The sequence below is a fragment of the Hydractinia symbiolongicarpus genome, chromosome 4 (genome assembly GCF_029227915.1).
Source record: "Hydractinia symbiolongicarpus strain clone_291-10 chromosome 4, HSymV2.1, whole genome shotgun sequence".
Taxonomy (NCBI): domain Eukaryota; kingdom Metazoa; phylum Cnidaria; class Hydrozoa; order Anthoathecata; family Hydractiniidae; genus Hydractinia; species Hydractinia symbiolongicarpus.
Window position 1 is genome coordinate 13,788,957 of NC_079878.1, and position 59,030 is coordinate 13,847,986.

Here is a 59,030-nt window from a genome sequence, read left to right on the forward strand (position 1 = left end):
CCGTTTAATTAATTTTTGGGAATTTAAGGGTGGGCGTTTATTGGAGAGGGGCATTAATTAGAGCGTGGGGCGTTTATTAGAAACAATTGAAAGTTTTGATCTATTATGATCTATTATGTTGAATTCAACATTTGCTACTTCCATATTGGAGTCCGTTGCTGCGAATTGGTCCTCGTCATTTACCAGATGACCTTCTTACCAGATAACCTTCGTACTTACTGAGTTTTAATATTTATCTATTAGACACCTGCATGCCAGATTTTTAGGTCCCATACCTTTCAGAGACTTTGATATTGGCTATTACTCGAAACTACCCCTAAAAATCTCTGAAATCCTTATAATGGGAAAAATATAATAACTCCTGTTAGAATTATCCTTAAAACTTGAAACTTGCAACACTACTTTTTTATCAAGAAAAATCGTTTTGCATAATTTGGACACGTGACTAATCTGATTTCCCGATTTTGTCGGGTTTTACCCCAAAATAGGAAAAAACGGATTTTTGGGCAATTTTTGGCAATTTTTCATGCGATCCATGTAAAAACCGGAAGATATGTTAAATAACTTTTATTTAGCTTTCAGAAACTCCAAACAGAGGTTAAAAATTCGCTCTAGAACAAAAGTAAGGCGGAATCCACCGCCCCCCGGTCATAGTATGTTCGAAAAACCCTGGACCGAATAGGGTTAAGAAACTAAAAAAGAAACTTTACTAAAATTGGCAAAACATTAAGAAACTGCTACTAGAAAGTTTCATCAGCATCTTTAAAGAATACGTGCAACACTTTGACAGTCATGTTCACTTCATTCTCAAGAGTACCACATTAACGTAGACATTTTTTATGCTATTTTTTGTTTCAGTAAGCGATTTGCTTTGGTGTTTTCGGTAACTGTTGTGCCTGTTGATACAAAAATTCCAAACGTATGGCTATATTTTCTCCTATGATTCTCTACGTAAAAGAAACTTCTTCAAGTTTATTTTCGATTTAACCACCCAGTCGTAACACAAAAATGTTTAGATGTTGAGGTAATACCCGATGAATAATAATAGGCAATAGAAGTTACACACAATTATAGCATGTGTGACCACAAAAGTGTTAAACGAGTTTAGCTTTAAACCGCGTTTATTTAGGTAAGGTAAATTAAGTAATAAATATTAACTAAATATTAAAGATGTGTACGGCTAAATCATGGTTTCTGTTTTAGAAATTAGCTTTTCTTCATTGTCACAGTCCTTGAAACGGTTCGTAATCCAAACAGGCTTTTTGTTGTCGTTACGGCAATATCCGTATGCGTAGGTCAGCACAGCAGATACAAAATACATTACGGCAAATATCAAATACATAACACGCCCGCCGTATTGCTTAAACAAGCTACCACCAACCACACCAGCCATTCCACCGCCAATACCGCTATAAACGCTGCGATCAATTGTGAACATTACTGTTAAACTGCTAGGATGTGTCAGTCGATACAATTCGTCCTGTGCACTGTATATAAATCCTGGATAGGTAATACCAGCAATTAGATTGATAGGGAGAACAAGAATTGCATTTTTTGTAAAATGATACAATAAAAACGTCAGTCCATAACCTATTAGGGACAATGCCATACTTGCATAAGGACTACCCAAACATTTGGACATTTTACCTATGAACGGTGCTACCATGGCTTCGGTTAAAGAAGATGCTAAAAATGAGAATCCCATAATTGTTTTCGAAGCATTGAACATTTCTTCCTGCATGAGTAGATAAATAAAGCCGAATTGGATGACGCCAGCAACTCCATTCAAGAAACTGTTAACCATAATAACAACTGTATCCATTTGCTTTATTGATGCCCACAGGTGTTTCAAAACCTTTTGATTTTCCTTTGAATCAGTCCCTTCATTTTGTTCTGTATCGTAAGAATCACCTCTCAGCATGATGTAACAGCTCACCATTAAAATACCATGTAGTGCAACAAAGAGATAAAGAACTGGAATAAATCCCTTAGAATGCCATTGTTCAAGGACTAGCCCAGCTACTAAAGGCACAAATCCATATCCAATTGAACCCCATAATCTTTGATGATTGTAGGTACTTTTTCCTTTTCCTTTTATGTGTGTGAGTTTCATGATTGTAGCATCTACCATTCCATGTATGCCATCAGAGAACGCATACACAAAGCAGCAACTCAAAAACGTCCAGAATAACTGAAGATTTTTATCTCCATTTGAATTCAAGATTTCCAAAGTAACATTAACACTAGTGTTGTCTTTTTTTAAAGTATTTGATGAAGAAATAACGTTTCCAGCAAATGGCATTACTAACACTGACAGGGCTGCTAAAAAAATTGCTGAAAGCAGGATCAATTTACATCTTCTTGTATAATCGACCAGCCAACCGATTACAATGCTACCAATGACTTGGACTGCCGAACGAACGCTGGCAATGACTCCAGCTTGTTGTGGATCTAATCCAAAGCTGGTAAAAAATATGACCAGATACGACATCAGTGTGTATTTTGCTCCATAATAGCAAAACATTGTAATCTTAGATGGGATAAATTGCCATGAAATGTTGAAATATTTTCTAATATCCTTCTTCATGATGTCCTGGCAGACCTAGAAAGTTTAAAATGCTTATAAAAATAATGAATAGTTATATGTAGACCTACCGCTAGCTTAGCTACAATAAGTTTGTCTTATGTTACGAAAAAATTATTCTTCCGATAAGGTAATTTTGTTATAATGAATTGAAAAATATCATTACTTTTACTAAAATAAATAATTTTTAAGGTGTTATACACTTCTTATCTTCATTATTAAATAGTCGTAAAACTGGTATTAGTGTGAGTCGCTAACGAAGGAAGCATATAAAATAGCCTCCATGATCGAAAAAATTTTATAATTTACACAAAACGCAATTTTCATTAAAAACGTGCACTCTTATTTTTCAAAAAAACAACACCATATTATTTTACTGAAATGATTCTTCCAAGCGTTTTAAGGATTTTCCAAAAAATTTTTAACAACTGAAAGAAACAATGTGTGTACATTTTACTTTGTCTTTATCTAACATTTTCTTTGTTCAAATTATACTAAAAAAGATAATGGCCAATCGAGCAACTTAGAGTTCTTCCATAAAATAAAGACGGCGTCGATAATAAACCAAACCCTGTTGTCTTTTACACAAAAAATAACGCATAAAAAACTAAATCTTTTCCAACCTTAAAACAACAAAGATCTCCACAACTGGTATTTGCTGGCTTGATTGTTGAAAATAAAATGAACAGTTTGGCATGAGAAAACTTTATAATTCTGATGCTAAAAAAAAAGAAAAAGGAAACAATACGTTTACATCCAAGTATTATATTTTTTTCGAATAGTTTTATTGATGTAGTATATTTGATACACATAGCGTGGTTAATGTTGTCATGGTTACGGATCAAATGGTGTACGTCTCCAACCAGCTACTCTTAACCCTATTCGGTCCAGGGTTTTTCGAACATACTATGACCTTGAGGGGGGGGAACCGCCCCCCCCCCCCCCCCCCCAATGCCTTTTTATAGGGTTGTTCAAATTGAATCAAACCTGGCACACTTATAGTACGTCATAAAAGGAACAAAATGGCAGCAATAAATTTTTGGTTGCGTCAGCACATTTTCTGTGACGTCATCAGAAGCTTAAAAGTTGTTAAAAATGCCACTATTTGCTTAAAATTTTATTACTTTTTCCAGAGCGAATTTTTGTATTCTATTTGAAGTTGCTGAAAGCTAAATAAAAGTTACTACGTGGATCGCATAAAAAATTGCCAAAAATTGACCGAAAATCCGTTTTTTCCGATTTTTGGGTAAAATCCGACAAAATCAGGAAATCGTATTAATCACGTGTCCAAATAATGCAAAATGATTCTTCTTAATAAAACAAAGTTGTGCTGCAAGTTTCAAGTTCTAAAGATAACCCTAACAGGAGTTATTAAATTTTCCCCATTATAAGGATTTCATAGAGATTTTCAGGGGTAGTTTCGAGTAATGGCCGATATCAAGGTCTCTAAAAGGCATGGGACCTAAAAATTTGGCATGCAGGTGTCTAATAGATAAATATTGAAACTCAGTAAGTTTCATAGCCATATAACATAGCAATAAGGAATTATTTAAAAAAACCGTAGAGGGGGGGACCCCCACCCCGGACCGAATAGGGTTAAATTATTACCAGTAGCTAGCAGTGCGTTATATTGTTTTTAAATCCTTCACACTTGACCACCTGTAAATATTGCCCTTCACATTATTTCAGTGATTGCATTTGTTGTTTACGTTTACCGTGTTTGGGAATGAAAAACGTATTTTATACTCACTGAGACTTCTGATTTACCACCATTTGTGCGATGTACCACTCTGCAACTATCGTTACACTGGATGCATAATTTGTTATAAGATAACAAAAGAACAAGGAAGGTTAAAACTATCAAAATTATAGAATATCATAAGAATTTTTAAGAATCAGGCCTTAACTGTAACAAAGATTTAATTATCTGTAAAACTTTTGAAACACGTTTTATAGTAGAATTGCCACTGAAACAAAACAATTTTCGACTGTCATATGTAATTAAATTTTTGTGACGTTTAACTCTGCAGGGACGTTAGTGTTTCTGGTAACAGTGGACACGGCGTTTAGACTTTCTTTGACGCTTAAGAGCGATTTAAAATATAAATTTAACTTTAATTTAGTCGTCCATATGTTTACGTTGAATCATACATCCTATAGATTGGAATAACAAACTTGGATATTGTCTTGATGTTAATAAACTCCAAATAAGAAACAATTCATAAAATAAAATAAAAAAAACATGGTTGCTGTGGTTTCAGGGTTACTCGGCAACAGTCAAACAAATCAAACGGTTGCCGTCTATACCTTACACACATTCAGATTTTGTAAGCAGTGTACATCTTTGAAATAGCTAAATTGAAGTAAACATACCGAAACACGGTAGGACAAAGGAGGAAGAAAACTACTCCGCAAATAACGCAAATTTTGAAGAATCTTCACGGGCCTGTTAAGACTGTATTGTTGCGGGAAATAAAAGAAACGCGTTTGTTATCGGTGTGTGTTCTTTCTCTGCACAAGAAGTAACAAATATTTTTACCTGTAACAATTAAACTGTTTTAGAAACGGGTTTATCTTTGAGAAATTTCTCAAACTACATAGCATTTGCGTTCCAGAACGAATTATGCCACTTGAAATTTTCTCAAAATGGAACAAACCTTCCTAAAGTGTCTTTAAAACGCTGTTACAAACGTTTAAATAAACGTTTTGACAAGAAAAATGTTTTTAAAATATTCAATTCTTTGTCAAGAATTACAAAAAATCTCCCTTTAATCTTTCGAAAATGCTCATTATATCAAAAAGTTGTAAAATTATATTTTAGGACATTCTAAAAAACACTGGCTGATAACTCTCCAATTAATCATAATACAATGGGATGTGTTTACAGTGCACATGGTCGGAAACCCCTTTCTTATATAACGGAAAATAAGGCAAAATAACGCTTATAACGAATTAATTGATTTTAGGTGCAGCATTTTTACACCAATTAGTGACATCCGCTTTAGACAGATTCGACTGTACAAGTTTGTTTTACCCGGTTGCTAAGAGCAAAAATTACAATGGTTCCTTTTGTCTAGAATATCATTTATCTATCACTTTCAAGCTATTTACCTGTCCTCATTTCGAACTTCCCTTATCTGGAGCAATTTTAAAGTCCAATATTAGTTCGAGATTAGAGGACCTTTTAATAATTACGTAACGCCTAAGGGGTGGGGTATGATTATTTTTGTTACGAACTGTTACAGAAATTTAATCTTGTTTTATTTTGTTACGTAACAGAGAATTTTATCGTATTACGGATATTTTCAGTTTTTAGCACCAACTTCAAATAATATTTAACCACCCAACATTATTCAACATATATTATTCAACAACTGTTGAATAACGATCTGGTGTTCATTCAACTTGTGTTAAAATTGCACTCTTGTTTTTTTCTTTTCCAGGTCAGCTCCTTTATCAAAACAGCCACCATCAGCATTTCTAAAATATCTCGAGGGAGAAAGTTTTAATAAAACAGAAAACGAGGACAAGCAACCAAGTAACGGCAAAAAGCTCCAAGAAACATCCAGAATACAGTGGTAAAAATCAAGCGTAAGTTCCAAACATCTAAAAGAGACTCAAATGGTAATATTTTAATTTCTGAACTAATGGAATATTGATGAAATTAAGAAGTTGTTATCGATTTGCATGATGAAAGTGTTTTCTTTATTTAAAATGTTACATGTGAATTTTTTATTTGATAAGTTTCATTGTATGTATAATTTGAAAATGTTGCATATGATAATAATTGAGATTTTAATTTTGAAATTTCAGTATATTTAATGATTCTCCATATTCATTGGTTTTAAAAGGTCATACTTCAAATTTCAGGATTTTCTACGTTATACGAAACCTGGTTTGCATGTGTATTTTGTTAATGGCGGAATATTCAAGCTCCAGGGTTCCTTGTCTTTATTTACCTTCCAAACTTTGACTTTGTCATATTACCGATTTATTGCAAATATTTAACTGGCCTTCAGTCATCAACTTTTGCTATCAGTGTATCACATTTTACTTTCAAGTTTGGTCTAGTATGGTGTGGTGCTTTGTCATAAGATCAGCAATTTGCACCTTGATTGCCATCAGTTTAGAATGTGACGATCCATCAGTTTTTTAAAATTGGACAGAATAGGATCGCGTTGAAAACATTGGCTAATTATCTTGTTATACATTTTTTCATATGCATTTTTAGAAATACAAAATACAAGATGCACTGAAATTCTTACCTTATTTTTAGGGATTTTCGCGAAATGGTTTTTTTATTCGCGAAATTTAATTTTTTAAACTCTGTTTTTAGCAAAATTTGGGAATAACTGTTCGTACTTTGTTTAAATATCTTAATAACGGAAAAAATTGACATTCGCTGATTTTGCTGTAGAAGAGGACAGTGCAGTCATCAGTTAGTGACTTCTTACACAGGTCCTGAGAACCTTTATAAATCTGATTGGGAGAATAAAAATATTAAATATTAATTATATATAATAATAGCAATTAGCAATTCGTAAATATAATTTTTTTTAAACTATAAAATTAAATTCTTTCAAAATCTAAAAAAGGTAGCTACAATCCTTGCCAAAAGTGTTAAAGACACTTTCAAAATTCCAACTATTTACATCTCCCCCCCCCCCCCCCCCCGCACTATCCACTATTAAATATTTCCATCGTATCGTGTTTAATGAAATCATTTTTTTTATTTTAGCAGGTTAAAAAATTTCCGACATTAAGATGTCAAGAACAAGAGTTCGTGCATTAGTTACAATTAGTAGAACCCATTCTTTGACAACCCTGACAAATTTTATTTCTTTTTCTTTTTAATAGTTTTATTCATCTGTCAATATATGTGTTTTGTTAATCGTTTATATCAAAGTTATATCAATTTTTATATTACATCGGGCCATGAAACTAACACGGATGCCAGCCATTTTATAATCCCTTTTCTGTGCAGTTTATAAAATTAAAAGCATAATTTTAAATTATTAAGGCAAAGGTAAAAAGTAATGTATTTGTGTATGTTACTCGACACGTACGAATTTTAAAATGCGTTCTTTCCTCCTTTCCACTAAATTATGTTCAGGGTGGTAGAATATAACCTTTCTGCCATTAAAGAAATTTACTTAACTATTTCATTTATAAACAAGCAAATAGAAAGATATAATTGGTTCTCGTGCAGTCGAAGCCATCAACCTTACCCCAACTCTTTCGTTCTTAGTCCCCTATTTTATTTATACACAGGAATCTAACAACATCTTAAGTAGCTTTTTTAAAATTGTGGTCGTCTAACGAGCATCCTGCTGTTCCGGTGCAACAAGCGCTTAATGTTAATGTGATGAATTAATAAACACAACATTGGAAGAAGTAATATTTTATGAGTTTGGATGTTTATTGTATTAAGAAACATAGAAAATGTTAATAAGGAACTTAGTTAAAGTTTTTTTTATGTTTCTTAGAATTTCACTTCTTTTTCCCACACAAACAAATATTTTATCCCTTTCCACAGCCTTCGGTATCCTTCTCTATATGGCTTGCACATCACAGCATACGCAATGGGAATTGCTACCGAACTTAATAAGCTCAAGTTGTATGAAATCCATAGTATGTCATGTGATTTCTTTGTGTTGCCAGTGACCAAAACTATGTTGATGGATACCTAAAATTAAAACATCAGAAAGTAAATGGATCTCAGTGATGGCAATGACATATTGCGTCTGTTTTAAACATGTACCCTTGAAGTTTATTAGCAATGCTAGAAAGTGAGGTTGTCTTCTAAATTGGCTCAGATGTAAACAAATTGAAAAATTATCTCTCTTTTCGGTTCAGTAAACAAACTCAATCCTAACCAATCGCAACAACAACAACAACAACGAAAAACGCAATAAAAAACAGTCCAAATCTGTTAAATTCATGGAGGATATTGTCATGTGTTGTGAAGTAAGTAAGCAGACGGGGAAGGCAGCTTTGCAAAACGGTCTACGGTTTTTATTTATGATCCCTCCCCTTCAATGAAAACCTTAATCGAATATTAACTAAACTTATCTTATCAATGTTTATTGCTCAAAGAATTTCCTTCTTAAGTTTAACTTGTATTGTCTTGAGAAAATGGCGATTTTTATTCACTGTATCCTGCAATTAATAGAAATCTGCGAACTTCAGTCGTAAAGGTTGCTGAAATAACAAAGCTCTTTGTAAGTCACCGCTAGTGCTAATATGAAGTTCTATAACATAAGCAATACGTACCGCTAGTGGTAGCCATGAGATATAGAATATAAGAACAACCACACCCATGACTTTCGCAAAATGTTGACTCTCTTTCCAAAAGTGTTTGATTGAAGAACTCCGACGCAACTTTTTTGCTCTCCATTTATCACGCACAAGTAGTGTTAAACTCTTGCGAATAGGTTTCTTTTCTTTTTCTTTGTCAGTTTGGTCATCAAAATCATTCTCAATAAAAACATCGTCACTCAGATTCACATAATTTGGGATTTGTGTTGAACATGATCGTTCTCGATGTGACTCGAATTTACCATTCGTGGCCATTGCTGTGTTTTTCATTTTCTGTTGTAAATCTGTAGGATTTACTTTGAAGTCTTCTGGTGAGTCTGACCACGAAACACGATTTATAGCTGCTTTAACTCTTAAGTTAACGCTCGAGCTTGCTTTTGATACTGTTGGGGTAGAATTAATATCTCTTCTTGTTTTTACTGTTTTTAACTTCATACTTGTTTCCAGTTCAATTTCTTCTACGCCCTTGATTTCACGAAGGGCGGCTTTTATGTTAGCATGTGATAGTTTACATAATCTATCTGTAAGTTCACTTTCAAATGCAATGTTTGGAAATGAAATCGAGCTAGAACGACTTTCTGATGGAGTCTCCGTCGGTAAGCTGTTGTTGCTTGTGTCCGATAAAGCTAAACTATTAATAGAGTTTCTTCGATCTGCGGAGGAGGTTGAAACATTTTGTGACTTGGTCATAGCTTTTTGCCGTTTCACAAAAGCATCAATACTCTTGAAAATCCCCACGTAACATACTAAGACGATGACGAATTGCGTATACGTCACTGTCAACACAACAATACTGATGGATGTCGACCAATCGGCTGTGCATAAACTTTCCATGTCTTTACTGATATCACCCACTCCCAGTGGAGGCAAAGTGGCAATAACTGCAGAAGATAGCCATATGATTCCACAACCGATATATCCTTGCCTTTGCTTTACTTTTGTTCGGTAAAATATCGGCTTATATAAAGCAATGAATCGATCAATAGCGATAGCCGTTGTTGTAGCCACATCTGTTAAACGAAGCATTGTACCGAAAAAGAACTGTACGTAACACTCTCCCATTTTACCCTGGAAATATTCATTATTCGTAGCTCGAACGTACGCAACAATTCCAATTACCGTTATGCTCGTTAGTATCGATGAAACTGCGAGACTAACTACAAAAATATCGAGTATTCCGCGTTTCTTTTTATCGCGGATGAAATAAGCAACAAGAACCATTATGTTTATAAACACAACAACTGATGCCATAAAAGCATACAATATGCCCTTCATTATACCTTCCGAGGGGTCGCTGCTTGGTGTGTCTGTAGTGTTCATTTTGACTGAAAACAATTTTTAAAGCTCAGAAGAACCAGTAAAATAATGAAGTTACCGCACCTCGGCTGAATTACTTTAGCACATAAATTTAAGCAAAAAATAATCTGGAGAATTGAAGACACAAACAATAATCTTAATAGATTTGTGAGGTGAGTAGAATAAAATTAAATAAATGCAATAAACACTTATAATATAAAAATAAATGAAAAAACCAAACACTCAATTAATCGGGTTGATCAAACTAGACATTTCTCCCATAATTTAGTTGAATTATCTACTTTGCTCCAACTTAACCAAATTGCGATATAAATGCTAGCGTAATATAACTCTTTTTAATTAATGTATATACTTTTTCTTTGTGAGTGCATCTCTCATATATGCTTTTGTATCGAAGTGTGAAAAACTACCACTTTGCTATTTCATAACTCTTTTTATAAAAGATTTATATCTATCTGCTAACATATAATTTTTATTTATGCATCCACGAATGTTATTTACATTCGTATAAAAAGGTGATAAATTCCTTTTCGACACAACAAACGAAATTTCTTTGTTACCTAAATTTCAATGATATGGTAAGTTTGACCATGCATCACTTCACACGCTACCGAAAAAGAGCGTCGGGAAGAAACATGTTAGTTTGTTTGTTTTCCTGTGTCAATTTACTTTTCAAACATTATTACCTTTTATTCACATATTGTTCTCAATTTAACATTTATTTTAATTTGTTTGTTCAGGGTTTCCCTCGATAAAATAATTAAGGGATTCCGCAAACAATGTTGAACATTTATTTCAATAGGAACAATGTATTATTTAATGCAGAGATTAAACTTTTTTCACCATGTTTTAAGCCGCTAAATTGTGGTGTGAAGGAGGTTGGGACCGAGACTATGATATTGTATTTACTGTGCTTCATAAAACAGAAAAGATGAATTATAAGAATAGTGTTTTTTCGTTTTTACATAAATATTCTTAACTTTTGGGCAAAAATCATCCTGATCTATACTTGTACATGTTCTTAAACAATTAGGATGGAAAGATCTGAGAATGCAAACTGGTGCAAAAATCACTCCTAAGGGGCAGTTGTTTCATTAGCCGAATTCAACTGACAGATAGACAACTAGAATCTGTAAGAGGAAATACTTTAACTTAAAACCTGAGAAAAGACATTTTACATCAATTGGATAAAGGTTTATATCATTTAATAAGGAATAAACCAAACGTTCATAGCCATGCAAGCAAAGCTTCAAATGCGAGATAAGCATATTCTAAGGATATTCCTAACTTTTTGTCTAATTTCATCTTGAATGTTCTTACAGAGTATATTTTTTATAAAAAAGAAGATATAGTGTTACGAACATTGATTTGGTTCTGTGCTTTTATTTATCGGGCGCAGTTGCATTATGGCAGAAAAGAAACAAGTATGTGGCAATAAATTTTTTCTCATGTCAGCATATTTGCTGTGACGTCATTAGATGTAGAACATTTTTTTGGCAATGAACGACGAAATATCTACTTATCAAATTTGCCTCAAAACCACTAAGCCTGGTATGAAAGAAACCCGACTCCAGGTGCGGATCCAGGGTTAGTCAGATAAGTCGCGTGACTAAGTGTAAATTTGACGAAAAATGTTAGCCAAACGAAGATGTCGACGATCCAGGCGTTGCAAACGGAGGGCGTTAAAAATTGTAATTTATTTAAGGCGAAAAGCCATGGTTCACAGCCCTCTCCAATTCGCCTATAGCGATGTTGACGTCAAAGTTGTGACGTCGCTACCATATAGACTGAGAGGGTTTCAAATTATAGCTTACAGTTTGACTAATCAGTCACTCAGTCAGTCAAAAATCAAATAGCTATGGCCCGCAACCCTCCCCATCTCACCTAAGGGGCCTGTGACGTCAAAATCGTGACGTAATTTTCACACTCTATGCGTAGTCCAACAATATGTGGCCCGCAGCCGCCAAAGGAAATTTAGGTTCCGTACTGCGTGGTTACTGATAACCTGTTAGGCTATAGTTTTAACTCCCATCCGTCAGGATTAGTCAAAGACTCACGCCTTTTGACTTGGATTCTTTCCGTACTATTATTGATTATGGCCGCAGCAGATATGTTGGCGCGGGTGCTTACTGATTTAAAGTGTGATAATTTTGAATCTGTTCGTAAAATGCAAAAAGAACTTTTAGAAAGTGTTTATTCTCGAGCATTTTTGTTGTCTGGGGATATTTATCCCTTGGTTGGTAAAAGTCTTCATCGGAATTTAGGTCCAGATATATACCTTCCATCTGAGGCGAGGTGTGAAGATAAAGGAATTATTGCTTTAAGGTGAGAAGTATGTTTTTTACTCTCCAACACACCTTGCATTTATTTAAAGGTTTTCAGTATATCTGCTACGAAAAGCTAGTTGGGGAGAGCTTTATACAACAGACTATTAAAACCAAATACAAAAAGATTTAATTAGCTAATAGCTAGGGCTAATACACCTTTACGATAATTCAGAAAAAATAACACTCCATCGTAGCTTATTTTGCAATCAGAGGAGGTAAACATTACACTTTTATAAGAGTTTATTAAGGAGAAAACACGTTTTTTCGTGAACTTTTCTTGCCACGTTTTGTTTTTAATGAAAAGTACACATAAGTTGTATCTTATTATTATTAACGTTTCCTGAAAATTTTAAAGAAATTGATACGACGGAAGTTAAAAAGCTGGAGAAAACACGCTTTTGTCTCAACTCTCATAAAAACACGAGTTTTACCTCCTTTTTTCCGATATTGTAAAACAATGGAGAGCCGTAGGAACGCATGTACAATTGAATTATCATAAAGGTGTATTGTTTTTGTAATATGAGCTTTGAACAGAATTTTCAGCATTGCGGAGGAATTCTTTCTCAATTAATATTTGTGTTGTTATTAGAAGCAAGAACTTGACATCTGGATAAGTAAGGTTGGTGATGAAAATAAACAACTCTTCGAATGACTATTAAGAAACAAAGTTTGTTGAGTAAAAGGTCATGGTAAAATATATTATTTTTAGATCCAATCCATCAGGAGACTGTCTATACAGCTCAGCATCGTTGGTATAGGTATAGGTGATAATTCTCTTGTTGATGTTTTGAGAATCTTGACATCCATAGAACTTTTCTTGCATCCTTCCTTTTATTCCAATCATACTTGTTTTCAATTTGCTTTTAAAAACCAAAAGGCAAATATTTTTATATCTGAGAAAAGTTTATTCAGATTTTCCCTTTCCCATATTGTTTGTGATATGACTCTTTCTCCTGAGGAGGCAGTTAAAGCAGAAGCAATCAACAACTGTAGCCCCAAGACATGGTTTCCTTTTCTATCAATACTTGCCTTGTCAACAGTAATAAAGAGAAAAATTAACACATTTTACCCACAATTCGGTTTGTTACAGTTTGTTACAACTTTCTTTACACAGTGTATATCGCCACACCCATCTATTTTACCTGATGAAGATCAGTTAAAAATTTTATTTTGTTATGAAGATATTGTTGTAGGTGTAGTCTGGTGTAGACTTCAAGCCAAATCATTACGTTCCCCTTTTTCCAGGTTGCAACTTTCTTAACTGAAAGTTGCATTTTCCTATTTCAGCATGCAAAAAGCAGTAAAAAGCCCTTCTTAATTCTTCTTTTAAAGTTCAAACGAAACTTGAGTTTAGCCCTATAAATAAACAAATATATCTGAACAAATACATGGGTTGAGGTGTGTTTGTATCATATCACATGTATGTATATTTCATTTTCATTATCCTGATCTTTTCATATTCTTATTGTTTTTGTTATTATTGTGTTTTATTTTGCTGTCCATGGCTGGTGTGATCATTTGATTCACCTAGTCATGCTGATGAAGCCTGATATTGGCAGAAACAGCAGGAGTTTATAAATAATGAAATATATTCACAATTGTCTCACTTTATTGTAGTTAATCCCTGTTAATTTTAGTGGTTTTATCTATTTAAAATAAGACGTGTAAGACGGAGATTTGATTCTTATAAAAGATGTTCTTAGGAGATTTTGTTATAGCTTAGCGTTTCTTTTGGTCAATTTTATTAATAACTAGATAAATCGGAAGACAATTTTTCGGCGATTTTTGTACCCGCAAAGCTTAAAATTTAGCCCCCAGCTGCTAAATTCAAGACTCAGTCTTGACTAAGTCTTGAAAAAGTCTGGATCCGCCCCTGCGACTCCAGCACAAATAATTCTCTAAGAATGGCGCATTTGTTTAAAAAACTACATTCTTTGATGCAGACAAAAGAGAAAATTGTGAAGATTGCCTTGTCAAATATTAATTGTCAATTTTGTTGCATTGTGCATAATGCTTCGTACATCAGGTTATTTTGTGTGGCTCAAATGTGTAGACACAAACACAGACGTCATCACGACGCATCATCCCCAGAACTGCGAAATTATGATCAAGTTAAAATGCGACGGGACCGACCTTCAATAATGTTCCATATTTTGACATGCTTGTCAGTTGATGGTCCAGTGCCAACTTCTGACAAGTGGAAAGTATTTTGATTTAACAAACGTGCTCAAATAAATGGAAAGAGTGAACTTTTGTAATTTTATATAGAGCGTTCTTGTATAGCTAGCAAGCTGAAATTGAATTGTAAATTTAGCCATGCGTTTTAAGTTTGTTGTGGGTAGCTAGCTAGAAACTAGATAAAAATGTAGCCAATAATTGAAAGACAAAATCTTTACGTTCTTATTCGTGACACAAAGCTTACACGATCGCACAGCAAATGCATTGTTCATGAATAAAACTTGCTAAACTTGTTGAAAAATTGGGAAGATGTTTTTAATTGGATCGGTTATGCATACGAATTTGGAATACAAGTTATGCAATATTGTAGCATTCATATCTCTTCTGCGTGTTGTAGTAACTTCTATTATGTACATAGCTAGCTATTAACCACATTTGAGGGGCGGAATCCCTTCAATTAGTCACTCTAGGGATGGTGATACGACCGAAATATTTTGACTTGTCTTAATTAATTTTATTTATCAATTTATGTCTGTGTAATTTTCAAATTACAAGAAAGAAGAATTTATAACATTGTTTAAACTGTTACTTTTGTAATTTCATACCTTATTATCAATCCTCCCCTTTAGATAATTAAAATTCGTAGACGATTAAGGTTGGCCTACCTTGTCGTCAAAACCCATGTTGGGTCCTCCCCAACTTTTAACGAAAATGCAAGTGATGTTTTTATAGTTGGACCTGGCCCTCTTTTAACGGTCTTCAAAAACTGCGCGAGTCTTCTGTAAATACCCGGGTCTTATCATCCTAAGACGGTCTTCAATAAGAGCCAATAGTTGAGCCTGGAGTGACATTTTGAAAATCCAACTTATTGGAAACTCTGGTTGGCGAATGGGGGAAATTTTCAAGCCGTAGAGTATATTTTGATTAGGATTTAAGGGCCTGCTTTAATGCGGTGGTGTAACTACACACTTAAAAAGGCGTGGATTAAAGTATATTACACCTTTTTTAATAAAGCTAAGGTTGCACATACACTTTTTTGTAAGAATTTTATAAAAACTTTGGCTGAGGCTTGCTGTTACTTACTTGTTGCATGCTGACTATCTGCTTAATAAAACTAAAAAATCCTATTTGCTTGCCGAGTTAGACCTGTACTTCTGTTTTGATAATGATTGGAGAGTATAACATTTACATGGGTGTTACTCCATGACATTTAGAACAGTCTTGGAAAGGAATGATGTATTTATACTCCTTTTGTATGTCCTTTTTTCCCCTCTTTTTATTTAGGGTGACCGTTGCTTATATAAGATGTTGCTTATAAAACAAAAAAGCATGTGTAGGGGTCTAATTGCTTTAACATATTACTATATTAATGTTGAACAATATTAACATATAGCCAACAATACTTCTGCACTTAAATTCTCTTCATACAGCGACAAAATTACGACTTTTAACCCACAACTCGATGTAGTTTATAAGTTTACCTAATGAAAGTTTTATTTGTAGGATTATTGAATTGTTCTGAGAGGTAAATGAGCAAAATTTAAGTTTACTTTGTAACGTTATTGTATTACTTTGTATTTGTTTTTGTTCTTGTATTTGTTCTTCGCATTGTCACTTTTGATATTTGAAGGAGTATTTGATAATCTTAACTTTGTCACGTGGAAAAAGAATATCTTATTTCTTCTCGCCCCGGCTGTCTCCATGATAAACTAGTAGGGAAACTTCCCCCCTTCTTCCCGACATTTTCTTTTGCCAAAATGACTTTTAAACAGCAACACCAACAACCAGAACGACGATTTTGGGTTTTATTTCCAATTTTTCTTCCTATCCCCGTATTTTAAAAAAAAGATTCACCAGTCCTGTGTTTCCAAGTAAATTTCCTGGAAACGAAGGTGACAAACCTCTATTATTATTCACAATGCTGTTAAAGCATTACTAATTGGAGGCAATAATTACGTGTAATTAGAATACTAATTAAAAATCAGATGGAATGGTTTCTACTGAAAAATCTGTGGATAGTTAAATACTGCAGAGCTAAAAAATTAACTGCGTGTCATATTCTTCTTACCTCCGCCCTCCCTCCCCCCAACGTAAGGAAAAGAGAATAAAAATATCATGAAAAAATCTCTACACCAGAATATGTTTTTGCCATTATTAGTTTTACCCAGTAAAAAAATGTTGTAATTCATAACGTTGTATCATAATTACATAGGAAGGGCTTTTTGATAAAAGATATAAGAGATATATAAAATGAACCTCGATCTTAAAATGCGAGTGCTCCGTTAGTATCTTCTATCTCATCCATCAATTAGTGCTTTTGTTACGCGCTAAACTTTATCTCCAGATGACTTTTAGAATATCTGTGACTTAAATTATCGACCAGCTGCTAAAGTAATCCTAATATAAACACGGCTAATTACGTAATCTGCTTTGTCATTGTTTAATTGTCACTTGGTTCGCAGCGAGACCGGTAGCAGATGGCGGCCAGTTATTAATTAAAATGATTGTGAAAATGACAATGCAAAACGAGTCAAGATAGGTAAACACCGTATTTCTCTGCTTTTATAGTTAATTTGTATTTGTCAGGTTGCTTTTGTCGATACTTAAATTTGCTATAGTTAGCATATTTTAGCTTGCATTACCTAGCATGCTGGGTAATGCAAAAAAAGAACCAGAGAAATATAACTCGTGATCAATAAAATCCCAGTTCATGTGACGTATTAACTGGCGATTTGTTGTATGGTATGAAATTAGTCATCGTCCAAGATGAAATGATCTAATAAGAAAAGGATATGAGCAATTACATTACTAGACCGCAGTTTTGGGTTAAAGTCTTTTTTTTAATTCATTTGTATTTCTTTCCGATGCAAAAAAAAACTAAAAAGCCCTGGAGACGAGATTAGTTTAAATTATAAACGATAACATAGGGTTAGGTTACAAATAAACACAAGGTATATCGGGAAAAAAAAATCGAATTTAAACACAATAACAAAACAAACAAAAACAAACAAAAACAACAAAACCAAACAAAAGATGAAAAGAACAACAAAAAACAACAAAAACAAACAAACAAACATACAAAAGAAAAGCAAAACAAAAACAAAAACAAACAAAAACAAACAAAAACAACAACAAAAACAACGAAAACAACAAAAAACAAACAAAAACAAAAAAAAACAGAAACAACAAAAGCAACAAAAACAACAAAAACAAACAAAAACAAACAAAAACAAACAAAAACAACAATAAAAACAACAACAAAAACAACGAAAACATCAAAAAACAAACAAAAACAAACAAAAACAACGAAAACAAAAAAAACAACGAGAACAACAAAAACAAACAAAAACAAACAAAAACAACAGAAACATCAAACAATACTTTGAGTTCGTAGAGTGACGAATACAGGCCCGTTCACAGTCCTTTATTGTTCTATACTACTTTTGCAGACCCGAATCTATAATAAAATTTAATTTAATATCTTTAAGCACAGACAAAAAAGGGAACGTAACAGAAAAAATTCATAATTTAATTCAAAAGAGAGAATACCGTTATAATGGATATCTATGGATATTTTAAAATTTTTAGATTTTCCAGGACTTTCCCTCGAAAAGCACACATGGAAACCAAGTCTTCTCTTTAGAAGTTTTTTACATGTCCTTCTAATAAACACTTGAGAAGCAATTTAACGATGACATTACTGAAAACATAAATTTGTAAACACCACAGGATAATGAATAAATTTTTCTTGGTTTTGATTCTCTTCTTTCAAGTGTATGAACCTGTTAAAGCAACGTTCAATGCCGACGTTCAATCATTTGGTGCTAGTTTAAAAGACTATGCAAAAAACACGCTAGGTGTAAATTTACTCGAGGTGAGATTTTATATATGTTTAAAGAATCACAATCCGATTCTTTTTCTACTTTTTGTTGTGTTGTGACAAAACGTGATAGTTTGGATTTAATGATGATTTTCGATATTAGCAAGCAAAACATTAATTAAACTTTAACTGCAGTTGGACTGCTGAACCTCTGTCTTTTAAAATTAGCAGTATCCTCCTGAAGCATCAAATAATAAACAAAAATATTCAACCAGGCAAATGGATTACATATCCTGTTAGAAATATCTTTCTACGTCGTAGTCAAGTGGGACGTCTTTCGTGTTAGACAGACTTTCTTATTAAGACTGTCAAAGTTTTTATCGATTTTTGGACAGCGCAGTCCGATTGAGTTCAGATTTTCAGGGTTTTAGTTTATACTTGGTACATAATTACCGTAAAAAATGATTTTTTACATTTTCTTTTCGATTTTCACTTGTTTATAGACCAATTTCGAACAAAAAAGATAATTTTCGCAATTTTTACACTTTTTGCTAAATTTTTATCGGATTATCGACTTATACTTCTGACTAGATTTTTTTTTACTACAACATTAATGACACAATTGCTGTCTTCCAGGAAAAGAAGCTTATTTAATTAGGAGAGGTGTATAATATAAGCTTATTTAGATTTTTTAATAGTATTCTTTGATAGTCAAGTTTTCAAGGGGTCCCATATAATTCAAGGAGGGACAAATGCTACGACCAAAATAGAAGAAGTTATTTGACATAAGAAAATAATAATTTACCTGTGTCTTCGACACGCTAAGAGCAAGTAGAATAAGTTCATGGTTGGTTTTTTTGCGTGTATTATATTTGGTAAATTAAATTTCTGCTAGGTTTGGCATGGTTTTGAAGTCACGAATAATAAGAAGGGCATTCGCTTATTTAAAATCAAATCACATTTTGTAAAAAAAGAGCTTCAAAACCATAATTTTTATCCTGTTTCATTCATTGTTATTTTATCGAAAGCATTTATGACCAAAATCCGGTTGTTTTCCTTTCAAGGAATTGTTATTCAAATTTAACGCAGATTCATTTTTGGCGTGGGTTCACAAAATTCGTCAATTTTATCGCTACCTTTCCCTGGCTACAGGATTAGAGTTGAGGGAAATTTTTCTTATTCAGCAGGGTACCAGGTCCCAAGTTTTTAGGGTCCAGGGTCTTACATTACCGTTGTAATCTACAAACAAAAAGCCCTGCGGCTTAAAGATTTCCGCAATTAGCAATAATCTGAAAAAGATATAAAATCGTGACATATTTGTTACGATTTTATAGCTATAATACATTATCTTTCACCAAAAATATCCAGCCTAAACAATTCCTCTTTAAATTAAAATTCATGAATAGTTCTGCTGAACATAGCTTTAGTCTACGTGCCTGCGAAAATGTAGACGTAATTATTAAAGGAAAACGTTAATAATCAAAAATGGCGCATTATAAGACGATCTTCATTATGCTACCACTGCACGAGCTTTAACTTTCGATAGCATATAAACTTTAAATTAAAGTATTGTTCATTGGATAATAAAACAATTTGTTGCACTGTTAGGATTCTTATTGGCTTAAAACTCATTTTAGCCTCGTTCTTTAGCCTGGATAAGTTTTAGGCGTCCAGGCTCTGGGCTGTCTCTATATATCATCTATCATCTATCTCCCCAGGCGATTTTAAAGATTCCGCCTTCGCCGGCGGAAATCAAAAATGTTCCCGTGGACCTAACTACTTTCGTTTTCTGGCAAATCAAATTTGTTATCAGCACCAACCTAAAAAAGTAAGGAGAGAAAGTCCAACAGATTATGCTAAGGAGAGCCTGGAAAGTCAGAAGAAGTGCGAGATTTTTACACAAGGCAGAAATATCAACATTAAATGAATGTGAAAATAAGGGAGAATGAATAATAATACTCTTATATAAGCCGCATCTTCTCAGTTGTTGAAGTCGTGTAAGAAAATTTGATTATCAAAATTTTAGAATTTTAAGGACTGGTTTCTTAAAATCCTTCAAAATGCATTATGAGCGTCATTGTATTTGACAAACTAGCTGCTTTTTTTGTCTCATTGTGCAGTCTCCTATAACTCCATTATTAAAGTTGATTTAATAGACCGTTTTTGAATGTTTACATTTTGCCCAGTAAGCCCCATTTGGCTTTAACAATTGTGTGGCAGACAAAAGGACGCAGGCGCTAGGTTAAGTGAGGTCCTTTTCAGTCTTTTCTTCGCACAAAGGTATTCATCTACACTTAAAAATAGTTTAAAGTCTCGCAATGTTTCCTTAGAACAAAATTGGATGAAAAAACCTTTTTTAAAAAAACCCAGGCTTCTTTATGCCTGCCATACAGTTGTAAGAGCCAGAAGGGCTTACATCGAAAAATGTAAACATTCAAAAAGGCATACATATTAGTATCTGCAAATTTATAGCAACGATTTATGTTGTCTAGCTAGCTGCTAGCTAGCTCTAGGAAGGGAAATGTTTATATTCCGACCTGTCCAAAGTATTCAAGGTACATAAGTATTTTAGACAGGTTTGGATACAATTTTACCGTTAGATAATTAAGGGATCCCTCAATTTAGGTATATTTCTGTCAATTGAAAAAGGAAATGAAAATCAAACTTAGGATAAAATATCATTAATATTACTGTCAATGCACAGGGGAAAACAATAAAAAACGAGTTTGGTGTATATATATGAAGTCTCAGAAGATGTGTGGTTGTGTGTTGTATAAAATTTACAACAGAGATCATTAAATAGCACAACAAACCAACACAAAGGAAATTATGACAAGAGATATTCGTTGAACTTTAAACCTATTATTTTTACTACAACCACCACATGTAACAATGTGCAACATGTGCTTTCCCAACATATTTTTTTTTTGTTATCCTTGTCTTTCAGGACCACTATAACAGTATTACATTCCAAAAGGCTACTTCTCCAATCATCAAAGCTGGGGAGTTGTTGGATAAGGTAAACATATTTTTTATTATTAAAATAGTATTAGAGCTAAACAGTTATAAGATACATTACAGGACGGTTCCTGATCAGGTAAATCTGAGTCGTTAGGAATAAATTGGCACTGCAGTAAATAAAGAGACCTGCCTGAAACATGTTTGCAAAACAAGTATGTGCATCTAATATGATTCACTTTTCCAATTGAGTGAATTACATATCCTTCAAAGAAACATACAAAAGACAAGTGTGCACATTAAGAAGTTAATATTTCCATTTTTTTGAGTGATTTTATAAGAAAGTATATTTAAAAGAACGGAAAGTTTAAGCACAAGTCAAAAATTTATCAAAATTTTTATCTTTGTTTTCTTTTTTAAATTTTTGTGTAATAATAAGTTTCCTCCTGTTGGAGTAGAAAAAACTCTGTTGTCATTATTTCTTAGAAGTACCCTATCTTGTCTTTTGAAAATGTTGGCAATGTGAAGCCATGAAAACAAACTTAAATTGGTGATATTGGTGATGCTGGAACATTTTGATATAAACCAAGTCTAATAAATAAAAAATAATATCTTTTCGAAAATATTTTTTATTTATATATATTATATATTAAATCAGTTTTCTCTCCTCTAAAGTTTGTTTACTGATAATTATTAAAACCACTAACCTTTTGTCTTCTATAAGACTTTCTAATATTCTTCTTTCTCAGTAATCATTTGTTCTGATAGTCTATAATCTTTTTGATGGAATCCAACAGCTTCTCTTGCTTTCTAATATTCTTCCTTGCTCAATAATACTTTCATCCAATACTCATATGCAATCTTTCTTGTATAACCCAACACCTTCTTAGCTAATGATATTGTCTTACTCTTTGTTCTATATGACAATAAATACATGTTAACAATCTTCCCCTCTTTTCTTTTTCTTTCTTTTGTCAGATTGATCAACTTTTAGTTCAACCAAATTTATTAACAGAATTGAATGGATATCCATATGCAGCTATATCCGAGTTAACAACAACATAAGTCATTTGACACATAAACAAAACAGCAACTTTAACCAATTCATATTGTTGCCAGTTTAACGAAATCAACTCCAAAATGGTTAGTATTAACAAAATAACAAAAATGTTTAAACTATATACACATCTCTTCTCAGATCTCCTCTATTTTTCTTTCTCTTGTTTGAGTACACCAGTTGCCAACGTAAAAAGAAGATTCTTACAACTAGCTCCTCGTTTGGTAAGACAATCAGCGATTTGCTGTTCTTTTGAAACCCATGTTATTTGATTCAATTCTTTATTTCGAATCATTTCTTTCAAAATAGCCAAATCTACTCTTAAGCGATTGTCCAAAACTTGTTTTGTGGAATTTACAGCATCGTAAAGTGTTTTACTATCTGCTAAACATTGAATTGATGGTGCAATAATGAAAATTTCTTCGAATATACATTGAATCCAATATCCTTTGCCAGCAGCATCGATCAATTGCATGGTCTCTGCAGAAAGGGTACTATTCACTACTCTTTTCAATTTTCTTGACTGCCACGAAATGAGGGATAGTGACTGATTTAGTTGATTCAGTAAGAAAATTAAGAATCCACCTTGAGACCCTTCTCCCTTTAGATTAGCAAATGATGCATCATGAAATTATAGAAGTTAAGCTTCCTCTATGTTTCCAACTGCCTTGAATTTCAATTCCACAGGTTCACACTTAGCTCTTTGTAACACTTTGTTGGCTCTTTGCATATCTGAAACAGTGGCATCTTTGATGTTACCCATTAGTTCAAAGCAATCAAAAAGAATGTCTGGACGTGTCTGTGTAGCCAACCAATTTAATACTCTCAATACAATCAATACTCTTAAACCATGTTTTTGTTTCGTATTCAACAATTCATCTTTATCTTTGTATTTATCAATGGGGAGTACTGTAATCTTCTGCAAGTATGAATCTTGTGATACAATAATGCTATCTTTTCTTTTCATTAAATCTAATCCCAAACATTGAAATGCTGTGTTGTGCACTGTACCAATTTTAAAGGTCTGATGCAATGGCAATATCACATTGTTTAAAAACGTTTGGTACCACCCAACAAAAATTATCTACATGGGTTGTCATAATTCCATGTAGACGCCCACCTTTTCGATAGTAGAACAATCCTGCATCAAATTTACTTACTGCAACTCCAAGCTTTATCAGTTCCTCCTTTACTCTAAAATACCATGTTCTAGATGCATCTACAAGCCCATAGACTGTGTTATTCAATTTCCAGACATATCCATCTTTCCGGAACTCTTTAGGTGGTTTAAGGTATATATCTCTTTCCAAGGGTTTTCCTTGCAAAAAGGCAGCTTTAATGTCAATAGAGTTACAGTCCCATTCCTTACAGGCTAAAATTGACAACATTAAACGTAATGATTTCTTTGTGCAAGTTGGAGAGTCAGTCTGAGTTGGTTTTTCAAACTCCCCAAAACCTCATGCCACTAATCTAGCTTTCACAATTCTTTATCCATCAACATTCTTCTCTGTCAGAATCCATCTGGTGCTAATGCAACTTTGCTTTTTATCTTCCACTTCCTCAAAAACTTTATTTTCGATCCAGTTGTTCAATTCCTTCTCCTTGGCAGACTTAATCTCATTTTCATTGGCTTTATTCAAGCATATCAAAGCCTCTTGTGATACCTTTTCAGCAAAATCCCACTCTTCAACCTTTGTCCAGTCTAAATTCTCAACATTTCCACCTTCATTAACAATATTCAGCCAATTCCTATACTTTTTACTTGCTTTCCCAGCTCTGGAGTGCACAGTTCCTGTTTTCCAACCAACTTCCGTTTTGTATTTCACTTTATCTTTAACGTTTGGCATAATATTCTTTGCTTTCACATTTGTCTTCAATAAATTGTTATTCTCAAATGAAGTATCCATACCCGTATCATTATTAACATCACTGTTAGTAATTGATGCTTCACTACTTAATTCCTCATCTTCCAATATTTTCTTTCAAGTTTCCTGTTTTTCTTCATGGTCAATTTCCACTTCTACATATGCTTCTAACTTTTCTTCTTTTAATCGTACTCTGCATGGATGCATTCTAATATATGTCGATCCATGCTTCACTAGAACTTGCTGACTTTCTTGTCCTATCACAGTAGCAGGACCCTTCCAAGTAACATCAGATCTTCGTTTATAATATACTTTATCTCGTGTTACATACTTCACACCTTGAAGGTCTTACATTATGTTTCAAGGCTCTTCTGAGCTTTTCAGAGGATTCAGATTTTATAAAGGCTTCTCTTGTAGCATGCACTGCCTTCAAGTTATCAGCAACTACTTGACTACTTGTCTTTCCTTCTAGAGCTGGTGGATCATTCATTTCTATAACTGGAAAATTGGGATTGCTGCCAAACATTAGTTGATTCAGTGAAAAGCCATGTACGTTTTTTAAGGAATTCTTAGCAGCAACAGCCCAAGCCACAGCTGTTTCTAATGAATAATTAGGCTTGTCCATCATTTTACAGACTGTATTGCCAAGTGTGGAATTATGTTGCTCAACAAGTCCATTACTCCATGGGCTCTCAGCAGCTGTTGTAACAATATTGATGTTTAAATTCTTACACATGCTACGGTAATCCTCATTATCAAATTCCCCACCATTATCCACTAAAAACTTTTTAGCAGACCCAAATATGGAAATCCAGATCTTAAAAATTGAGTTAATGATAATTTCTTTCTTTTTACTTTGAATAACACAGGATGCACTAAATCTGGTCAAGTGATCAACAAGATGTAACAACCAAATTTTATCACCATCAAACATTGTTTCAAATCTATGCCAACGCATTCATTAAATACTGTTGCATGTGGTAACCCAACAATTGGTCTTGGTTGATTTCTTCTGTACTTGATGCATGTATCACAACTATCTGAAACTTCAGCAATTATTTTTAAAAGATCTGGTTCAGTTACATCAGCATTTCTCAAAAGCTGCTGAAGCTTGTCCTTTGATGTATGCGCAAACTGTTTATGCAAATTCAGGGCCACTTTTTCTTTTTCTTGAGAATCATCCAAATTATTCATCATCAGACATACTTGAGCAGAAGTCTTAATTTCGCTACCCTCTTTGTTAATGGAAATACAATAATGTTTGGTGGAACTAAATTGGATCTGGTGTTCTTGTCCCAGAATTTCCACCTTGTCAATCAATCAATAAAAACTTTTGCATTCTTCATTGCTTGCTTACTAAATAGTAATGGTAAGTCCTTGTCTATAACTTCTGTTGTTATGCTAACGTATTTTCCACTAAGCCAAGCAGGTATGGTGACACGTTTTGATGCATTGATTTCTTTACCATCTTCAAATTTAAATACTGTTGATGATGGCTCTTCTTTGATTGACGAAGCATCCTCGTCTGAAAGACTTTCTACATAATAGTTTAACCAATTCTGCCCGCAAACTGTTTTAGTGCAACCAGAATCCAATACTGCCATGGTAAATGTCTCACCAACGAGAGTTTCTATTTTTTCTTCTGTATAAAATTAAAGTTTAATCTCATCACTCTTACTTTTAGCTTTATCTGGACACTCCCTAGCAAAATGGTAAATACTTCCACAGATGTAACATCTTGGACGACCACCCGATCTTCTATTCTCCTTTCTGTCACTTCGATTTCCACTGCTTCTACGATAATCCTTTAACCTATACTCTTGTGTTTCTTGTTGCCCATGATATCCCTGACCCCGTCTGTTCACCCTCTGTCCGCATACCGTGATTGAGAAACCTTGCAGTGTGAAGCTCCATAAAATGTCTCGTTAGAAGTACCATCACCCGAAACCTCATTAATTTAAACCGGCGCATCGTCATCTTCTTTTGAATTTGAAGATTCATTAAATACCTTCTTAACTTGAATAACCATCAAGTTATACTTTAAATCTGGAATTGTTGCTCGAACAATTTCTTTCTGTTGCGTAGAAAGGTTAGCACTATTTAAATATCGATAAGCTGTAACAGCATCTGGTAAATCAATATCATACTTTTTCAAATTATAGTAAAGGTCTTCAAACTCAATAGTATAATCCTGTAACGACATGTCCTTCTTCCTTTTAAATTGCTCAAATTTTTCATATGCTTCATATGCACAATGCTTTACATCTTTAAGAAATATCTTGTCCAATTTGTCCGTAAGTTTTGTAATACCATCTTCAGTTTTTAAATCTCGAATGTCAAGTTGTAAGGCAGTCTTTTTAGCCTTACCATCTAATGAAGCAAATGCAGCTAAAGCTTTCTTCTCATCAGCTAAATCTGTCAGTGCTTGCCACACTTCTAACTCTTTTTTTCAATCAATATAATTGAACTTATCTTTTAACACAGGTGGATTTTTGTAACTTGTTGAGGTCATAATATAGATCAATCCAATTCTGTTACCATTGATAATTATTAAAACCACTAACCTTTTGTCTTCTATAAGACTTTCTAATATTCTTCTTCCTCAGTAATCTTTTGTTCTGATAGTCTATAATCTTTTTGATGGAATCCAACAGCTTCTCTTGCTTTCTAATATTCTTCCTTGCTCAATAATACTTTCATCCAATACTCATATGCAATCTTTCTTGTATAACCCAACACCTTCTTAGCTATATTTACAGGGTCAGTGATATTGTCTTACTCTTTGTTCTATATGACAATAAAAACATGTTAACAGTTTACTGCTTACTATTTAGCTAACTTGCAGTGCATACTTGAATACCCACCAGACTTATTGTGAAACTTTTATGGGATGTATGCTGTGTGTTTTTTGCAACCATTTCTTGTGCAAGGTTTTGTTATTTTTTTCCTCTGTGGAAACTTTTTAGTTTTTTTGTGGTTTTTATCACTAATCAATTTACCTACAATCAGATTTTACTTACACATTGACAACATAAACTATGCTTGATCAAGCTGTTTTTAATTTTAAAAGGGTCAAGATTTAGGCCGAAATTTTGAAAGATAAAAAGTGATTTTTTGTATAACTTTTCCTGCTGTTGCAAGTGTAGAACAGAACTACAAATTATGAGTTTGTTTATTTTAGTTCAATGAAAAATCGAAAATTGACTTCCCTTTTAATTTATTCTTTTACAGATTATTGTTTCTAAACAATAGTTCTTGCTATATGCTTTTATTTTTAACAAGAATCAATTATTTTGCATTGTTAGAAAAGAATACGCTCACGTATTGTGTTTTTACATGCTGGTGTAGTGACAAAGTTTTTAAGAATTTTGCAGCCAAGAAAGTAAAACTAATGGAATTAGACAGTTATTGGTATTAATATACATTATTGGTGTTATTACTATGGCCCAAAGAAATGCTATAGAGAAAAAGTTTATAGAGGATTTACTATCATATTACTGATGAAGCATCCGGTAAAGAGACAGTATTATAAAATTGAACAGCAAATATTTCCTTTATTTTTCATACAAGTTATGTTTGTAGCTTGTGATGAAAATTGGCCCTGGTAAACTTTTACGAGATTACATGATTTTCACTAGATGCACATTGTGGCAAATGTCACATTTTAAAACTGCTTACAAATGTTTAAACAATGCATTTAATAATAAAAAAGATAATTTGTTTTGTTAAGTTATTGTGTTAATTTTTTTTTTTAGTTTGTTGAAATTTTAAGTGATAATGCTATCGACGCAAAAAACGCTTTAAATACGTTGGGGGCATTTATTGAAGGCGATAATGAAAAGCCAAGTTCCAGAAAAAAAGTGAACGATTGCTGTGCCTATGGTAAAAAATTAGAATGGGATAACTTATTTCAGTCACAGGTTAGTGTATTTATTTGCTTGCTGTTTGCACTGCTTTGTTTCTCTACACTTTTTGCATATATAAGTACCTTAATCAGTGTTTGCTTTGTTTGCTTTAAAAATTTAGTACTAAAAGTTTATTAATAGGCAGATATCTATTGTAGACCAGGAATAAAATGACAAGAAACCAAAACTTTGTAATTAATGCAGTTGTTGATTGCATATGTAGGTTAATAAATTCACTGAACATTTATAAAATTTTCCAGCCAGCAGAAGACATCTATATAACATTAAAACTAAGTCTATTTGACTGATTCCGCATTGGAAGTGTTTTGAACTATTTTCAGAAGTCTAGCAAAACTGCCTTTATTATCATGTCTAAAAGACAGAGGAAAGAAGTTATTTAAAAGGGAATGTCTTTTGTAAGACCTCTTTTCGGTCAATTTTGAATAAGAATTTTTTGTTTGTCCAACTAAGTGGCACAACACTATAATTTTTATGATATGTTGTAAGTTTAAGGAATTATTCAACTTTGAATCCTAAAATATTGAAAAATCTAAGGTAAGCATTTAAATTCTGGTAAAGATAAACTACAAAAGTTTTTTCCGCACAAACACTTTTTTTCAGTAAGGGTATGATGATATATACGGGCAGGACTCAATTAGTAAAGTAGTTTGTACACTATGTGCAAAGAAAAAATTATAAGCGCTGATAAACTAATCCATTACCATGATTTTTTTTCCTTAGAGCTTTTAGTAGTTATTGCCATAGGGGGCAAGTTAACTAGACTCTAGGGGAATAATTTTTTTTAGTTTGTTTTATTTTGAATTTCATTTTGTATGGGTGAAAAGTTTGTTTGTTTCGAATGTGGGCAAGTGTGATAATGTGTGTCCGATTGAATTTCTTGGGTTAAAGTTTGGTTAGATTTTTTTTCTTACAAACCACTTCACACTTCTTATGCAATTTAATTAACTAAATAGCACAAAGCCAGAAAGTCTTGCTTTAAGTTTTTAAATTGATAGCATATGCAGAATATAGTAAAATTAATGAATTTTAGGGGATATATTTCGGAAATTATTGTGAAAAAGAGAAAAAGAAAATGATCTCAGAAAATAAAAATGCAGAAAAACATGACATAAATTATACCTCAATGAATTACGAATAATTAAATATGGAAAGAAATATTGTTGGTATGTTAAAATAGAAAAACAGGTGCATTGTATCTCCTTCTCTTATCGAATCTTGTGCACATGTATAATTACCATAATTACCAAAAAGCATTCTTGTTGATATTTCGGTGTGCACAACAACTGTAACAAATGTATAAACCCTAATATTTCAAATGTTATCAAATGTTTTTATAAAGAGAATATTGAAAAAAATAGAAGTGCTACATTTTGTTAACTAAAGATTCTCAGCATATTTCACCCTTGATAGCGAGGCTGGAATCTTAGGATGCTTTTATAAAAAAAAATTAAGATAACACTGTGTTAAGGAAAGTAGTATTCTTCTGTTTAACATGCAGGTCGTATATATATTTATTTTATGAACATATATATTTTATATATATTTATTTTATGAACATTTACTTTAAAGAATTTAAATTTTTATTGTAGATAAATATACGTGATACCTGTGAGACAATTATAAATCGCACTGCATGCAAGGACCCAAGTAATCCTGTTCATTCAATCCACTTATTGAATGAAGATTCTGCAATAAAACAATTCAAGGCTGCTCGTGATAATTTTGCAAACCGTGCGAGACATGCATACTATGGTGCTGAAGATGGTTACTACATACAATTTCCTGCACAAAACTTCTTGAGTCCAGGTGATGATCATTGTAGTTGTTCCAGTTTTGATAGTAGACTACGGTATGTATTCATTGTCGATTTATTTATTTGTTTTAATTTTTAGTATCTATTGTTTCATTTGCAGACATGGTATACTTAAAAGGTTTCTGTTTTTTGTTCAAAAAAGATTCCTCTTCAGATTAATTATATTTTTTAAAATTTTTTCTCTACAATGCATTTTCTTCACAACTAGTTGAATAATAACAGACAAACCTACATAAGATAACCATGTTGAGGTCTTATATAGTCTTCTTATGCAGATATCATCTTGTCTGGGGAATAAAATAGCAGTCACTAGTGGTTGTCATATAAAGTAGCATTTGGCACTCTATAGGACGACCGACTCCCTAAAGCAATAAAACCGAAAAACACATTGGGGGACCCAAATGTTGTTGCCTAAGACAGGTGGCTGTTTTATAAAGGTGGTTGTTATAGCAGGTTCGACTGTAGATTCTATATAAAGACATTTAATTTTAGACCATGGTATGTCAGAGCTATATCACCTTACGCAGGTAGAGATATTGTTGTGGCGATTGATATAAGCGATACTATGGGAGATAGAATAAAACTTCTGAAGGATGTAGCAACAATTTTATTAAAGACGATTGATGTAAAAGACAGAGTGAGTGTTTCTTAAACTTATAGCCACTGATATCTCAGTAAAGATAATACCTGCTCTCACCTACCCGGGGCTTAATAATTAGGCAAGTTGGTGTGTGTGTAAGAAATAGCTCTTTTCCTTAAATACATCTTTTCCAAAACATTACTCTTGGAAAGAATGGAGGAGGATAATTGGGTAAGAAAGTGTAGAGACTTGATAGTTCCTGGGGCAAAGCCCAGAGGCAGACTAAGAAGGACTTGGCAGGAGGTTATAAGGACAGACTTGATACAGAGGAAGTTGAGTTTAGATCTAACACAGTCTAGATCAGATTGGAAGAGGGTCATTAATATACCCCGTCCAACCCATGCTAGCATGGAAAACGGACGTTAAGCCGAGAATGATGAATGATGATGACTCTTAGTTTGTTCAAAACAGTTTTATATTGTGTTTATTAATGTGTTTTCTTTTTATTTCCCTCACAACAGTAAGTAAAATAGCCATTGTGAGAAGCCTTGCCCAATGCTTCTCACAATGATTTTGGAAAAGGTCCTTTTTTTCTTGTAATTTGGGTGCCCATTATTAGAGGGAAACGTAAAACAAAAATTTGAAATCATGGAGAGTCCACCTATGTTTTTAAGCTAAGTTCAATATGTAATATAAGGTATAAGGACATCGTCCTCTTTCAACCTGATAAAGAAGCCTTTTTCATGTGATGCAAAATGTTAAACTGGGAAAAATATGTCTTTAGCCATCATCTGTCTTATTCATCTCCTTGTAATTCCACGAACCATCTCCTTGTAATTCCACAGATCATCTCCTGGTATTTGCAGTTCCACTCAGGGTTTTCTGTGTGCTTTAAATTTTGTAGTAAATGAGTTTGAATCTATATGCCATCCAGTAATGAAATAAAATTAAAGTAGTGTCACTAATTTTTTTTTCAGATTTAAGGTGCACAGTTTGATGCTAGAGGGAATAAGGCTGCAATAAACTGAAATTGAAATCTGTTCATTCCAAACTTTTTTATGACTCCAAAGAGCTTCAAAACAAGTTGAAAGTCTTTAAATCTGATTATTCACAACCTATAGAATACAATTTAAACGTTCAAAGCCTCCTGAAAAGTGTGCAACACAACAATCAACCATGTATCAAGTAACTTCTAGAATAATGCATTAGTTTTGACCTCCCATAGAGTTCTGAGACCCTAACCTGAATATGCATGGTTAACGAAATAGGATGGTGTTTAAAATTTGGGAGAAGGTTTTATGGCAATCTCTTAAAAAATGCTACGATTTTTAGACTTTGCAGGAAAAATTTTTAAACTTTTTTTAACCAATTGAGGAATTTTTTAAACTTTAAAACCTTTTTAGTGCATATTTTTTTGGATATAGATAGTTTACACACCCATATTGTAATTCTTATACAATACGCATGTGTTGTCCTTTATAGTGAGAATTGCCCTGATTTGGGTAAAATTTGTAAGTTTTATAGAATAAAGCTGAACCTTGAATTTTTAAACTTATTTTTGTAGAACAAAGGTAATTGGATTTTTTCCAGGAACTTATTTTCATAGAAATGGTGTAAATCTTTTGAAAAAGTTAATAAACCCTTTTCTTTTCTTTTCCAGTAAAAAATTCAAAATTTACCTTGCTTACATATTGACTAACCATGAAACATTTTTTCTTACATAATTTTCTACCAAATAAATAAAAAATAAAATATTTAAAATATGAATGAGGACATCATTAATAATGTCAGATGAACCAAAAAGTAATCTGATGGAACGTGATGTTTACTTTAAGACAATAGCGTTTTAAAACCACCAAAACTGGTATTTTAAGAAAAAACAATAATGATTAAACCTCTGCAGGGTTAAAACGACCCATTTAACTAAGCTTAAGAAAAAGCATTGAGTAAATATAAATCAAAGATAAGGGCTGCAAAGTTGTCATTGTTTATGCTGGTTTAATTGTTCCTTGACCATGTAAAACTTTTAAGATGGTACATTTGGATATAACTAGCACTGCTCAGAATATGCTTTTCTTTTCACAGGAACATTTTTTTTTTCTAAATGATAATTAGTAAAAAAGGATTTACACATAAGAATATTCAAGAAGAGTATTAGTCATTGTTCAATTTTTTTGATGTTCTGGTATCATTCGATGCATTTTAGGAGACTCAATGTCTCTGAAGCTTTCTATTAACACAGATATAATATAAATGACAGTAAAATTTCTCTTTTATAGCTAGCAAACAAACATTATTTAAAGGGGAATTAAGCCTCAAACTTAAATAGCATTATTTCAGTTAACATTATGTTCGTTTCCCAAATTCTGATCAAAATTTTGAAAAATAAATATTATTTGGATTGATTTTAACTTAAAAGTGTCTCGGGCTGATTCTGGAGACTGTAATATTGTGACGTATATTACCCTGAAGAAGCATAAGCTTGCGCTGAGCGCAAGCAGCGAGATATGGAAAATTTAAGCTCCTCCTCTGACTCTCATATTTCTAGAATATTCAAGTGACTCTAGTGAAACGTCAATAACAGGATGTTTCATGAATGAGCCTGAATACTGCAATACTGCAATACTGCAAAGCAGAACTTGAAAAAGTGGCTTATATATCTAGTGATAGCGAAGAAGAAGACGAATTGAATTCAAGCAGGCTAGAAAATTCACGTTGGTGTACCTGTACATGTTGCGTTATTTTCAATTCCTTCTCTCTTGTGGAATGCAAGTGTTGCCAAGAATTTTTCAGTTTATTGAACGACAAGTTGAATGATGACAAGTGCATCACAATGCATAAGGATTTTGAAATTTTATGTTTGAAACGCACAGTGTTAGAGACAGGCAGCATTACGGCATCGACGATACCAGAAAAAATATAACAAAATCTCAACATATACTAAGAAGTAAGTTTTTCTTCAAAAAATATGTTTTTTGTAAATAATTTCAAAGACCATATTTCTCATAGTCACACAAAAATAAAACATTCTTCGTATCTTCTTATCTTCTCACTTTTCGCTTTATCATCTTACAGGTCCACGCGCTATGAAAATACACACCATGTGCCTCAAATAGCAATTTGTTTCAAAGACCTTTGGATGAATGAATAATTTCTTCTGAATATTTTATCCTAGTTTACACTATAACATAAACTTTGATTCCATTGTAGGGAAATGAGGTACACCAGTCACTGACAGTACATGGTCTTCGCACATTATTATGAAAGGCTTAGAAAAGGATGTCGCATGGTGATTCCAGCTTGTGTTGTGTGAAAAATAAGGGAAGAATTTCCTGATCCAAATGGAAAATTACTCGTTTCAAAGAATTTGTTGACATATAAACGGGACTTAGCATTTTCAAACAAACAATAACAACAAGAAAAAGCAAAATAAAGTACAACGGACATGAGTTATTTTTTAAATTGTTACGTTTGTTCACATTGTGTAAACAACTTTAAAAAAGACGAAGAGATCAAAAAATTGAAAAATAAGCGTAAAATACGTCATAGATCTCCATCGCAGATATTGTTTTGATTTTAACCTGGCGATTACTGTTGTCAACCTTTATGGTAGAAAAGGGATGTAAATTCAAAGAATTTCAATTTTTTTATATACCATCAAAATATGTATGGTTTGTAAAAGATATTTCCAATGAAAAAAAATTTGGGCTTAATTCCCCTTTAAATTACTGGTAACTTGGGGATTTTTTTATAATATATAAAAGCCTAAATAATACAATTTTTTTTACAAATTTTCTAATATTTTTTTCTCATCAGACAATAGCTCAAAGGTGTTTTTTTAAGCCATTTTTGTATCATCTTCATACTCTGATACAAGTGAAAAATTAACTGAAAGCACTTTTTCTTTCAAGATTTTTAAATTTTTAACATTGTCTTTTAAAAACAATGAAAAATTTTATTTCGATTTTCAAACCGCCTTGTGATAGAGGAGACCGCTTACTATCTAAACCCCGATCATGACGTGACAACCATTGAAGGTGATCTTTGCTTGTCAACTGCAAAAACAGAACATGGGAAACTCATAAAAAGCATTCCCAAACTGAAAAAGGTCATACCATCATCACTGCTGGTTGCAGGTTGCCGGGATAACAGAAACATTAAAAAGCGCCAGGGAAGCAAATAGCCAGATCAACATGGACCCATTTAAAAAAAAAACAAGAAAAGTAAAAGAAACCATGAATAGTATAGACAGAAATACTCATATCAATAGTATTTCCTATCAACTTCCAGAAATATGGTTACCCGCTCTTCGGAAAGCGAACATTTAGGAAAAAGTGCAAAAAATGGTTAGGGACAAACGTCACAAAAAGTGAACTTTTAGAAAAAGAAACTTAGCATAAAGCGAATTTTTAGAAAAAGGAATGATTTTAATCAATCTATTGCTTCCATGTGGGTCTGTGAAAAAGTTATTACTTTAATTGCTGTGATCTAATTGGTTAATTTCAATCCTCTAATTATCTCTTCAAATAATAAATAGCCAAAGATGATTACGATCATTGCCTGTTGATGACAGCTGTAGCTGTCGAAACGTAGCCTAGAATAAACTCGCTTGTTCATGACATGACAATATTTATATTATTCAATGACAATGACTGAACAGATAAGTGGTAATATTTTTAAAATTATTAAACAGCAATAGGAGCCCCAATATTGGGTGAGGTGAGATTGTTTGAAAAAACTAAATTGAAAATCACAAGATATTCAAACCATCTTATTTTTTTTTACGTTGTCATCAACGACAATATTCCGAAAGACCTCCGTCTACACTGCAAAGTAAAAACGGAGAGAAGTCGGAAAATACTACTCTGTGCAAATCCCAAATTGTTGCAGGAGTGGATTCATCTGAATCATATGGTTAGAGGTAATCTGCGGAATAGAACGACGGAAATTGACGGGAATATATGTGCAGTATTGTCAGGTGATCATTACGACCAAATGATAAAAGTTCACAAAAGTAGTTGTGAGAGGGAAATGAGATTGTGCAAACCAGACATCTCAAAAAGTTCTCCAGTATCAATAGACCAGTGGTTATTGAAAATACTTCCATTGATACATCGAAGTGGGTCATGAACTTCTCTTCCAAAGAACTTTCAAAGAAAGAAAACAGTGTTCTATTAAAAGGTATTAATTATTGTCTAACTCCAAGAAGTTTACCAACTAAAGGAATTGTTGTGAGTTTGGAACAGGCAACTAAAGTTTTGTCAATGGAAGAAGCAGACACTGGCCATGTGAAAATTAGCCTGACTTTACAAAATGCAAAAGTACCAAAAGACAACATGACGAAACAGGAATGCATCACACTGTCTCAATTAAGAAAGGATAAAGATATGATCTTGCCAGCTGATAAAGGTCGAACGACGGTCATTTTAGACAAAAATGATTACCTTGATAAATGTTATGACATCATTAACAACGGTCCATACACACGCCTTAAACGAGATCCAACAGAAACTATCAAGCGTGACACAAGGAATATCTATCACTTAATTATCAGGTCAATCAACTATACAGTTGTAATTTATTGTTCTGGAGATAAACCAATGATTTTTGTGCATACGGTTACTAGCTTAAGTGATAAAAATTATATGCACAAGGTGCTCTTGCCACTATATGTGATCATAAAACCTTTATATGCAGTCATAATACCATGCTGCCATTATGCCATTATTATGCTGTCATTATTCCATGGCATGTAATCCTTACATTATTACATGTGGCTTTTATATTTTTATATTATGTTCATTTATAATTATCTGATTTTGTGTTACAGTTCATCATATTATTTCGGCATTGTGTGTGCATTAAAACATAAGATTTTTAAAATCAAATACTTATTGTTATACCACGGGGTATGCAAAATGGTGTGAAGTGGAGTGCAAAAGTTTAATTACCTGCAACGACACACACCAATTTAGTACAGATTTAAACAAATTTGTTGATATGTCAGATGAAAAGATGAAGGAGATACTGACAGATCTATGTCTGACATAAAATTTCCAAGTTCCCTGAAGAAAAGATCACTCCTGATATTGTACCCAAGCTGTTTTTGTTGGGGCTTGCAGGAATTAAGTGCAACTGTGGTCCTAAACATTTTTCTGAAAGAAGTGGATAAATACAGGTTACATATGCATGTATGATCTTATAAAGGATAGGAAAATGTCCTTGTGGCGGATTACATGATAGAAAAGTGTTGAGAGAACGAAGGTGGCATGATTAATGGGAAAAGCACACATAATTAGAGAATTAAACCACAGTGGAGAAATTTATACAATGGGGTTTAAAGTTACTTTTATGAACTATTATATCATATGGAAAAAGAATATATACTTGGTCAACTTAACAAGATTCATTTATGATGTTTACACTGAAGTGTAACACTGAAGTTTTAAAAACAATGCATGGATAACAGATTGTATGTCCATGTTGAAACTTCTTCTTTGAAATTATGGAAATGGGCAATCAAGTGGAAACAGAATTTAAAAACAAGGAAATACAGTTTTATGGTGTTAGAGGTCACATTAAGGAGAGCTAGGAACAAAATTGGAGATCAATATTATCAGCTACAGAAGCGCTATCTGGAGTTAGATTAACTCGTTTAATGCAACTGTTTATACAACAACAGGAGATGACCTTGGAATAACTACATTCATAAAGCTTTTAGATAATGTGGAATGACCAAGATGTAGGAATGCTTGTTCAGCTAGCACTAATTTGGTGCATCTGTTGGTGCATATAACGCGAAAAAGTATGTGTGATAACAACAATAGAGTGGGTGTCAGTTTTTATTGAAATAACACTTTTTTTAATTCACATAAAAATTTTTCAAATATTCTGATCCTTAAGATGTGCAAAAAATGCTTTGTTTAGTAGGAAAAATGCCTTAAAAGTTAACTATCTCTATAATAATAGCCATTGTCTATCTGTGTGTTAAAAAGGGTTACCGACATTCCTTTGATTTTTCCGCTCTTACGCAATCCCCTATTTTAAAAACACCAAGCCTTGCAAGTTCACGGTCACTAGCTTGGGCAAACGCTACTATATCCATTTTCTCTTTCCTCAAATGTTCTATAAAGTGTCTCAAACCTACCTAGTTTAACACTTCCATTTTATTTACCTGTAAAACAATGACAATTTCGTGTTTTTTCAACATAAGCCCTATTACGCTCTCCCACCCATCATATAATATGAAGACTCATATGACAATTTGACCACATTAATATAATGAAATAAAGATATAAGATCCTCATTATAATGACATTAGGACCCTAAATAGTGATATAAGAACTGCATATAATGATGTAACAACACCATGCAATGTCATAATGCCATCATATAATGGTATTATGACTGCATATAATGGTTAGTTCACCTCATGTGTAAAAGTTTAACTATTTAATTTAAGGGGAAACCGACTGTTAAGGATACGGTAACCCCCTTTAGGCTCATTTTTTTTAAAAAAAATTATTGTTTTTAATTTTGATTCTTCGGCATATTTTCCTGATATTTTTAAAAAAAGAATTAAAAATATTTATTGTTAAGAGGGATAAAATAAGGAAAAATCTTTTTTATCTTTTAGTGTTTTCAATATAACATAAGAAACTTTCACACTTTAATAATCTATACAAGTTTATTATTAGTTATTATCTATGCCTTTTTAATTTATGTATTTATTTTTTTCATTTTTATCCTGGTATGTTATGTTATTCTGTTGCTTAACAATAACAAGACCCAAAGTTCTGCGAAAACACTTTGCCTTTAATTTTTATTAAAATATTCATGAGTTATTAATTATTGATAGCGTTTAAGTGGGTGTAACATTCCTTCATCATGATTTTTGCAGGTAAAAGCAAAAATCTTTGTTTTTTCTGGAAATAAAATTTTCAGTCGTAACAGCATGTATTTTGTCGAACACTCCAACAAACTTGTTTTCGTACAAATTCGACAAGATGGAGATCTTGTCGAATTTGTACGAAAACAAGTTTGTTGCGATAATTATATCTTTGGCTACAGAACTTTGCATTTTCTAACGCAGAAAGTGAGGAAATATCGAGTTATTGATCTATCATGTTTAGAAATAGATAAATCAGTCATAAAACAGCTATGGTAACACAAAATATAATTTTCAGAACCACGTGTGGTTTTGATTAAAAAAAAGAAAATTTTGTAGAGCTGAATAAGAGCTTCGCAACCATATGTTTTTCAACGAACAAAAATTTTACTGAGGGGAGTGTTCGACAAAATAAAATGGAAGGGTGAATTTGTGTATATAATTTTTTTTCTCCTTTTTGGATTTTTTTATGGAAATATTTTACCATCACTCTAGAGATAATTTATTTGGCTTTTAGAATATATATATATTTGCTAGGGTTAATATAGCGAGCAGAGGAGATGTTTAAAATATACTTAGGATGCGTCTCAGGGGGTTACCGTATCTTTAAGCGCCTAAGTTTGCTTTTATTTTATTTCTAGTTTTGTAGATGATGTAAGTAAATTGATGTTATCTGCTTTTTTTCGTAGGTCCGAGTGACCACCTACAACCATGAAAACGGAAGTAAAGATATATTGGATTGTCAACAACTAGTAGATGCACTAGTAGATGCAACCCCAGCTGTGATCAATAAAGCAATTGATGCAATTCAGAATCTAACGACTAAAGACTTTCAAGGTAGAAAGTTTGTACCTTTTTTTATTTATTAAGCTGATTTCGTAAAATCACTACTGATATCAATTCGTTCTTAGCCAGATTGCCTCACTTTTTCTTACTTTAATAACATCAATGTAACGTCTTAATATAAATCATAATGAAGCCATGAAGCCAATTTAAGTGTGGAGAAACTTGAGAGCAGAAAAAGCTTTTTAAAGGACTTCTAAACCTGTTTAATTCTTCATAACGTATAAAAACTTCACTAATGCAGTAATGCCTTTAAAACAAAAGCTGATTTGTTTGCTTAATAAATTGAGTGTGGTTTTTGATGATCTACTGTGACATTACTTTATCCTTTTTAGGTGTAGGAGGTTTTGAGTATAGTAAGGCAATTGAAGGTTCATACAGATATTTAGCATCTTCAAACAGAAGTAAGTTAAAGGAGAACTAATAATTCATAACAAGTTAGGATGAAATTATTTGTAACAGTGTGAACATGAACTATGTAATTTTTTTTGTTTTTTTTGTGAGCCTTGGTTCTACAGATTTTTATAGTCGAAGATGTGTGGTACCACTGGCAGTCGCCACTATGGGAATGTTGATTACAACCTTTTAAACAGGAGTTTTCATTTAATTTTCTAGTATCTGTATAATAAAAAACATTTGTCATAAACAAAAGTTAAAATAATTATGCAATAAAGCGTGTTGTTTTCTAAATAAGAAAAAAACGCGCTGAAAGCGATTTTGTAAAAACGAAAAAAAAGCTTTTTGTATTTTGAAATGGTTTTTAACACCACCTTGCTTAAACATAATATAACAAATTTTCAAACCACACTGTGAATTAAAAATAAAAAAGATCAGGTATTTCAGTCTATTACAGACCATCCTGTCAAAAGTTTATTTTAACTTTTGTATAATCTCAGAGTTAGAATTTCTCATTTTAAACATTTTATATACACACAATAAGCAGGGATTTTTAGGAAATAAATTTAGGATCTAAAAATATTGAGGAAATTACTTCGTGGTTGAAACTTATATATAACTTTAACTAAATTTATTTTGTGGTTCACACAAACAAAAAATTATTTCGCAACATCATAGAATTTTCTTTCTGCAAAAATTTCTGACAATAAAATATACCACTTAATGTATCAACATAAAGTATCCTTCATAAACGTTTATACAAAAATTTTAAAAAAACAATGGTTTACAAGATGTAAAATTTAATACAGTATATACACACACACAACAGTTTGCATCAAACTATGTTTATAAATGTATATAAAGTCATGCATTTCCCCTAGTCAAAAACTCTTGTAGAAATATATTTTTTAAAAAAAGTTGTTTTGGTATTAACTTACATTGGTACGTTTTAATTCCTCCTTCAAAAATTTTGGTTAGTGAGTGTAAGAAGTTATGAACTTTTCACTCAATAGTGAATCAACTCTTCATTATTGTACAAAATTTTAATCACTCTGAAAGAAAAACGTTGTAAGTGAAACTTCATTCATTGTCAACAATTCGCGTTGAGTTATGAATGCAGTGTCTACCAATAAACAAAATATATACGAACCAAGTTGGCTTTGCCTTAATAATGGCAGTGAGCAGTGTTGTAATTCTCAAAAGAAATTTGGACATACAAATGGAGACATTGTTCTTTTTTAATATGTAATATATCTATATATACCGTCATATTATCTTCCCAAATGTTGCAAAATTATGGATTAGGCATGAATTAAACCCATAACCACTCATCTAATGCTCTCATGTGCTAGACATGCAGTACAGAAGGCAAGGATGCTGCCTTTTAAATTACATTTTTCCACTTAATTATGCACCTAAAAAAGTGACACATGCCTTCTGTATCTGATCTATAAGGCATAGTAACAAGATATCACTAAGCGACCAATTAAGTTTTGTTACACCCTCAAGAGGCAAGCCTTTAAGTCCCAGCCTATATTATAAAATTAATGGTGCATTTGTCATCTTTGCAGCACTTTGTGAACTAATGTGCAGGGGTACTTGTAGTTTTTGGTTAATATGGTTTAAGGGCTTTGATCTGATTTTTTAATATTATGGGTTTCTTATTTTTGTTACGACATATTAATTTTCCTTTTAAGCTAAAATAATCTACATTGTCACGGCTGGAAAAACCTTGGAAAGCAAAGATAATTTGGAAAGGGTTATACAGAACGAAGCAAAGAAAGTGAATTGTAGTGTAACATTGAAAGCGTTTATTGTGACAAGTAATAAATTTTTATTTTTAATCATGCAAAGGAGTAAACATAATGCAGTGCAATAGTTACATATTTGGAATACTTTTTTTTAAGAAAGTGGAACTCACACAAGTCTTCGCACAGAACAAGAAAGTTATTTAAGGGCGTCCTGCAGTTGTGGATGGTGTCCAGATTTTGAGGTAAACTTTACTTAATAACAAGGGAATAAGTTATTCATTTCTTCTTGAAAACATTAACAGCTAAATGTTAGGATTAAATTATTAAACCTGTAACTTTTTGTGATACTTTCGACTTGTACTTTTATTTATTTTTACCTTTAAATTTTTTTATTTGCACACAATTTTCTCAGTGGAGAAATAGTATGGTTGAATTCAGACCTGGAGATCATGATATGCGTCAAATGCTAAGTCCAATCCTAAATTCCATATCTGGAGAGGAAGTTGTGGGGACAGTGCATTTTTCTATGCCATACTTTGACCTTTATGGATTAGGTATTTAATTTTTTGTTGTATGTTACTGTATTATAGTAATACAAATCTGTTTAAATTTTTATATGTGTAAATACTGAAAGCAAAAGTAAAAATATTTCCTAACTTCTATATTAATTGTTAGCTAAACCTGGCAGTTGTCTACTGTTGTAAAAAATCATATAACACATTATTTCATACACGTCAGAATGACAGATGGTTCATGAGAGGTCAATGATGATTAATTATGTGGGTTTTCCTTCAGGGACAGCTATTGATGCTTGTAGACGTTGCATAGTCAATGGAAAAATTATAGGCGTAGCATGTATTATGTTCCTTCAAGAGGAATTGTTTGGGTTACTTTCACAGTCGTTTACTCAAAAAGACGATTTTTATGTCTTCTTAATTGATGATCAAGGTAAGAAAATTGTCCTTTCAATTCTTTTTAATGTCCATGTTTTTTTGTCAAGCTTTCTTGAAGCAGTTTTTCTCAAATTATTTGTTTGTCTTTTAAGGTTCTAATTAACACTTCATATTTTACAATGTAAAACAATTTCATTTAAAAAATTAATATTCAATTTTAAAATTTGTTGATTAACCTAGCTTATATCACCTATATTCTTTCAAAACACAGAAAACAGAGATGCTAACATAATCCAGAGACATCATAGTCTATTATATGATAACTTTTAGGCCATGTTATATAAAACCTTGATCAATGTGAAATAGGTAGTTTGATGAAATTTGTCTTGTTAGAGTACAGTATAGAGCTTAAGTATTTCAACAAATGATTGATGCGATTAGTAACAAATTATGAAGTCCTGTTGCTCAGAAAAAGCTTTGAACATTTCACACTTTCTAAAGATATCCTAAATACAGAGAAAGAGTTAATTAATACAAAGACTCCCCCTGTTTTTTAGGAAACCTAATACGTCACAAGTAGTAGATGTTTTAGAAACATTGGGGTACAGGGATTAAAAAATTAATACACGTTTGTAAGTAGGCACCTAAATTTTGCTCAACGTACATAAAAAACTGCTCATGCAAAAATTGATATTGTGTGCATTGAAAATGGAAATGAATCTTGCAAAGTTGGTCAAATTATTAGATTTCTATTTATTCATGATCCTGGCGTACTTGTATGTGCCTACATGATTTTGAGGTGCACCAAAATATCAAGTACACCCTGGTACACCTAAGCAACACATGAGGTACGCAAAAAGACGTATACCAAGTTTTTTAGTCTTTAAAGTCCTGAGGTTGTAATTGAGAAATACTAAACTTCAAGCTGTAGCCTTAAAAGCATCAAAACCTGTAAAATCATTCAGCATAGAACACTATCTATTTGTTTGCAGCATTCTTTGTCTGCTTTTTTTATCATCCTTTTTTTACTCTCCTAAAGTAATTTAAATTAACATAATATTTTGTTAAGTATGATTTTTAATTTTCTTCTAAAGGAAATTTAATCAATTGGGACAGTTGCTAAGCAATAGAGAATTCTAGGTCCCTTCAGTGTTCTACCTAAGAGGATTATACATTAATATGGATTAGGGTTTTTGTTACACATGCTTATAATGGTTATTCTACTTTGTAAATAATTTATTGTCTGTAATTGTTATTTTTTTAGGAACAACATATGTGCATCCAAAATTTGGAGAGTTAATGCACAGCAGTGACAGACCTTTTCCTCTCGATATCACAAGATTCGAACCGACAAAACAGTTTAGGGATAAAGTGTATTATTCATTGCTACGGTAAGTTAAAAAACAAAGAAACTTAATGGTGATGGTCTTATTCCAAATTAAAGCTAATTTAATTAGGAGTTTAATAGAAAATTGTCACTATGAATATATTGCAGGTCACCCTGGCCAACCTTCCTTTATTAAATCTTATCTGTATCTTTCATAAAAAAATTAATGTGTGTTTGTAGACTTTCAAGAGTTTTAGTCCGAAAAGAATAAACATGATTGAAGATTCCAGTGTCCAAAAAAAACAGGACCAAAAACTAAAAAAGCAGCAGTAAAATTACACACAATGTGGTACACAAACATGCATATGTGCTGATGCTTTTATTAATGGAAAACCGGATGATTAAGATTACCAACAAAAAAAGTTGAGCTTATTAGTGGCAAAGTCAGCAACCTTTTCATAAATTTGACATATTATGCATACAAATAATCATATATGCTTGAAATTTACGATGAGTTATATAATTTGTGTTCCTTCTTGCTAAATGAAAAAAGGGGACTGGTTTTCAACATTATTATTTAAAAACTTTTTTTATCATTTCCCAAATTTAGTTGAGGTGAAAATATTGAACATTTAATAACTAAATTAGATCTGGACAAAAGGAGGTGGCCTTTATATTTTTAAAGAGCTAAAATACTAAATGCACTGCCATTATCTTTTGCACCTCACAATAATTAGTCGTTCTGTTGGACCAATTTTAATTTATAAAATACACATTTTTAAGTTAGCCTCCAACAAGCTTTAAAACTGATATCTGTTATCAAAGTATTTTAACAAGTTATATATCTTTTAATGGCTTTTTTAATAAAATATATTTACTAAATCTAATATTTTTATCCCATAAAACAATCCAAATAAAAGCTAAATGGAGTACATAGATAAGTTAATTAAAAATTTATTATTGTGTTATATTAAATATCTATATTATAATGCCCCTATACGTCTGTCCGTCACGCAAAATGGTACACCAAGCAACACACATTTTATTTACCTGGGCACATATATTTTTGTTTTATCTAGGGGTGATCCGGGTAGAGAAACTTTTTTACAGAATGTTTCTGTTTCTACTGGATCAACTGGAACAGCTTTCAAAGAAAAAAATATGACATACATATGGAAGAGGGTATGTATATTTTAATAGCTACCTGTCTTTGTCTTGACTTTTTTGTTACTGGATACTGTGATATACCCATAATGTGATATACAACTATAAGATTTACTCTCTTAGGTTCCAAGTACAACATTTTCGATAGCAGTTGTAATTGCAAGTAATGCTGATGAAGTGGGTTTTTATCTTCACAATACACGACACTATGGGAATGCAAAATATCACCGCTTAGACCTCTATAATATCACTCAGGGTATTTGTTCTGTGAAGAATGAACCAGCTACAACTGGTAAGAATCCTTTGATCGACCAACTAAACCAACTTGGGGACTCAATACTCTATACACAGTGTGGTTGTGTTCGTTTTTTGTGCTAAAATGTCACAGTTTTATTCAACACTCATTAAGGTGAACGTATATTGTATTGTTTTCTTTTTAGATACCAGTACTCTGAAGTTACTGAACACTGTGTTTGACATGTCCAAAACATACTTTCTAGACGAGAAACTGTCTACTGTTACAGGACTTATGAATTACATTCAAAACAAAACGAATGACTTTTCACCTATCATGGTAATACTGAGTGCTATCTAAATCTTGTCCCACTGTTTTTTTGAAAACAGCTTATGTAGCAGGATAAAAATTAATTTTTTTTAGCAAACTCGACCGTAGCTAATGAAATATCCTCTGTGCGAATATTAATCTGCACAGCTGCAAAATAAGTACTCCTTTCTGTTAAAGGCAATGATATTAACGCAGTTGTCAGCCTCAAAATTTATAATCAATTAATTAATCAGTAAAGACTATCAGTGGTATGGTTACTTCTGCCCAAAAAAATAATCATGTTACTTCTGACAAAAAAAATAATCAAACCATCTTGAATTTCGAATAAGTTTGCATTCTTCTTAGTAACTTCTTGATTTATCTAAACATCTTCTAGATTTAGCATAGTAACAAAATGGATATTGATAAGTAAAACATAATTCATCATCTAATCACATTTAAGACAATTTTTCCTACATGTATGGGGAGTGGGATTTAAGGAATGAGCAGCAAAAATCTGAAAATCATATGGTAGAACCACATTTTTTTGAAATTACTCAAGCCTCCACTACGTTGTCCATAGTATTGTCTAGCAGTGATACTTATGAAAGCGACACAACTGAACTTCACGGTTGACTCAGAAATCTTGACTTGGAACTGAAGACAATGATGCAAAGAAATACCATGAGTAGTACAAATGAAAGAAGAGGAATATTGGAAACAATTGTTTTAATTGAATTTACAAGATTCTAAGGCACCCCACAATTAGAATTACAGAATAGAAACCCCATTCTGATGTCTCTGATGATGGGAGATGGTCACATCTTGATAATATTTATTACCTAGTACCAGGCCAGGATTGCCGCATTTGTTCTTAACTGATGGTACAAATTACAAGTAGCTATATACATTATGTTTATGTACCTAGCTAGCATAATATTCAGATAAATGAAAAATTTCCATCCTCCACATAGACAGGTCCAAACTTAAAAAAATATCACAAAATCGCAAAAGTTTTTCTTGTTAAAATTTTTTAATTTTAGATATTGCGATGTTTCGACGAAACGTTATTTTAAAAAGAACTCCTCCATATTTTATTTAGCCTTGGTTAAAAAGTGTGCAACTGTTTTGCACATGCCAACAAATTATGGTCATATGTAGTAACATGATAAACAATGGAAATTCTCGCAGGTTTTTTGAATATGTGTAGTGTAGCTATATGGCAAGAAACTGTGATGTAATTTCACTCCCAGGTTATGGCTTTCGACCCAGCTATATCCACAGCTTTGTCTTTTCATACTTACTCTAGCTAGCCATAGCAAAAAAGGGTAAACTTTAAATTTGCCTCGTTTTACTTAGTACTTCTAAATAGCTAAACCAATCCTAAGTAGATATAGTGTAGGTAATCTCCCTGTTAAAGAACAACATCAAACAATTTTTTCTGTTTTGTATACACTTGCCAGTGGTATTTCTGTATCAATACTAAATTTTATGTGTACAATGTTTGTGCGTGCCACACATGTGAGTGCAATCAAAGTGCCCTGCAAAAAAAAATTCGAAGACATTTAGGCCATTAGTTCTCTCTTCACGAAAGACAGCATGAAACAAGAAAGCTGACTTTCCTATTTTCTGTATCCTATACCGAGATCTTGTTGTGCTATATATTGGAATTAATTGTCTTTAATATTGATGTCATAGTAAAAATACGATTTCCTTGTCTGTTAAAAAACACTGGAATGTGCCCAAATATAAACGTTAAAATAGATTATGATGAGAAATGAACTATATCTAAGTGTGAGTCTTTCTCCTCTTTCTTAGATCAGCAGTATAGCTAAGAACATACAAGAAGATGCAATCGCAACAAGTGTTTTAGATGAATTTTGGAAAAAAACAAATACTACTGAAAGTATCTATGCAATATGGAGGTATGTTATCGGTTAAATTGGTCTACAAAATAATGTAGATGCGTACCTTTTATTAAGATTGCTGTTAGTAATATTGTTATGCAAAAGTAAATTACATAAAAAGTATATATCTTCTGACTAGTCAGATGTATTTCCTTTATAACGATGGTGTTTTTGCTATATTTTGAAATAGAAAATACATTACTATATTTTTGATTACTTGTTGGGGATACTGTAAGCAAAGGCTTATAAGTACTAGTTTCACATTTAATCAACTGCAAAAGTTCTTTTCCCCTTTTGTAACGGACATGTATTTGCCTGATGGTAGCTCAAGTTTAATTTGAAATTAAATTGTTATAGGTATGTTGGTACTGAAGATGGAACAACAAGAATTTACCCAGGAACCCAAGTACACCCATACTATGATCCAAGAGTGCGTGGATGGTATGTGTACTTAAACATACGGTTTATTATTTTTTACTTGATTGATGACATACTTTTAGGCGTTAAGAAGGGAAAATATCAATTTAAACACTAGCCAGCAGAACAGTTTCCACAAGTAATTGAGGAATGAATGCCAAATTGAGTACTTAAGTCCAGGTAAACCATGTCACACATTTTTTTATCCGTAATACTTTATTGCAACTTCAGTTTAAAATAAAAACACATAAAACAGCCTGTTGTTACCCTATCCAGCTTAAAAAACCAGTAATTTTTAAGGAATAAGTTTTTGTTAAACTAGCAAAAATAAATTTATAAATAAAAACATAGTGGCCAAAAAGCAAAATCCTGTTGTCTTATCGAATTGATTCAATATTACAGTTAAATTTTTAGCTACCTAGCTAGATTTAGCATTATTTGTTGAGAATTTTGTTGCAGTGAAATGTATTTGGTACTTTCACTTTTTAGCAAGAGATCTATCACAGCAGCCATAACATAACCGTAAAATAAAATAACCCTAGGTGCAGCTGAGTAAAAATTAGATTGGTAAAGATAACATAAGAAAAAGTAATGTTGGTTAAGATAAAAAGCTCTTTCAATAACTAAATAAAAATAAGAATAGCAATAAGAGCTAGCTAGCTAACTGACTTTAGGATGCACTCTCAAGGTCTATGTTTGTAGCCTACGTCTTAAAATTGATTTCTTTAAGATTTATATATGGCTGGGAAACGTGACAATATATTTATCTTAACCTGTAAAAACAAATACAGAGCTGTTACAAAACAAAAAGGTAAAAAAAGACCTACAAACCTTTTTAAAATGGCCACCGCCATATGCATCAAATCGGACACCATGCAGAGCTAAAACTTACGTTGTACTTTTAAAAGAAACGGATCACAGGGCGTAGAGGGGTTATTTAAAATATTAATGCTTTTAGATTTTACTGTTTTTAGTTGTTGTTATTGTTTTTTAATACGTATTTTTGTTTGTTTACAATCTGGACATAAATACGGTTTTAAGTATTAATTTAACTAAAATGAAATAATAAAATCTAAAAATAAATTAATCAAACACCGCTTTTTCAATGACTTTGCGGCTAGATAAAAAAAACCTGCTACTTCTGGTACCATTTTGTACTAAGAAGACAGATAAAGACTATTATTATAGAGTTGAGGAAGAGTTTATTATTGTATGGTATTAATTTTTTACTTAAAAATTAAAGTGAGAATTATAAATGTATATTAGAATTACTAATACAGCACTTTTCTAAGCTACACACTTTTTTTATAACAGTTGTACTTTTTTTGTTTGGAACTTCATGATTTTTAAAAAATTAACACTATCTTTGAAAAAGTCTTAATAGTTTTTAAAAAATTAACTAATGCTTTCATTAGAACTGTTAAATAACTTTAAAATTTATGACATTGTTAAATAAATGATTAAAAGGCTAATATTTAATAACTAATATATACTAATATACTACTATGTTATTACTTTTATGCTATCATTTCTCCGAAAGAGATATTGTAAAAATGAATATTTTAAATTATTTATATTTTTTGTGGAGGCACAACGTCTTTCTTAAATGTTTCTTCTGCTCTCTACAAGCTAGAATCTTTTTTTCCGTATTATTTTACCACTTAAAAACAAACAAACACCACCTGCCATTTTTTTTTACATCCGATTGATATTGCAAGATTTTGGATTTTCACAGTTTGTTGTTTTTTGCTTGTTTTTTATCGAAAGTCAATAATAAAGTTGATATAGCCTTGACGGGGGATTTTCATCTGTGAAATCAAAAAACATGCTTTATGGGTACCAAAAATATAATAACCAATAAACCGAACTAGACAAATTCACAAATAACAGTGTACTGACCAAATTTTCAACATCACGTTATCTTTCTCTATGAAATTTGCAATCTTTTTTATACTAAATTGAACATTACATGCACTTAAAAAATCAATACTAATTTATAGGTTTTTCAAAAAGCAGGCAAGTGCCTCTGTTTTAAAGAAATTTTTGACGTAAATAGACAAAATTCGCATTTAATAATGCGCCCCCCCCCCCCCTTCCCCCGCCCAAAAAATATGTAAATATGAGAGCGTAAAAATGGAGAAAATGGTGGAATTTATCTCCGGTGTAGAAATAAATATTTAGTCGTGAAAACAGGGAGGTACTTAAAGAAGTAGTGCCAACATTTTCGATTTTTTCTTAAGAACTCAAAAAGTTATGTTTATGCAAACTTAACAGGCAATTCCCCGTTTGAAGTAGTATGTACAACTTTTTCTTTTTTAAAAAAAATACTATTTAAGCAACACAATTGGTTCACCGTTCTCATTTTCTTTAGTTGAATCTTTTTTATAGCGACTTTATGTTCATGTAGCCTTTACATCTTCTTTTATTTATAACATATTTAGGTATAAACTAGCAAAGGCTAATTTGGGAAAACTAACACTAACCGAACCGTATGTTGATGGATGGACTGGAACAGTACTTGTTACACTTTCGAAGGCAATGTAAGACTTGTAGACGTGTTTAGAAGAATGTAAAATATTTTTGCAAGAGAAAAATGTAAAATGTTTTTGCAAGAGAAAATGTAAAATGTTTTTCCAAGAGAAAAATGTAAAATGTTTTTGCAAGAGAAAATGTAAAATGTTTTTGCAAGAGAAAAATGTAAAATGTTTTTGCAAGAGAAAAATGTACAATGTTTTTGCAAGAGAAAAATGTTAAATGTTTTTGCAAGAGAAAAATGTTAAATGTTTTTGCAAGAGAAAAATGTTAAATGTTTTTGCAAGAGAAAAATGTTAAATGTTTTTGCAAGAGAAAAATGTTATATGTTTTTGCAAGAGAAAAATGTAAAATGTTTTTGCAAGAGAAAAATGTTATATGTTTTTGCAAGAGAAAATGTAAAATGTTTTTCCAAGAGAAAAATGTAAAATGTTTTTTGCAAGAGAAAAATGTTATATGTTTTTGCAAGAGAAAATGTAAAATGTTTTTCCAAGAGAAAAATGTAAAATGTTTTTGCAAGAGAAAAATGTACAATGTTTTTGCAAGAGAAAAATGTTATATGTTTTTGCAAGAGAAAAATGTAAAATGTTTTTGCAAGAGAAAAATGTTATATGTTTTTGCAAGAGAAAATGTAAAATGTTTTTCCAAGAGAAAAATGTAAAATGTTTTTGCAAGAGAAAAATGTAAAATGTTTTTGCAAGAGAAAAATGTAAAATGTTTTTGCAAGAGAAAAATGTACAATGTTTTTGCAAGAGAAAAATGTTAAATGTTTTTGCAAGAGAAAATGTAAAATGTTTTTCCAAGAGAAAAATGTAAAATGTTTTTGCAAAAGAAAAATGTTAAATGTTTTTGCAAGAGAAAATGTAAAATGTTTTTGCAAGAGAAAAATGTAAAATGTTTTTGCAAGAGAAAAATGTACAATGTTTTTGCAAGAGAAAAATGTTAAATGTTTTTTGCAAGAGAAAAATGTAAAATGTTTTTGCAAGGAAACAGTGTAACATGTGTAGCAATCAAAAAATAAATGATGTTTTAGTATGAAGATGTAAGCTGTTTTAGCAAGGTACGAAAAGGCATCAGAAGGAAAGATTGTTAGACGTACGTTCAGAGTAACGACTTGACATAATTATTTTATATTCCACATTTGTTTTAGAGCTACAAAATCGAAAAACGTTTTTGCTGGGGTCATAAGTATTGACATGTCCGTTTCATATGTACAGTCATTACTTGGTAAATTAGTTCCAGAGTGCAGAAAGAAAAATTCGGCGTAAGTACCGATTTTACCTCTCTTTGGTTTTACTTAACCAATATCTGTTATTGACGCGAAGGCTTTCATTGGTCTAATTTGGGACTAAATGTTGTAAAAACCAAAATTTTTTGTAGAATTCTTTATTCTACGTTCAACTATCACCGTCGATTTAAAAAAAAAAACTTAATTGTAGCTACCTTGAAATACTTGTCTGTGTATTAAGGAACCTCAATATGGCGAAAATTAAGCAAAAGACTTAAAAGTAGCCTTGGAAATAAAAATTAAATCATAATAGTTTGTTAAAAAATACTTGAATATAACAATCGTTGATTTCCTAGTAATATGTTTATATAAAAATCGTGGATGCTGTGATATAACAACTCTATTTTTGTTTTTCTGATTAGCTATTCATGTGTGGTATTAAACGAAATGGGATATATGATATATCATGATGATTTTTTAAAAACAGATAAACCAGCAAAAACTCACATCATAGAGAAGGTGATTTCATTTTTATTATTTTTCTAAAATAATCTCACACCAGAAAATAACAACCTGTAGAAGGCAAGCTCAGTTACCGACTAGTAGACGCGCGGTAGAGCGTTTGCTTCCATCGCGGGAGGTCTTGGGTTCAAACCCCGGCCGAGTCATGCCAGAGACTATAACAGTGTGAATCGATCCTTTTGGCTTAAAGTTTAGCATGAGAATAGGATTGATATCTTAGGCGGTTGTCTAGTTGAGCAACTGCTGTGCTTGCACGACTTACGTAGCTTAAATGACAGCGACAGCGTACTAGTAGCCCCTTCGCAAAACCCTCAAAACTATCCTGGGTAAATTATTTCAAAAATAATAATAATAGTAATTTGGATTGGTCATAGTATCATCCTTGTTGGTGTTGTCGTCCTTTTAACAAAATCAATCTAAGTATTTAAAACTTTTTTAACTTCCATTTATATCTCCCTAACAATTATAATTTATGCTCCAGAGATGAAAGATTGTTTTCGACTTATCGAGCTCTGGTTTTATTGATAAGAAAGCTGTTTTTATTCTTACAAAGTTGAAGAAAATGACATGTTCTTCAGATCGGATGCATAAAAACATTTAAAAATGTACGATTGAAACTTAATTTGCTAAGTTTATTCTTTAGGAAAGTCCCACAGCAAAGCATCTTATTCAAAATGGACACATGATCAAGAAATTTTGTCTTGGTTACCACAGAACATATTATACCCAAAAATCACCTACAGCTCACATTGAATGGTTTTACACGGTAAAATAAATCTATTTCAGATTTGTGAAGAAAATTAGGAACAATATTTCAGTTTAGTTTTTAGTTGTTTTTTTTTCATATCTGGCGTATTGTTAATTTTCTTTTTTATTATATACTTCAGCTCGCTCACCTGACCAACACTGTAACACAAGAAAGTACAGATGATTGTCCCAATTATGAGCTGGTGCCGATTAACCACATGAATATTCTCGTCCTAAAAATTAGAAAAGCATGCACCGGCGAATCCTTAAAAGATATAAAATGCTCTTGTCCGCAGGTACAATTATTTTGTAGTAGAATCCCACATTCCTGATGTCGTATTACATATGCAGTCTATTACATCTTTTTATTTTGTGATTGGAGGTTTTCACCTACGAACAATAGTTAATTAGAGAAACACTTTGTAAATTCAAGTTTTATCCAACTACACTAAGAAAAATGTTTCAATCCTCGCATCGCATTATCCACATGTATAAATATTTCGGCCTGTTAGCACGAAGTAAAATTACTCTGCTGGAAATCTGAAATTGCCGTGCGACCATTTTGAACACACAAAACAGCAAGCCCATCACTAGTTACAGCTACCATCTTTGACCCACCACAGAAATTCACTCGTTGGTACAAATCAATAAAATATATTGTCGCTGCCAATTTGTATGTCCACAGTACGCATTTTTTTTGCAGACAAAAGAACAACAAAATATGGGTATTAATGAAGAAGAATATAGTTATTAGCCTGTCGAAATATCTACGGGTTAGTCTGTCGTACCCAGTCCTAAGATTTTCACCCGCTGTATATATCCTTCGCTTTGCTCTTTTGTGCATGCTTGTTACGAAGTAGCAATTCTGCTGCTAATTTATTTATTTATTTATTTATCTATCACGAACATTTATACAGGATAGCCATTCAAAAAGTAGTAAAATGCACAATACATATATATACAATACATATAAATTTCTGTTCTTCCATGGGTCCTGTGATTGAGAGTACGGTTATTATCATAGAGCCTTCTTGTCAGCCAATGTTATTGCTATTTCATGCATAAATATTTTGTACCTTCCGTAGCACGATTTCGACTTCGCGCACACACGGTCATCATCATAGAGAATAGCCAAAGGACCAATCGTTATTATTTCGTGCTAAACATGCACGCGGGTCGCGCATGTTCAGCACGAAATAATTTCAGCAGCCATTATACGGGTGTAAATGCCTAAACTATTTTTAAGTTTTCACATTAACTTTCTAAATTTTGCTAAAATAGTGCCTTGTGTTTTCTAAATATTCTAAATGTTTTTCAAAAGTTTTGGATCGAATTTATTTAAACGTTTCTCTCACTAAACAAGCAAGTATTACATCTAATTACTTGTGTTCTAGGATTTGGCAAAAACATGCAACGATACCAAGATGTCTGATCTGACAATTTGCGAATGTCCATGCTATCAATACAAACACTGCTTTAAAGGATTACCATCATTGTAAGTTGACAGAAATTTAGAGACCTTTTTCTTTGTTTTATATCTAAATTAATTTACTCTCTGAAAAAGGGGTGATTTATTAAAACCGTCTGCTTTGTTCATGGTAAACTCCCTATTATTTTGACCCCATTTTAAATATACCTCATTTGCACATGTGCTGTTATCTTTTTACTTGTAGAATATGTCCTTTGTTGTTTTCCAGATCAATTTACTGCCTGGGGTCGTCTCCATTTTTAATAAAATTTTGCATTGGAAACAAAAAAAGGATGGTGTCTCCCAATGCAGTTTTTTTTCTAAATTTGGCGAGATATTAAAGTGGATCTCTAATATTTGTATTTTAATCATTTCTCCTACAGTTGTAGTATGATTTCGTACTTATTAATTTCGTAAATTGCTTTGTTTTTTTAACCACTTTGGGTCCTTGTTCAACTCTTAAACTAATCAAACTTGATAATTTGACATGGTCATAAAAATTTTATTTGGATTGTGGTAATTTATTCTACACACTGCTTAAAGAATCGATGCAAAAGAATTAATGTTTTGGTTGATCATTATGGTTAGATGGTTAGATGAAGTTACATAAATGAATGAATGTGTTTCAATCTATATTTTTAGGGAATCATCATTAGTCTGTGAGCCGCCAGTTGTGCAAATCAATATCACTGAAAACTTATACACGACAACATGGAGGAAGGAAGTTCAGAAGCTCAATATACCGGACTGTTTAGATCCCAAGTGCCACAAATCTGAGTAAGTGCTGCTGTCCCTTTCAAAATTTGTATACCAATTCTCACATTTTTAAACAAAATCGCTTGGCCAATGCTCTGCAGTCGGTAGGCTACACAGGCGGTACTGTGACAGGTGTTTAATCCAGAGAAATCGGAATATTGGGCAGAGATAGTCATAAAATTAATATCACTTGGGTCGCACCAGGGTTTTAAGTGAGTTTAGGCGTTTTTACCAGGGTTTTTTTTAGTGTATACATTCCATGAGTTTAAAATTTGCGGCATAAACTCAATTTCAAGGGTATACGAAACAGCTGTTGGTTTTTGACTTTAGTGACTTACACGAAAGTCGAGCTAACGGTGGTAAAAAAAGTTTATAATCACTAAAGACAAAAACAGCAACTTAAATCATCTTAAATATTATATTAGGCATTTAAATATAACTGAAAATGACAGAAAAGTTACCTACATTATTTGGATATCCTTGATTTATTTAATATAAGTACTTACCTTAAAATAAACTTTAAACCTTTTGAACTAGCTGGCTAGCTATATCCTTCGAAATTTTGCATAGAAACATGTAGCTTTATTGTACACTAGTCGCTAGCCGGGGAAAAATCCACGGGTTCGCCCGTCCTTTTTATACCGCATTGCGTGCGTCTCGCTAGCTGCGCAGCTAAGCTACCATTTCGCGTGACAGACAGACGGACGGACGGACGGACGTATACGGGTATTATAATATAGGTAAATCCAGTCTAAGCAACAACAATGACTTCACAATGACAATGACAACAAATCTTTTTAGAGGTATTAATTACCTTCTTAAAGCTAGTAACATAACATTTTTTACAAATACAGCGTCTTGTGTTGTCTCTGTTCCCTCATCAAAAATAAACTGTAGAGTTACTGAAACTTTCGAGTTCTTATTTTATTTTACAAACCCTAACTTATTTTACCACCAAAAAGAATACTGAAGAAATTTTTTTATGTTTTTAGAAAATAAAAATAAGAATAAGCAAATTTACATAAAAAATTAATTATTCATAAACAGGTTGTCTACACGTCTGTATGATTCTAAAGTGTGAATAATTTCTTGCACTCTGACCTTTTTAGTGGTCCATTTATTACATGCAGTTCTGCGAGGATTGAGCTTATTGAATCGTTTCTTATCCCCTTTAAACTCAACAACGCTCTGCGTTATGACAACAGCGCAGGAAAACGTTAGAGAGATTTGGCGGAGCCTTTTCAGAAGTAACTGATTATGATGATGAATTTAAAGTATTTATATTAATAGACCTTTGCGCGGGATTTTTACTTTGGTTACGTGTTTTGCCAGTAGCTTGAAGGATGACATAAATTATTATTGATGGGTATAAAAAATGGTACGTAGTTGTAACACTTTTTATGTGAAAAATGTATTCAGTAATAAAAAAACTACATACACCCGAACAACAAGGCTATGTTGATGCTTTTAACTTTTACTATCATGAGCGGCAGATAAATACAAGAACGCCCGGTTTCTGTATCCTGGACACAGAACTTAAAAAGGCATAAATCCCAAAAAATAAAAAAAATAAAATAGGAAATCTTAGCATCAGACACTTGCAAATTTTCATTTTTACGACAGAACCATCTACTTTTGTGATTGTTGCAGACGCATTTTGACTTATCTTTGCTCAGCCATGTACTCATCCATATCAGAACATAAAAACACGATGTCGTTTAATTCTCCCTTTTTTCACTGATTTTAGTGTTAAAATGTATTAAACTCACTTAAACCCCTAGTGCGAAGCAAGCTTTAAGGTTTTGGATCTAATTAAATAACCTCCTAAGATTCTAAACCCGTTTGTTAACATTGACAAGTTCAAAATGCATGACCCTAACACGGAAAGGGCGTAAATAATTTTATTTTACCTGCTAGTCTATGTAACACTGTTAGTTTACTGTCTGATTCAAAATGGTATCACGAGTAGCGAGTTTACGCTGAAAAACCGGTGTTTCAAGAAAAAAAACAGGTTATGTACGAAGTGCCTCCCCTCCCCCACCCTGTTCAGCTATTCGAACAAATAAAGGTGTCAAATTCCTCACAGTGTTTTTTATCGTCTAACCTTTATGAAAACAGCGCTGAATAATCACGCAGTTTTTCTTCTGTCAGATTATATTGAAATGACAATTGTGTTTAGCGCTTTTCTAACGTGTCAACGACTTGGGTGCGAATGGTGTTATAGATACAGAAACGGCTCGCTGTGGCAGGACGAGAAAAAGACATATTGCGGTTATGAAGGACGATGCTACCCTGAAGAAGCAACAACAACCGCTGCTGCAACAACAACAACGACGGCAGGTAAAGACAATTCAGCAGGAGAAGATGGCGACGATAATACGTCTGTTGTGATTATAGCGGTTAGTATTGTTGTTGTTGTTGGTGTTTTAATTCTGGTAGCTGGTTTTGTCAAGTGGCACTTGATGCAGCGTAAACAAAACACACCAAATGATAAATATGTACCGGAAAAGTCTCCCCCACACGATTTCTTCTCCGATGAAACCCATGAAGTGTAGATATCGCATGAAACAGGCGCAGGAAATGGCCTTGGCCCGTAAATGCCGAAACCTGTTGGAATTGTATTGTAAGATGTTTGGTAACTTGTGCACTATTGTTGAAGAGGAACAGCGTCAAAATTATTTTAAACATTTTGATTCAAGAACGTAGTAATATCTTAGTTATAACGTAATTAATATCTTGAATTGTTAAATAACGCTTCAAAATTTTGAATATCTTGATATTTTTCTCTCCACGGTGGTCGCGATTTGCATTTAAAAACGAAAGTAATCACCATTGTTTTAGTAAAAACATCCAATTTTGTAACGTTACTCTTGCGAGGAAGAAAGTTGTAGGTCATATTTCTGCTACAAACGACGAATAATTCTAACAGAGCTAGAGGAAGACGACGAATTGTGTTATACACACACCTCGTCTTGTTGTTCCCCTCAATATGTTTATAGCAAATAACATAACTAAGCATTTTTGGTTATATTTTTTCGGTTTATTGTTAATTGTTGTAAAACATATTTTACTAGTAAAAACCGTAACACACATAGAATTATCTTTTCTTGTAAAAAATACAGTCACGTATGAATCTTTATGCATCATGTTAGGTTGTGGCCAAGTTTTATAGTTTACATTTCGATAGTATAATTTAATTACATTTTTTTAACAAGAGCAAAACAGAGGTTGCCTACTCCTTTGTATACACGCCACACGAAGTTTCAATGTTTATATCTATTTATCTGTCTGTCTATTTATCGCTCTAGCAACGGCGACGCCACATGATAAAATAAATTTAAGGTAACCGTAATGGCAACAACTTAGGATGAACCTATTGGGTATTTTAGGACTAAATTTAGATTTTTGACAACTAATTTTCATACTAGGATATTTTTAGGGTTTTTGATAACATATTGAAGGGAAAAAATAAAGTTTGTTCTTCTCTAATGTTATGCAATTTTGCAAACTCTTTATTTGCACGTCAACTCTGTTTATGTTTGTCAGCGATGTGATTTCTGTCTTGTGTGCCTCAATGTGGTGGAGTACCTTTCTTTTGGTGAATGATGTTTTTCAACGATTTCAGTAAAACTGATGGTTTTTTTTTTTTGGTTTTTTTTTTGGTTTTTTTGAAGTTACATTTCTAAACGAGCTATTAAATTATTTTGCACGAACAGTAAGTTGTATCCAAAAATGTTTTAAATCTGAAAATCAGTATCGTTTGTTTAGGTGAAATAAATTTGAAGGGATAAAAAAAAATGGCGGAAATTTAATTTGACGGAATTCAAAAATAAAACTAATTTGGGTAGTATCAGACTTTAGTTTAGCGGAAAGTTGTTTTTTTGTTGGTGAATAATGACGCAAC

The 59,030-nt window shown here is 32.4% G+C and overlaps 3 protein-coding genes across 3 annotated transcripts; 1 reads left to right on the forward strand and 2 right to left on the reverse strand.

The window, feature by feature from the left end:
* Positions 1 to 55: 55 nt before the first annotated feature.
* Positions 56 to 4,518, reverse strand: LOC130641431 (uncharacterized). Its single transcript, XM_057448234.1, has 3 exons — positions 4,335 to 4,518; positions 3,208 to 3,304; positions 56 to 2,602 (listed from the first exon to the last, which is right to left on the reverse strand). The coding sequence occupies exons 1-3, from the start codon at positions 4,355 to 4,357 to the stop codon at positions 1,181 to 1,183; spliced, it is 1,542 nt and encodes a 513-aa protein (XP_057304217.1). The 5' UTR covers positions 4,358 to 4,518; the 3' UTR covers positions 56 to 1,180.
* A 2,765-nt stretch (positions 4,519 to 7,283) lies between these two features.
* On the reverse strand, positions 7,284 to 10,424 carry LOC130641430 (octopamine receptor-like). The gene is made up of 2 exons (XM_057448233.1): positions 8,858 to 10,424; positions 7,284 to 8,270 (listed from the first exon to the last, which is right to left on the reverse strand). The coding sequence occupies exons 1-2, from the start codon at positions 10,220 to 10,222 to the stop codon at positions 8,067 to 8,069; spliced, it is 1,569 nt and encodes a 522-aa protein (XP_057304216.1). The 5' UTR covers positions 10,223 to 10,424; the 3' UTR covers positions 7,284 to 8,066.
* Positions 10,425 to 18,379: 7,955 nt separating this feature from the next.
* LOC130641427 (VWFA and cache domain-containing protein 1-like) lies at positions 18,380 to 58,671 on the forward strand. The gene is made up of 25 exons (XM_057448229.1): positions 18,380 to 18,598; positions 21,492 to 21,563; positions 28,180 to 28,344; positions 29,940 to 30,199; positions 30,656 to 30,800; positions 39,321 to 39,468; positions 39,810 to 39,878; positions 41,568 to 41,693; positions 41,778 to 41,863; positions 42,034 to 42,175; positions 42,417 to 42,569; positions 43,779 to 43,905; positions 44,921 to 45,023; positions 45,129 to 45,297; positions 45,446 to 45,579; positions 47,368 to 47,474; positions 47,814 to 47,897; positions 50,315 to 50,413; positions 51,556 to 51,669; positions 52,056 to 52,152; positions 52,799 to 52,921; positions 53,043 to 53,198; positions 54,297 to 54,397; positions 55,013 to 55,147; positions 57,306 to 58,671. Exons 1-25 carry the CDS (start codon positions 18,458 to 18,460, stop codon positions 57,679 to 57,681), a joined length of 3,432 nt encoding a protein of 1,143 aa, XP_057304212.1. The 5' UTR covers positions 18,380 to 18,457; the 3' UTR covers positions 57,682 to 58,671.
* The last annotated feature ends 359 nt before the right edge of the window (positions 58,672 to 59,030 follow it).

Coding starts and splice junctions, on each gene's coding strand:
- LOC130641430 (XM_057448233.1), bottom strand. CDS start 10,222: ATGAACACTACAGACACACCAAGCAGCGACCCCTCGGAAGGTATAATG. Junction 8,271..8,857: donor TCTCATGGCTACCACTAGCG/GTACGTATTGCT, acceptor TTTTAATTTTAG/GTATCCATCAACATAGTTTT.
- LOC130641431 (XM_057448234.1), bottom strand. CDS start 4,357: ATGGTGGTAAATCAGAAGTCTCA. Junction 3,305..4,334: donor GTGGTAAATCAGAAGTCTCA/GTGAGTATAAAA, acceptor CTTTTTTTTTAG/CATCAGAATTATAAAGTTTT. Junction 2,603..3,207: donor GAGATCTTTGTTGTTTTAAG/GTTGGAAAAGAT, acceptor TAAACTTTCTAG/GTCTGCCAGGACATCATGAA.
- LOC130641427 (XM_057448229.1), top strand. CDS start 18,458: ATGAATAAATTTTTCTTGGTTTTGATTCTCTTCTTTCAAGTGTATGAA. Junction 39,469..39,809: donor AACGACTAAAGACTTTCAAG/GTAGAAAGTTTG, acceptor TATCCTTTTTAG/GTGTAGGAGGTTTTGAGTAT. Junction 41,864..42,033: donor GATGGTGTCCAGATTTTGAG/GTAAACTTTACT, acceptor CAATTTTCTCAG/TGGAGAAATAGTATGGTTGA.